General features: G+C 37.3%; 1 protein-coding gene across 3 annotated transcripts; it reads right to left on the bottom strand.

The window, feature by feature from the left end:
* Positions 1–18,811: 18,811 nt before the first annotated feature.
* On the bottom strand, positions 18,812–65,874 carry LOC132101209 (protein c-ets-1-B-like). Of its 3 annotated transcripts, none has more exons than XM_059505957.1 (10): positions 65,681–65,874; positions 64,259–64,357; positions 58,443–58,593; positions 34,640–34,759; positions 32,146–32,346; positions 31,039–31,116; positions 29,607–29,852; positions 27,306–27,566; positions 22,298–22,416; positions 18,812–21,404 (listed from the first exon to the last, which is right to left on the bottom strand). In XM_059505957.1, the coding sequence occupies exons 2-10, from the start codon at positions 64,325–64,327 to the stop codon at positions 21,189–21,191; spliced, it is 1,461 nt and encodes a 486-aa protein (XP_059361940.1). In that variant the 5' UTR covers positions 64,328–64,357; positions 65,681–65,874; the 3' UTR covers positions 18,812–21,188. The 3 variants fall into 3 exon arrangements, with proteins under 3 accessions (XP_059361940.1, XP_059361941.1, XP_059361942.1); XM_059505958.1 differs by having other exon boundaries at positions 31,039–31,113; XM_059505959.1 differs by lacking the exons at positions 58,443–58,593; positions 64,259–64,357; positions 65,681–65,874 and adding an exon at positions 45,190–45,544.
* Positions 65,875–72,089: the final 6,215 nt, after the last annotated feature.

Raw genomic sequence — 72,089 nt, 5'->3', positions numbered from 1 at the left:
TGCCCGACAGATGCTCCCTTTTCATTCACCTTTCAGTTCCTCCACCCTCTTTTTCTTTATCTCTCTCTGTTTTAAAAGAGGAGACTCAGCTGAATCTTTGAGGAAAAAGGAAATCCGTCAGATCTGAGTATGGCACCCTGCCCTCCTTGCAGAAGCTCTGGCCTCTTCAAAGCCAGAGGAAGTAGAGACCTTTTGAGGAGCATCCTGCAGACTTCCTGCGGGGCCAAACCTGGCCCCGTACACCCTGAGCTGCAAGCAGAAATCTGCGTTTGACCCCCCAATCGGAACTGTCAACAAGTGGGTTCAGAGATTGACGCATTCACTTTGTTTAGGGTTGTTATTGTGTTCTTGTGGACATTGTTGAGTTAATTGTTCAGTGCAGTTCATCAGCATGTTGAATATCACATCCTGTGCTAAAGGTTTCAGGAATGCTGGAGCCGTGAATGCAGAGGGTTTGTGACCCATTACAGCTGTTTCAGTTCATAAACAGTCAGCAAGACAATGGCTATAGCGGCTTGAATCCTAAACGGATACCCACTGAATACTGTGCAGTATGTACTATTTAAAATAATATGTGAAGTAGAATGCATTTTCGTAATATGACTTTATCTGAGACTTTTTTCAGCATTGTCTTCTCTTCCGGGTCTGTTGTGAGCCCGTTCACAGCACTGCAGTTTAGTGATATCCGGTTCGCTAACGAATAATTCGATTTTACCGGTTCTTCTTGAACCAGTTCACCAAATCGAACTGAATCGTTTGAAACGGTTTGCGTCTCCAATAAGCATTAATCCACAGTTCGCAAACTGGATATCACTAAACTGCAGTGCTGTGAACGCGCTCACAACAGACCCAGAAGAGAAGACAATGCTGAATAAAGTTGTTGTTTTTGTTATTTTTGGACCAAAATGTATTTTCGATGCTTCAAAATATTCTAACCGACCCTCTGATGTCACATGGACTACTTTGATGATGTTTTTCTTAATGTTGAACCCGTTGATGTCTATTGTGTATATTTTTTTTCAAAGTATATTTTACAGAACATATTAAGTTAAGTTCTTGCAGAAAACATGCAAAAAAAAATTATGACAGAATTTTCAGTTTTGGACTTTTAAAGATTGTCCCAGTTGATCCCAATCCCACCTGAGAGCAGATAAAAATAGTGCGTCAGTGAGAGAGCGTGCCTAAAATGCACCAGTTGTACATCAAAGCCACAGAGAGAGAGACCGAGCGAGAGCATGAGGATCAGGCATCGTCTAGAAGCCCTGATCCTGCCTTCCACCGCAGGGGGTCATCGTCTCTCACCTGAAGATAAGATATGCTCAGCCAGATTGGACATGTTTCCAATTTGACTCATGCTGCCCTTCCCTTGTCTGCAATCTCTCTTTTCTTCTCGTTGTCCCTCCTTCTTTTTTCCCTGTCTGTCGGAAGGCTCCATGTGTCTCGCACCTGATTAATTTAGCTTTGGAGCGGCCGGCCAAACGCTGGGATCAATAAATCATTGCTCTATGCGTCTGCAGGTAAATGAGAGCCACATCCTCAGCTAAAAATACAAGGATCCTCCCCAGCACCGCTGCACACAGATGCTTTCCATTACTGTCTTCCCGAGCACAGGCTGGTACTTTCATTTATAAAGTGTCTTCACTTGACTTCTTCCTCTGTGTCCTCCTCATTTGCAGAGGTCATATCCATTTTAAATAAAATCATGTTATCTATAAATGTATTTCCCAAGTTTTAGTCTGAAACTAAATCAGCTTGTTTAGTTTTGTCCAGTGGGCAAATCAGTTACCGAAACGCCAAGGACATACGTTTCTGAAAATTCCTCCTTTTGATATCAAATGACGATGTCCAGTTTGTGTAAAAAAATAAAATATTTTGAACTAGTTCACCCAAATCAGACTGAATTGGAACAGTCTGTGACAGATTATTTTGTTTCATTGTGACATCTGAGTGAGTTCATCAGTGAGACTAGAATCTAGAAGATCACTGAAGTGTAATTTTTTATCAAGTATTGAAAGGCAAAAATGAAATGTATGCACCAAAGAATTGTCCACAATGAGATCTATAAAATGCATTTAGAAAACAGATTGGGTGAATTTCCATTTCATGGCAAATCCGTGAATCGGTTTCTCTCAAGTATCTGACACCCTGACTAAAAATAAGCCGAGATCTGAGAGTAAATTGATCCTAGAACAACTGATATGTACTTCCGTAAACACTGTTTTAATCAGTTTGCAAATTCATAAATGAGTTAACGTTTCACTTATTCATTGATTCAGAATAAAATAAAGGCTACTGAAATTTGCTTTGAATCTGGTTCACTTGTGTAACATTGTATTAATCAGTTTGTGTTCAGAGAGATGTAAGTGATTTTTACTTTTTTAGATGAATGTATGAATGTAAATTATTTTATTATTGTTTATTCTCAGTTGAATTCAGCATGTAGGGAAATCACAAATAATATAACTTAATAGTAAAAGTAAGAAAACACTGCCAATTTGCCATTTTCTTATTTGACTAGTTCTTAAAAGTAATTAGGCACATGCATGTCCATGTCACACAAACAAGTAAACAGTGATGCTGTTAATGATGAAATACACATCACATATACTGTGTGCTAGACATAGTGACAAACAGAGAAGTTGAACCACACTTTCAGGTTGAGTATAGATTATAAAGTGTGTTTGTCTAAATCAAATACCAAGGCACGTCTTTTTGCTTGCATTTCGCTTTGGTGTTTATATCTTTTTGTTATACAGGGCATCAGTCAAGAAGATCACAAAACTGTCCTCTGCATGGCTTCATTTTATTTTTTTATTTTTTTTACATGTCAGATCAAAGACGCGTGTGGGCGTTTATTGGCAGCAGTCTTGGTTTAAACAAGATACCAGCACGTCTCTCATGCTCATTTCAGCATGTCCCAATGCAACAACAAAAACATCTAAACCATTTGAGAGGGAGCCCAATTCACAGACTGTGTCCCAATCCTACATTTTGTCTATTCGAAATGACGTACAGTGCATTGAATGCACATTTGAGTGTGTTCCCTGAGAGTCAAACCCATGACCCAGTGTTTCGTGTTATGCTTTAGTCCCTTCTAACTGTATTTAATGTGCGATGGCTTTCTGAGAAAGTGTGTGCTCCCGATAAAGTGGTTTCCTGTCGATGTTCCACTTTGCTCGTGGAGATTGTGAAAGTGCAATGACTGCTGAAAGGGAAGATGTCGACACATAGCCGGTTCACGGGGTTGGGTTCCTCTGGTCAGTCCAGGCAACTGGCCTTCAGTTTCAGTCTTGGAGTAAGTTGAGGCTGCGGTGTCAGTGACCTGAAACTCTCTCTCTATCTCTCCCTCTTTCTAATCTGCTATGTTGCCGCCTACTCTTCTTGCACTTGTTCACAGTGTGGGGGAAGAAAAGGTGTTCTAACACAGTACAAGCTGCGGTTTGCAAGTCTGCAGTTTGTTAAGCTTCACCACCCTTTCTTTATCTTTCTGTCTTATTTTTATTCCATGTTGTCCTCTTTGCAGATAAGAGAAGATGCAGCATGACTAATAAGAAATTGTAGTTATATATTTTAGAAAGCTGTTATGTAATACAGGGGCAAATGCATTAAACTGCTGTTTATCAGAAAACCTGCATATTGTTCATTAAACACCCACAAGCCAGTTAAACCAGGTGCTAAAAGTGCCAAACTAGCACAGTGCCAGATGTATTTATGCACTGGATTTACTATATACACCATGTTTCCATTGTCCTTTGACTCATAGTATGCGTTGAATCAAGTGTGTGCAACAGTCACTTAGACTTCAAAAGAGCCACAGTTTCAGCCTTTTTTTGTTCAAACGTTTCAAATCTAATGGTTCTGCAGCTCCAATGGCATTATGGGATAGTAAATTGTCCAGATTTCGCTCACAATTGAATCTCAGCAGATGCAGTATTTTGTACAGGTATCGTTTGCATACTGTTTAATGTTTGCTGCTGATTTGGACATCCTACTCATTTGACGTACTGATTTTTGCATTTAGCATTTGTTTATGTCACTTTAGGGGTATAGATATTCATACTAAGTGAACTAAGCTCAATCATTGTAGTGGGTGGGTGTTCCTCTTCAACAGTCCAAAACACATCAAATAAAGTGCACGCATCCATAATAAAACATGCCTCTGGGGGGTGAATGAAGGCCTCCTGTAGCGAATCCATGCATTTTTGTAAGATACATTTCTATATTTCAAAGGTAATAAACACTTCTCTCTCACTTCATCTAACTGTGGTATGAATGACGCAGTATGTCGGCGTTGCGTGATTAGTGACGAACACTGAGAGAGAACAAAACAAAATGCCAGTCTCAAATTAGAAGTACAAAACGAGGGTTTGTAGAGAAAAATGTCGTAGGATTTAGATATAAGGAAACTGCTTCCTTTGCTCCTGTAAAACAAACTCATGAGACTAGGATACATAACAGCTTCCTCGTACAGTCAGCGGAAGTGAGAAAAAAAGTGTTTATTACATTTGAAATATGGATTTTTTTTTATTTGCTATAGGAGGCCTTTAATGATGCCCTGAGCCATGTGAGGCACGTTTTATTATGGATGCACGCACTTTATTTGACGTCTTGTGGACTGTTGAAGAGAAACACTTGCCCACTACAATGATAGAGTTTAGAATAACCACAACAATGTTTAATATACGTAATTTCGATTGGGTTCGTCTGAAACAAGAAAGTCATATACACATAGGATGCCTTGAGGGTGAGTAAAACAGTCATTTTCATTGCTAAGAGTCTCAAGATGTTCACCTTTGCAGTGTGAATGAACGAGAGCTAAAATGAATTTGGATATTTAAATACATTTATTAAACATCAATTTCATTGACTGCTACAGGGATGACATATTTTTGTACGGCAAAACCCGGAAATAAATTTAACTTTTTAATTAATTTTTTAGCATTTTACTACTTCTGGTTCCATCATCCCCTGTTTTTGAATCTGAAACAAGGGCTGTGGTGAACACAAGGTGACATTTTCATGTTCTATTTAGTTTATTGTAGTGGATACATGTTTATACGTATATAAATGTTATATTTAAACTAAAACAACAGATGATTTGTAACAGGCAGTTTCATCGTGTTTGCAGAAATGTGGGTAGTTTGATTGTTAAAACTAAACCTAGTACATTTAATTAGGTGTTACTAAACCCTAACCATTCCATATGTTTGCATTTTCATTTGTAATGAATGTTGGATACCTTTGCATATATTTTAAAATAGTACAAACCTTGCATGCGCATGAAACTGGAGCCCCTCTGCTACACCAGCATCTTTTCCATGAAATCAATCTAGATCAGTTCCTCACGGTCCAACCTCATCCCTAAATCAAGTAATCAGCTGATGTCTCCCTGCAGGTTTGTGTTGATGTTCAGCGATTGGCTGTGCTGCTCTAAGCACATCTGAGCTGGTTTCTTCATCCACACATCTGGCCAATATACGAGCGTCCTGGACTGAATGTGAGAACACCAGGCTGCTGCCTTTCCCAGCCTCCCGGCCCTGGAGATCGGCATGGACACTACTAATGTGGGAATATCCAGGAGGGGACAGAGGAGACAATCCAAGCCAGCCGGGTAAAAAGATAAACCCTGACTTCTGTGAATATAAATTGCATTTCTACCTGCTAGTTCCTTTTCAAGTCACCCATTTTATTTAGGCCATGGAATGACCTTTCCTCTGCACTTGTTGGCTTGGCACTCGTAATTGTTTATAATTATCTATTAATACACACCAAATGTGTTCCAGTTTTTGGCATGGTTGTGATAACTCAGTCTGCAGGAGCTGTGTTTAATAGATAAAATGCACAGCAGTCTGTTTAGTCTCTGACAGCAGGAATCAAACCTCCAACAATCTCTCTGGCTGGCAACGAGCAGGGCCACCCATGACAAAACTACACACAAAGACAGCCAGGAGACGATAGCAGGAACATATCAGTCTAGACGTTACTGGAGTCCAGACAGCATAAAGCTTGAGTGATGTTTCATTGATAGCTTTTAGCGAGGGATAAAATGACACACACACACACCCTAATGTGATCTCATGAGTATTCATATGTATTGAATAAGGTATTATGAGCAATGTTGGTAATCAGACAATCAACGGTAACCATTGACTTAAATATTATTATTATTTATTTATTTTCCTTGCTGTAGAGTTCAAAGGCTATCATCAACTATATGGTTACCAACAATCTCAAAACATCTTTCTTTGGAAGGTTTCGGGTTTCATGCAGGTCATGCAGGTTTTGGGTGAACTGTACCTTTAATTAGTTGACACTGTATTTATTATCATTAAAATCGAGTTTTCAATCATATTTGCTAAACGCAGTTGACTCAGTTGAATTGATAATGTTTCCTTTTATTCTGTGACAATTACAATATTTACAATACACCAAAAATGCAACATTACATTTCATTTATGTGCTGTAATCCACATTTTTAGAATCCATAGAATTGTGTTGTGTTAAAACATTTTTTTATATTTTTACTGGAAAGCAAGAAAAACAAAAAGATTGGTTTCTTCTGTTCCCAGAGAAATAAATAAACATTCTCTAAATAATATAAAATTAAATGTAGGATAATAAGACTTGTTTTCATGAGAGTATATATATATATATATATATATATATATATATATATATATATATATTATTAAATATTTTTATTAAATATTTAAGTATCATATTCAATTATAATAAATTACACAAAGATAGCAAAGTTTATTTTTTGAATACAAAAAGTGTAAATGTATCTTATTAGTAGTGTTTATATATTTTGTACTGAAAAGAAAATATATATACATATATATATATATATATATATATATATATATATATATATATATATATATATATATATATATATATATATATAACATTCTCAAAACAACATCACGTTAAGTATATGTATTTAAACAATATTCATCTCTATCCTCAGCAGTGATTAAGATCAGTTCCACACTTATTACAAATTCAAAATTTAGTTTTTACTGCAAAGCTGTATAAATAAATTAATGTGATTATTGATATATGTGATATTAATGTGACTGTATGTGTCTGCCCATTACGTTATTTACTTATATATATATATTCATACATAATATATTCAGACTTATAATTATATATTCACAGTTTAAATTTATATATTCAGGCTTATAACTATATATTCAGATTTTTATATAATTATTTCCCATTTGGCTCCTCATTATATATATATATATATATATGTGTGTGTGTGTGTGTGTGTGTGTGTAAATGGACCAAATGTAACAACACAAATATATTTATAGCATTAAAAATAATCATACATAAATTTATATTTCTATTGCTTTAAAACCATTGTAGATGCTGCCTGTACATCTATAGTGTATTTTTCAGCATCGATCCGAACATCCAAAATAATGAGATGAGGCTGCACGCACACACATGCACAAACATGAATAAAAAGAACAGTTTGACTCACACACAGAAAGAAAACTATAAACCTTTATCTATGTCTCTATCTATAAACTTATATAGGGTTTGGAAAAGATTGTTGTCACTGTTTTTGTAATTCAGTTTGCTGACGCTAATGAAAATGACACAGTTCATTTATAAGAAGCTCTTTGACCCTGTAGGGTGGAGTCCATGATCTCTGATTCATATCAGTTTTGAGCTGCTCTTTATGCTCAGTGTTTGAGAACAACTCCCATTATCGTTCATCTTTCCATTCTTTTTTCTTTATTCATATCCTTGCGTGGACCACTGGGATGTGCCAAGCCGTTAATGTGTTTGTGCTGGTTTACACATGCGGTGCCTCATCTTGTGACTTCACTCTTTCTCATAGTTAATGTTCTTGTTGACGTCACTGAAGTGGAACGAGTTAAAGGACGTTCCCGACTGACTCCTCCGAAGCTGTGATCTGCCGTGCCAGATGCCAATTCCACCGTAGTGTGAGTCAGTTCACATAAACGCACTCATGAAAGGAAAGAATGAGGGATCTGTCATGTGATGTGACCACATTAAGCCTGAAGCACAGTATCTTTTGAGAATAAACTGCACTTTTCATTCAAAAGTTCAGCTTTTGTCACGTTTTCTGTTAGCCCACCATCACAAGCTAGACATAATAGCACCATCTCCACCGAATGATGCAAGATCTCACACAGACCAAACATCATCACACCATTGCTGGCCGTTTCTAACAGCCTATAAACTTATCTGTCATCTTTAAACTAAAATACAGGATCTTTACAGGAATTTGAATGATCACGCTCCTTTAAATGAGAGTGCTATCTGATGACTTGTAATCTTGTCTTCTGCGATCTGATTTGGAGTAAGATCATGGTGGTTTGAACTTGACCGAGAATCTGATGAGTGCAAAGCATGTTAAGATGATTCATTATGGAAAATGTCAAAGCAGCTAGTACTATTTGTCCTCCCTCGTCTCTTTATCTTGCTCTGCTCATGCTATACTTGTTCAAGAGTCTGACAGGGCTGAATTTGTTTGGGACTAGTCACTATTTTTGAGTGCATTTCTTTTCTATAAATAGCCAGATGTGGGCAGCTTAGGTGGAGACCATGATTTGAGCGATGAGAACATAAATGTCAGCTCTAACCACTGTTCACTGCCCACCGCGACACAGACTGGCACTTTAGACCACTGCTGTGCATCGTGAGCAATCACTTCTGAAAAGTCAACAGTAATGTCACCATACCATAGATTTTCTATGTCCTTATACGTTCCTAGCCAATATAAAAAAGGATAAGAGTTTATCTCATGTAATACATTTGCAAATTTAATTTTATGTGTTTAGATATTTGTTTAGATAATTTAATATCAATTAATGTCATATTAATATCATTCTTTTATTTTTATTAAACATTTAAGAGAGAGAAAGAGAGAGTGTGTGTGTGTGTGTGTGTGTGTGTGTGTGTGTGTGTGTGTGTGTGTGTGTGTGTGTGTGTGTGTGTGTATGAGTGTGTGTGTGTGTGTGTGTGGATGTGTGTGTGTGTGTGTGTGTGTGTGTGTGTAAATATATATGCACACACACACACACACACACACACACTCTCTCTCTTAAATTTTTAATAAAAATAAAAGAATGATATTAATATGATATATATATATATATATATATATATATATATATATATATATATATATATATATAGCTTTTTACAACTTTTTTAGCCATTTAGCTTTTTTATGTTAGTGCTGTAAGTACAGTTCTTCACTAATTTAAAGAAAAAAGATACAAAGATAACAGAGCTCCTCAGAGACGTAAACTCTATAGAATATGTTCCTCAAATGTTAAGTTAATGTATAAAGGAAGTGCAGTCAGCACACGGGCCAATAAATCAGATCTAGATCAAATGTTATGGCATGAGAGTTTAACAGGAAGGAAGCTCAAACAGGCTGCCATACTCCTAAACAGGACTAGCTTTTTCTTTACAATGCTTACTTTTGGCATATAGTGCAAAAAAAAAAACTGATTTTCTCCATTATATATGTTTTAGAAGTAATATATAGCGCAAATCATTCTAAATAAATCTATAGATTTGTTAAGCAATTATATGCATTTCTATAAAAGTCACAAGCAATGTGATTTTAGCATAATTTTAATAGTTTTAATAACAATCACTGTTGTTATGAAAATGTGCCCACTGTACTCATATAAAGCATCGTGAATGACACATTATAATTACATGTTTGAATGTCAAATATATTATATTTTATGCATGATGTATTGTTAATAGTTTTATATTGCCTCAACATTACTGATTAGATTGCATTTTTTGTAATGCTTCATGGAATGTGTAGTTCATTGCATTGTGAAAAAAGCCTAGTTTGTCTTGTAAATATATTATTGTCAAGAATCAGATGTTTTTTGTTTTTGTTGTTGCTGTTGTTATTGTTGTTTTTAATGAAGAAACTGAGTAGGAAGAATACTTCTGAAACCAAGTCTTCACTGTTGAGCTTTCTTGGCATTTTAGCATTAAGTATTTGTCTTTTAAGACCGTCTTTCCAAATGACTCACTGAAAAGGCACATTGTGAAAGAGTTTGTTACGAAGCGTAACATTCACCTGTGGATTAACTGTTTTTAACAGCATTCAGTTTTGGAGGGACTGGATTCTTTCCCATTACCCTAGTAAAAAGAAAGTAAGCTAGGCTGTTAATCTTTCTGAGCGATGTTTATGTCCTTTTATTTTCCACCACCAAAACAGAGTTGCTTTTCCAGATGCCAGTATCCGATCATTGCAGAAGCTCTTGGAAAACAAGGTAATGGGAATCCATTCTGCAGCTCAATCTCTTGTGTGTTTGCTTTAGCCCATAGTGATTCACAAATCCTAGCTGTGAATATTTATGGTAAGTACCTGTTATTATTAGCCTTTGCAGCTGTTTATTTTCTCATTGCAGTTGAAAGTCATGCAGAGAAAAACTTCACAAGTGACCACACATGAAAATTGTGTTTGTTGGGTATTGAAGGGCAGTGAGACAATCGAGAAACAGAGAGCGAGAGAGAGAGCGAGTGCTGACTGTGGGCGAGTGCCGTGGGAGAGCACGCTTACTGCAGCAGTTTGGTGGTCTAGCAGCCCTCCCAAAACCCTTCAGAAACCACTTCAAACATGTGCATGTGAGGCAGCAAGACTCATCTCCATCCAGCTAACGTATGAAGGCCCGTCTTCTCTCTGGCCTTGTAGGTTTTGTATTTTTTTGTCTGCACAAAGGTCAGTCATGAAAAAAAAGAAACATTTTTTTTTTTGGTTAGGTGTAAAGTTTATCGCACTGAATTGCTGTTTTAGCTTTAAAAAGTAAACAATTGCAGTTATTTTCCATATTTTTGTCAGTAAGAAGAATATGCATTGTCAAAACATAAAAATAAATTCAAGTGTGAGATAAGACTTGTTTTCAGAGAATATAGCATACATGATTTGATTCTTAAAAGGAATAGTTCACCCCAACAAAAAAAAATAATAATAATAATTCTGTCATTAATTACTTACCCTCATGTCATTCCAAACCAGTAAGACAGTAAGATCATCTTCAAACACAATGTAAGATATTTTTGATAAATTCTAAGAGCTCTCTGACCCTCACATAGACGGCAAGGGTCCTAACATGATCAAGATCCAGAAATGTAGCAAGAACATCATTAAAATTATTCATGTGAGGTCAGTGGTTCAATTTTACGAAGCTACGTGAATACTTTTTGTGTGCAAAGAAAACAAAAATTAGGACTTTATTCAACAATTGTTCTCTTCTGCGTCATCCTGGAGCCATTTTGGAGAGTATCCACTGAACGTAAACAACGTACGCTGTTCTGTGTCAGCCGCACCACGCAGATACGTTGTTTTCATTCAGATCAAAGTGTAAACAACATAAACAACATATCTGTCTGTCTGTCTAAGAATTAGACAATGGAGTGTTAACTGTATAGATAATATTTTATGTAATAATATAGATATAGAATTTAGTGGCATGAAAATAAACTTTGTTTTCTTAAATAAATTTAACTTATTACATCAGTAATAAATATTATAGATTCCATCTTTTCCAGTAAATATATCATAATATATTAATGATAAGAATATACTGTAATGAATGTTTTTTATTATAAATAGTAAATCATCTAATAATTATATAATACTTGAATTTATTATAAATGTATTGTTATTTTTTATGTTATTTTAATTTTAAAAAAATGTTAATCATACCATGGTCTCTTTGAATACTAGATTCTGATTGGCTGGCAGGTATGCATTAAAACCAGTCAGTAAAAAAAAAACAAAAGTCATTTTAATCACTGCATCACTATATTAATGGCTGTTTTAATTGAACAAACTTGTCAACACTTCACACACTCCCCACGACTTGTATTAATAAAATAGCCTAGATACCCGATCACTGCATTATAAAGTTGCTGATTTTGAAGTTACACTGCATTTAACCCATCCGAAGTGCACACACACAGAGCAGTGAACACACAAACTCTTTGAATGAGAAGGTCTGTCCAAACTTTTGGTCTGTACTGTATATATATATATATATATATATATATATATATATATATATATATATATATATATATATGTTTTTTTTTTTTTGAGGTGAGAATTTAGCCTTAATTTGTTAGAATTTTAGTTATTGTTCTCAGAGAATCATATATCATGAATATATTATTAAATTAATCAAGCTTAATTCACTTAAGTAAACTTAGGGTGTTTTTTTTTTAATAAAAGAAAAGCTTGTCTTATTTGATCTCTTTAGATTTTTTATACTGAAAAACAGTAAAAAGTTGTTCCACTTTCTTGGCCCAATAATTTTCATTTATATGTCCTGTTTAATATGGCTTTGTCATGTATTTCATTGTAATCCATATACTGCTGAATCATTCATAAGGTCTCTAAAACATTTAGATAGAGTTTCCCACCAAAAAGCTTTTTCCCACAATATGTACCATATTCCTCCCCTCTCGGCTGGAGCAAGTGTTTGAATCACTCCAGGCCAAGTGTTACGTTTATCCAGATGCATTGTCTATAAAGCCTCATATAGTGATGAGAATCTCTGTTTGAGTCAGTGCTGGACCGCAGTTCATTAAGAGAATCGCAAGAACTGTTCTCCAGCGGAGGCCCTTGAAAATTGGGCTGAGGCGGTGGGGTGGGGGGGGGGGTCTCTGGAGAAACTGTGATTGGAAGCAGATGTTGGCCCGAGAAAACCATAGAGGAGGTGGGAAGCTTTTCAGAAAATTCTCAGGCCTCAGTCTTCACTTTCTGGGCCCTGCCTCCGTCGACCAATAGCAGGACATCAGCAGCCCATTTGAAGGGCGTCAGGAGCGTCCTGATTGGTCGAGAGGTCGACCGTGGGTGCAGAAAGAAGATGTTCTGGGAAAGCCGTGCTAACTCCCAAACGAAGCCCAGTAAACGAGAAGTGAAAACATTCGATCCAGAGCAGAGTTTGCGTTCAGCCAGCCATGCTTACATACACACATACACGCAGCACACTTTTTTTTACAGCACAGGTTTATAAGTCTACATGATGACATGATAAGCACATTTTCCTTGCAAATATTACATTATTGATGTGGGATTTTCAGGCACAGCAGGCCTTTTTATAACAATACGAACATAATAAATGCAGTTCATCGTGAGCGCTGACATGCACCAAGCTTTCACCGCTGGAGTGTCAGGTATTGAATGTGATGGAGATCTTCTGATCTACCCTTTTTGGCTCTGGCCCAATAAACACACTCGCATCTCTTTGTACCTGTCTAGCGGTTTATAAGCCGTCATGCCTTTAATCAGCATTCCTGATGGAGAGTGCACATTACCATCTGAAGACGTCTCCATTTCCCGTCTCGAATGCCAGGTCCCCATCTTTTGGCCCTTCCTGAATACAGCGGGCCCCGGTGAGGACACTCTCATCGGGGCAGGGGTCTGTGTGAGTTGGTAGCAAATGACGGGAGACCCAGGAAATGACAAGTGCAATAAAAATGCAAATAGCAGGCAAAGCTTGGGCGACCCGAGCCCCGACCCCCTACACCCACATAATACACTCCCCAGCTGTGGCTAAATCTGGGTCAAAACGTCTTCCCTCAGACTGAGAAACATGAGAGAGAGAAAATCAAAGTGTCTGCGAGACGCTGAATGACTGAAATGACATTTAGAAGCTCTTTGTTGTTTCCTCTTTAATCATGTTTAAATATAAATACAAACTGGCCTCACAAAGGCCTCACATAGTACAAAACCTTTATTTACTGTGAAGCTAAATGAGAAGATTAACCCATTATTGTCAGACAATAAATGGAATAATTTGTAATAAGTAAAAATAGAATAATTTAGAAATATTTTGCATTTGAGTTAAATGGAAATGCAAATTGGCCTGCAACTGCAAATGCAAACAGTTTATCTAATATATGTATTGTGTAAGAAAATGAAATTAATCTAATTAATGCCCGGATGTTTCTTTCATCCATCCATCCATCAATTTTAACCAGATGTCTATTGGTTATAATCTTTTGTACTAAATCTTTTGTAATAAATAAATACATGAAGAAAAAAAGTAAACATTTGGGTGTTTTGCACATCATTTTAAATAAATAATTAAAGTAACATTCTCAATTAATGAAATTGCATTCAAAAAAACTTTATTATTTCCCATAAGATTCCTAATAGTATAACTAATATATTTATTGAACATAAATGCGTAGATTAATCCATTAATTTTTTTTTTTTTTCTTTAGAGAGTCTTAATTAAATCACTTTCGTATTTGTAACAAACTTTTTGGTAACACTTTATTTCGATAGTCCACTTTAGACACTCTACTAGCAGTAAGTAACTTTGCAACTACATGGCAACTAGCAGTTAGTAGAGTATTAGTAGACTGTCTGCTTAATATCTTAACACTTTCTTTGTCAACATTGTCAACTTATACTAAGCCTAAACCTACCCCTAACACTAACCCTAAACCTACCTTAACAGTCTACTCTGAGAGTTAGTAGACATGTAGTTGCAAATTTCTGAGATTTAGTTGATATGTAGTTGACATGTAGTTACAAAGTTACTTATAGTCAGTAGAATGTCTAAAGTGGACTATCGAAATAAAGTGTAACCAACTTTTTACTTGCATTTGAACAGAAGCTAATATATTTATTGTGATAACTTAATAGATCGACCAATTAATGTGTTTATTTTTAAGAGATGGCGTAATTAGAATAATTTTCAACCTAAATATTTGATATTGAAACAAATGAAGTAACTAAAGCCTTCATGTACAATTCTGAGTAAACAAATATTTCTAAATGAAAAAATAAAAAAATAAAAAAAAGCATTTGGCACATTTACCCAAAGGCTTACAGTAAATGAGTTAAAATAAAGATGATACGTAATTTGTACGCAGATCATGAGTCATCGCTGAAACCATGAGAATAGAGAAAGATCAGACACTGATAGTCCAATAGGATCGGTTATGGGGCTGTAATGAAGTCCCAAGACAGTGTTACTGATCCCTGCTAATATTGACCCGAACCAGATTCGACCGTTCAGGAAAATGAGCCCAGAATAGAAAACGCTGTTATGAAGAGGACATTGGGGAACCAGGAATGGGCTCGTATTTCACAAACTGTGGCGTAATGGAACCAGCGAGAGGAGCTTAACATGCGTCATGAGGGCCATCTCTCTCTCCAGCTCCTCACGGGGATACATGGCACATTTTGTGAGCTAATTTATCACAATAAGATTGGCTTTTGGAGCACAGATAGCCTCACATCTCCACTGACGGGATCAGGCGGTAGTGACATAACAATCACGCAGATGTTCAGTCAGATGCCAGGATCAGAACTGGACAAACTCGTGAAAATGTTACTAGAGCCACTGTGATTGCATCACTTGCTCACCAAGTCATCCTCTGCAGTGAATGGGTGCCGTCAGAATGAGTTCAAACAGCTTGTAAGAAACACATCCATCAAGATATGTACAACCCATGGTTCTGTCCAAAATTCAAGTCCATGATCCATAATCCATGTGAAAAAATGTTGTCTCTTACATCAAAACATATTTGTTTAGCACTGTTTTGGACTGTTTTGGCTTATGTACAGTATTTGTTCCTTAGAGTGTTTTTCAGCTGTTTGGACTCTCATTCTGACGGCACCCATTCACTGCAGAGGATCCATTGGCGAGCAAAAAATGCAATCGGTTCCACTGAACAGATAGGGTGAATTATTCCTTTAATATATTATGCTTTAACCCAAACAAAGCAGCTGACGCAAAACTTCATTGCTACCATTTTATAATTGCAGATAAAACAGTGCGCTTTTTATTATTCCTTTCATTTTGATTATTTTTGAGCATACATGTACCTGTTCTAGTTATGTTTCTAGATATGTGTGCAAACTACTTTGAATTGAAACTTTAAAAATAGCCATTATACTTGCTATTCTGTTTGCTGCTGATGCTGCAGAAATTCACTCACCTTTATTTTGCATTTTTGGGACATTTGTCTGCTTGTACTCTGATGGTTGGATACAGGAGACAGCTGAGAATAAATATTTGTGCTCAGACTCCACACACTCCTCCATCTCCTGCATAGGACGCTTGAAGCTGTTTGTGTGTGTGTGTGTGTGTGTACTAGAGAGAGACAGAAATTCTTCAACAGTCTGCAGGATTAATACATCATCTAACTTCACCACTTATGACACTTTTGCACTTGCAGAGGGTTTTTTTCTCTCTTTCTTTCTCTGCCTTTCTTTCGTTTTTTTCACTCAACCGTAATGGAAAATTACCTCAGCCAGATATGAAAATTACCCTTTTGAAATCCCCAACTGTAGGTGCCTTCAAACCCACAGAAACACGGTGTTTGTGTAACCTGACAACCACGTTCAGCATTTTTTACTGCATAGTGCTTCTCAAACACACTCAGAAATAAATCGACTTCATGTTATATTTATAATTATCAAAGGTACCTATCAAAGGAATTATTTTAAGCAAGATCAGATTCTTTATGAACAAGTGATGAGATGAAGTGCACTAGTGTGTGTATGAGTGAAGCATGTGATGACTATTGCATGCGGATCTAAAGCAGACAAAGGTGAAGACAAGAGAGGAACCACCTGCAAACCTGAACCTGCTGAATGATGTCTAGAACACACAGGCCTTGAACAGTGTGTGTGTGTGCATGTGTGTGTGGTCAGCTGTGGACATTAGAAGATTTTTGGAGAATTAAACATTTAAGGCAAGACACTACAGCTGAAATATTTTGTGCACTGGTCAATTTAAGGCTACTTTGCCTCTGTAACGTATTTCAATATGTTAAATCACATTGTTAAAGGTATTGAAAATGTCAACAGAAATTGTGAACCTTGCTTTAGGTTTTTAGATTTCCTTTCTGAGAATAAATGAACATGAGTGCATACATAATTAGATAATCCCTCATTTCAGAACATGTGCAAACCAAAACAATCGTTGCAGTGTACTGCGATTAATCAGTCATCTAACATGTTGACACAGTTCAGCTGGATAGTGTTTTGCTTTTAGCAAGTAATATATTGCTTATCTTTCATTGATCTCACTCAGGCCAACATCACTTTGAGCCCCATGATGTTGAAAATATTCATATATAAAATACAGCATATGTATATGATACCAAGTATTTGGACAGAATATCTTGGCTGTTTAATATGCAAATGGCAAAGACAGAAAGAGCATCTACACAGAGCATACTGAAATACAATATGAGTCTGAACAGAAAATGCTTCTTGGCAGAATATCAGACCACCGTGACTGACTAACACTATTTATCGACTCAGAACACAGACATTTCCAGACCTAGTTACCAAAAGACAACAGTGCATGCAACAATTGCACGCAATATAACATAGAAAAGTATCTTTTTTGACCGGTGCTCTGATTTTGCTCAACCCACTGACTCTTTCTTTCCACAGAAGTGAGACCAGCATTTTCAGCTAAACTGTGAAATCTATCACTCGTACCTGGTGGATCCCCTGCAAGTTAAAATGCATCAGCGTAGGAACAATTCAAAAAGCAGTCATGGACGACTTGAGGCACAAATCTTTGAAAAAATGCATTGCCCATCCTTACCTGCGATGTGTGTGAAGAAAACACCAAACTCAGATGGCACATAAATATTTTATATGTACATATATCCATTTTATGTCCATAACCTACTCACAGATATGAGAAAAATGCTGATAATATAGTTAAAGTTAAAACATTAACATGCATGTTTGTCTCTCTTTCTTTTTAGGAAGCAATGGAAGCATGAACAACTGAACATCTGTATAAAGCAGTCGATGTACTTATTTGATTAGTGACCTAGAAATATTTTCTTCATTTTATGTCAAAGTATCCTTGTTTTTTACGTTGTTCAAAATCCTAAAACTCCCTCTTTATTTATGGCTTTAAATTAAATAATTTCAAAAAAAAAAAAAAAAAAAAAGGTACAAAACTTCTAAGTAGGGCAGGACTCTGAAAGGTACATCTTTGTACCCTTTGCTCCAAGTGTGTGTTCACCATACTTGGCTGTATGTCACTTTCACTTTTCACTTTCACTTATTAATACCTTAAAGCTATATTTTAGTACTCTAAAAGTACATATTAGTACCTTTTGAAAGGATAGCGACCTTTTATTCTGAGTGTGTAGCTTCAGACATTTAGACATGATTGCATGTGTGTGCATGTGATTGCAATTTATTTATTTTTTTAACGCTTTGGCAATATAAACCCATATTTGTATAGTCAAAAATGAGTCTTTGGGTCTTGACAGAAAGGACAGACAGTCATAAAAAGAAGAGACGGCCCTTGTCATTTGTAATTTATTGTCCTGAGGTTACACTTATGAATGGACTCAGTGTGCCCGTTTTAGTTCTTACGTCAGGGGCCTTTATTTAGGGTCGCCGCTGCACAACATATTCCCGTCCCCTTCCGCAGAAGAGCCTGTGGCGTGTGAAAAGCCCCGGCATATGACGGCCAGAGTTGCAGCACACCAATCTTAAGTGTGAGAATCCAGCAGCTTCTGTCTTTCCGTGATGATACAATGAAAAACTGCAGTTGTGGTATTTAAGATGATTAGCAATGAAAGAAGCAAGCTGTTCATTTAACCAAGACTCATAATAAACGAAACCACAAATCTGCCGCAAAGCCTGCAGCGCTGCAAGGTGATAACTGCATGTGTTTGCAACTTCATACCTGTGTTTGTGCAAGTGTTGGGTTGCTATGGGTGTGTCTTCCTTCGTGCTACTTTGACCATAGAGACATTCAGAAATAACGAGGACACACATGAATCATTTTCTCCACATATATTTTAATAACATAACAATTTAAAGTACAATAAGAAATAGAAGCTACTGTTTATAAAACTCTCCAGCGGAACATAATGATGGGCCAGCATCAGCCTTATCTATACAGAACTGTAGAAGCAGACAGGTCTTTAAATTCCTTAAATTTGACTTTTTTTCTTTCTTTTTTTATTTCATATAAAAGAAACTTCGCTACATTTTGTCCTGTGCTACCTTATTTTTATTTTTATTTTTTTATTTTTTATTTTTCCACGAAAGCACCAGCTGTCTGCATCTCATATTTCAAAGTTTATAAAATATAAATTATTGAAAAATATAAAAATGCTTGTGAACTAAATACATTAAAATTCTCATAAAAAAACAAACAAAAAAAAAACATACAAAATAAGGCAAAATTGTGGGGAAATAAAAACAACACTCATCGATATGAATATGCATTTATGTATCTGATAAAAGTGTTCGTTTTCACATAAAATGCATCACTTATGCAACTTTTACAATCAGGACAAAGACTGCATTATGATTTGGACCTTATCAAACAAAAAGTCATGTAACATGCAGCTGGCTTTCACTTGTGGCTTTAACAAACTCATTATTCCAGAGAGACTAACTCTATAAGCTGCTTGTTCAGGTGATGTAGCACTTTTTTTGGTTGTTGTTCATGGCAGGACGGTTGCGACTGAAAGCAGCTCATCTCTGAATTAAAGACTTCTATTCGGAGCTCTCACGAATGTGTTCCCAGTTTATTGTTTAATCTAGCCATTTTATGAAATGTTATCTGTAAAAATAGACAATTCCAAAGCTACACCAATCAGGATGGGTAGCGTTCTGCCACTGTAAACAATACGGTTTGTTTTCTTAGAGGAACGTTCTTTACTTCGGCTTTTCCCACAAGGTCTTGAGTGCGAGACCCTTCCCACACAGTGTAACGCTGGGCTGAAGAAAACACAAAGCCAATCAGTCTTTAAAGGAGCTGAAAATACTGGTAACACTTTTCATGTTCAGTTTCTGTAATATAACCACTGCTTTAATGTGAGCCATTGTGAAACTTACTCTCATGTTGGATCTCGTGACGTTGGTTAGCCATCTTTAAAGCTGCCTAAAGTATCAGCATGATCTCCTGTCTTAACCTTTTATCAGCGACTAACTGTAACACTTTCACAAACCATCTGGAAAATCGAACGCAGCCCAACAGATCCTTGGTTTCTGCTGCTATATCCATCTTATGTACTTTGCCAATCCCGATGCATGCTGAAGCGTGCACTTTTTTCAACATGGCTAACTTGGCCACATCTGGCTCAAAGTCAAAAAGCATCGCTTTATGGCTTTCGGTTCAGTCTAGTGCTGCCAGCAAACCATTTGATTGACATTTCAGTTGTCACCAGCCCACACGTTTCAGTCAACCTTGAGAAAACACAGCAAGTGCTACAGTATATTAAGGCAAAACTTTATGAAAAACCATTCACGTACAAACAAACCGAGGCAAGAAATGTCTGATGTCTTTTGTCTTAATACAAGCTATAAAACGACACCTCGTTTTCACCACAAGCGTGTCACCGTTGAGAAGCCAACGGCCGCTTTCATTTGCGTCTCTCACTCACACTCTCAGTTTGACTGAGGTATGTCTCTTTCAACTGAAAAGGGCGAGACTCTGGTATCTATTTTGATCTGGTGATCAAAAACAGCGTTTATGGACACTGTGGTAAGAGCAAACTATAACTAACGGTGACCTTAAAAGAAGCGGAGAGACTATCTAAGCACAGTTTGACTTCAATAAACCTTCGTATGAAAACGTACAAAACAGCGCAATCTCTGTCCAGACAGCATCGCAATACGACAAATTAATACTGACACATATAGATCTTTAAGAAACCATATAAAAAAAAAATAATAATAAAACACTTTTTGTTCTTTTGGTCCGGCTGAGAACTCTTCCTCGTGGTTAGGTATGCAAGGAGACAGAAACAGTAAGTAACTCAATCGTAAATATTTCTGCGATATTCCTCTTGTCTCTAATTTTGGCAACGTGTTTAATAACAGGAGCGTTCAGCCCAAGAAATGTCCATCTTATTGTCCTCTGTTCCTTCCCGGTGTTTATGCTACTGGGTCAAAACAACAGTTCTACCTGAACTTAGAGTTTTCCCTTCCCGCAGAGCTATAAACAATACAGACGCGCAAAGTCTACGGATTCTAAACTTTGGTGAATGTTTTGACGCTGTCCCGTGTGAGTTCAAAACAAGACTGGACCATGACAAAGTGTAAAGATGGAATGTGATTGGACTCAAAAATGGACGCCCCATTTTCTTTCCAGGGACTTTTTCAGCCTTTTTTTAATTTTTTTATTATTTCCGAAATCCGAAGTTTACTCATCCGCATCGGGCTTCACGTCTAACATGTTGTGCAGCTCTTCGGGAGTGTATCCCAGCAGGCTTTTCAAGTCACACACAAAGCGGTAGACGTAGCGCTTGCCCGACGTCTTGTGGATGATGTTTTTGTCGTAGTAGTAGCGCAAACCGCGACTCAACTTCTCGTAGTTCATCTTGGGCTTGTTTTTCCTCTTGCCCCATCTGCGTGCCACCTACAAGTCAGAGAAACACAGGTCAGGATCATGAACACCCGCGATGTTCATAAGATCATCTGTGTCTTGCAGTTGTGGTACCAATGGATAGCCATTGTATCAGATGCTACTAGAGAAGGAGCGATTGTTGGTTTTCAACAGATAAATTGCATTGTGTGGTTGTTGTGTGAAGAACAGCAGCTAGCTACACACTCATTATTTAATGTTTGCATTTAAATGCATATATTTTATTGATATATTTTCATATTTTTATTTATATTTTTAATAAGTATTGGTAATATGGGCATAAAAACACCGTTATTGTCTGTTATTGTCATAGTATCAATTGTGAAACATAAACATTAATGTTAAAATGCATAGTTCAATCTGTTATACCACATGATTTCCAAATTATATCATGATATTTTAGTGTCAATGTTTTTAAAGATGTATATTAAATTATTACTATAGTGCCAGTGTTATTACAGTATCATTGAAATATTATAGTTTTATTAATATCTTAAATTTAATAAAATTTGTATATTTTCAGTTTTCTATTTTATTTATTTATTTATTTTTGTAATTTTATACATTTATACTTTTTATTTCAGTTTTAGTTATATTAGCGCATAAAGTAAACTAAGTGGAAATGAGCAATGTTGGCAATTTTATTACAGTTAACAAAAAAAACATAAATACATAATTTATAATAATATATAATAATAATATTATATATATATATATATATATATATATATATATATATATATATATATATATATATATATATATATATATATATATATAGATATATATATATATTTTTTTTATTTTTTCATTACTTTTACCCCCCTTTTTTGGGGTCTACCCTTCCCGAACTACACAGGCAGAATGTTTACTGTATAGTCGCTCACCTCGTCAGGGTCAGAAAGCTTGAACTCCCAGCCGTCTCCAGTCCAGCTGATGAAGGACTGGCAGGATTTGTCTGTCAAGAGCTCCAACAGAAACTGCCAGAGTTGGATGGGTCCGCTGCCTGAACAGAGACACAACACCACCACTTAATACAGTAACAAAATCTCAATACCACATACATGAATCGCACATCAAAGTAGCATGTTATTACCATTCTAGATTTTTCAGTTCTAGATTTCCTACTGTAGTTAGTATTTGTATCCCAGCCCAAACTGAGTTTCACATGCCATTAGCTTTATGTCACTCTGCGTGAAAACAGAGATGGCTGAGACACAATGGAGTATTGACTGGCTACTGCTCAGACTGCATGTCCTACTCTTTATGTGAATTCCAAAGCACTGACATCATTTGGATTTTGCCCCAAGGCTAAATATCTGGCGGATAAATGTGTTTGATCACGCAGGCCATGATGTATATGTCTGCATGTCGCCCGGGTGTATCTGAAAGCACACATGTGTGTGATGTCGACATGTGTGTGAAAGACTGTGTGGGTGTGAGAGAGTGAAGCCCTTGGCGGACATCTGCAAACCGAGAGGCTTTTCTCACAGGCTCCAACATTACATTGGCCCCTAACCGTGCCAGGGTCAACTTTAAAGACTTTAGGCTTTCTGCATGGTGACATATTTAAGGAGACATTTGAAATATTGAAACATTTTAATGCATCTGATTGTGAGAAGTGTTTTAAGGACTAGCGCGGAGGATTTATGTGTTCGTGTTGACCTGCAGCGCGAGATCTATCCTGCAAGCGCTTCTCAGCGTGTAGGCAGCAGCAGAGCAGCTCATGCACCCGTCTAGATAAGCTTTGCTGTTTCTTCATCTTGTGGTTTGTGTGCATTAAAATGAACCGTCATTTCATATCACACCTGCTGCAAAACAAGAGCGAAAAGAAGAGAGACTCTCAATTTCCTGCAGAAGTCCTACTACTCTAGGGATGCAGAATATATATACTGCAGGTACCATATTGATTATCAGTTGGCAATACTGAAGATTTTGTCATTTGAGAGTGGGCTATCAGTATCGCATTATTAATTGCGCATGCTCATTTTCCCTATATAATTTCAAAGCAAAATCTAGGAAAATCAACCCTAATTTCTATACTTTCAGGACTTATTGATATTAGCACATTATTCAGAAATGTCACATAATGTAAAGCAATAATGACACATAATTGCTTTAAGCATAGACTGTATGCTACATCTATTCAGTTACCTAATCTGCATCATTCCTTTGGTGCACTGGGCGGGAAAGCAATGCACATGCAAAATCCATAGCGATAACAGCAGGCACAATTCATTCTTAGTGAATTCCCCACTGCGTGTTACATCCAGCTAAAAATATCCTTGCCGATAATGCAATAAAACACTAATGCATTTCTGAAACAGATTATCTCATCAACAATTCAACAGTTCATTCTAACTCTCTCCCTCTGTCTGTCTGGCTCTCTTTGTCTCCATCTAAACATCACTAAAATCACTCATCTGGATCAATGTAGTAATCTGTTTATGTAGGTAAATGCATTAAAACACATTCCATAAGCTCGCTACTGTAACACACCCTCATCAGACCCAAAGAGGCCGGGAACGGAAAGCAATCGGTCTGTCCTCTACACGCCTGAACCAAACCCTCATACTGACAGACAAATCCACCGCAGACTTCAGCAAAGCTTTAAAAGTACATTAAGGCCACTTTGCTTGAAGTGAGTGCATGATTACAACAAGCAAAGGTGAGGATTTCTGAAAACGTAGATTGCTAGCACTGAGCTTGACAGGATAGTTCATCCTGAAAATAAATATTTTTTGTGTGAATTCTAATTAATGCTCGCTCTCGTCTGTATGACTTTTTTGCTTTTCCATGAAACACAAAAGAAGAAGTTTAGCAGAGTGTTCACGCTGCACTTTTCCACACAATAAAAGTAAATGGTGACCAATGTACCAAAATACATAAAAGTAAAGAGGTGAAATTTTACAATAAGGTCCCATTTATTAACATGAACTAACAATGAAAAATACATTATTAATCTTAGTTCCTGTTAGTTTTTACATCTAATTCATTGTTCAAATCAAAAGTTGCTATTAAATGGACCTAAATTAAAACATGGACAGTTGTTTTTGTATTAACTAATTTTAACAAAGATTAATAAATGCTAGAAATATTGCTCATTGCTAGTTAATACAGTAATATTGTAAAGTGCTAACAAAGTAGTTTTCAGTAATGCCGAATGTAATTGGTTCTTGAGTGTTTTAAAACCAGACAAAGTTATCACAAGGTTTCAGAAGAAATGGACTGCCATACATTGTCATATTAACTATTTTAACCTGTTTTCCTTTTTTTTTGGAGCTTGAGCACCCAGTCCCCATTCACTAACACTATATGTAGAGAGAGAGAGAGAGAGAGAATCAAATAAAACAGCATGAACATTCTTCTAAACGTCCCTTTGTGGTCTATGAGTAAATGATGACAGAGTTTATTTTTCTAGGTGAACTGTCCCTTTAATGTGTGCGTGCGTCTTTATAAGGAAGCCGCCCTGTAAAGTAAAGAATCAGCCGTCGCTGAAGAAAGTGTTGTGGTACTGTGGTTGAGCTGCTCTCCTCACAGATCTGATGGATTTGTACGTGCGTATGTGATTAATGATGACAAACACGAAACCTCAGAGCTCTGCGAGCAAATAGATCTTTTTTGTCACTTGCTGGCTTTATCTACCTCATCTCTGAACTCTGAAGGCTGTTCTGTTGACACCGCAGTAACACTCGTAAAAACAACTAGTTCTGTCCATTACAGAAACATGTCTTGCAGTATTCCTCATGCATGTGCACATATACAAAAACGAATGCATTTTACCATCTCTTACGGGAAACATGACTGTTACGTCTTTGATTTTTGGGCTCGGATCTGGTATGGAGAATTCCAGATGACATTCAACTCAGGTACAGAGCATTATATGTTCAAAGAAACCTTAGCTTCCCAAAATAGAAATACGCATAGTGAGTACGGCCAGTGTGTGCGTTCTTTTACGGTAGGGAAGTGTTTTTCAGGTAGGTTTGAAAAGTATGGCACAAGGTTAAAAAAGCCCCTCGAAGATGGGCCGATAAAGGAGCTCTCATCTTAAGTGCACAGGGCTGCTATCACTTTGTGCTGCACCCTCTGTTGCCAAGACGACCTGGGAAATGGGTTGAGATGTGGGCCGCAGATAAGGAGTACAAGATGAAAACAGCAGAGAAAGAAACGGAGAGCTGGTGGCAGTGACAGAAGCGGGGAGGGAGGGAAGGAGCGAGTGTTTTGATGTGAAGAGGCCGGGGTGTGGTGTGTTTGCTGGTACACGAGCCGCTCACAAAAACACTGCCATGACTTTCTTACAGTCGTGTAACAAATGTGGCTCTGCGGTTACCAATGCACCAATGCATTCAAAACTGGTGCACGACTCGTCTTCACCAAACCGGCAGCAACATGAGACGGGACGTCTCCATTAGCAGGACGCATGCATAAACCTGATTCCATATGCTTGCAGATTCCTTCTTTATTTTATCATAGATATTTCATTTGTCAATGTATGTTTATGATATGGCATATGATATCATATATATGGAAAAACATCACATGATATATGATATATGAAGTGACATCATATGCTTTTTGGTATATGTAATATATCATATGGTTAGCAATCTTATAACTATGATTTATGATATAAGGATCAACATATGTACTTTTTGATATGATATGGTATGCAAAAAGATATATATTATGACTTATGATACATTGAATAACATGATTTGACATTATATGGAATAACCAAGTATTTAAAATATGATATGTAATAACTCATCGTGTGCTATTTGACATGATGTTATTTGAATATAATATATATGAAGTAACATATGCATTTGATATATGGAATATATCATATGGTATTGCAACATGATATATATATAATATGATATGTTTTTCTATATATATACATACATACACACACACACACACACATACATATACACATATATATATATATATGATATGGTATGCAGTTTGATATATAACTTAACTTATGATATATCAAATAACATGTTTGATATGATATGGTATAAGTTATACAATACAGCATGCAATACTTAAAACATGATATATTGAATTTTTTCATATGGTATACAGCATATGAATATTGCATGCAACATGTACTATGATTTATGATATATAAAATAATATGGTTTTTAATATGATATGGTATACAGTATGTGATGTAGTATGCAATATTATATATAATGTAATCTATAATATCATGAATGGAATAACAAATAATATGATATGGTATGTGATATAAAATATAATAATATATGATTATGATATCATACATGGCATGCCTTTTTGATGCTTTTTGCATGATATGGTATTTAATATGACATATAATATGATTCACGATATGTGCAATGGCATCACATAGTTGTTGATAAAATATTTATATTATATGATATGGTGTTATATGATATACAATAGCATATGATCTCTGATATGGTATTTAATATCATAAATAAAATAAAATATGGTATTTGATATCAAATTTGCATGGAATTTCATGGTACTTCCAATAATGTAATAATAATATTATTATAAAATAATTACCATGGTAATAATATGGTATCAAACAGGGTATTTTTTTCAGTCATACATTTTAAAGGATACCATGCGAGTACCATGGTACATGTTCAAAAAAACATTTTATTGCCATGCAACATAATATCATTGTAGCATGCTCAACATCTTTTTTATAATAGAATAAAAGTACTAACTTGAGTAAAGTTATTGTTGCTGGTCTTGTGTATGACTGTCAAACTAGGATATGTCTCGAGGCGCTGGCTTTCGGTCTTGTGCTAATTTGAATTCTGACTCATGTGGTTTTATTGCATGAGTAGATTGTGTACATGAGCAGTGAATGGTTGAATCCAGGGTAATGCTGACCTGTGTAGCCAGCGAGCGCAGCCGCCGGGATGACCGGTTTGTCCTTGCTGAGGTCCGAGCGCTCTCGTACGTAGTCTTTGAAGGTACCCTTTGGTTTGTGTCCGTGCAGTGCAGTGGGATAGTCCTCCGAGTCGAAGCTGTCGTAGGAGGGAACTCTCTGTAGGCTGTTGAATGACGACTGACTACTCCAGGACTGCGTCAGTCTGTCGCAGCTCTCGAAACTGTCAATGCTCTCAAACGAATCTTGACCTCCCAGCTTACCTGCGACGGAGATTTCACTGTTATTAAACATCATTCAAAGTCAATTTTCACTCCACATATTCAAAAAGACAAGTGTTTTGATCTGATGCATGTTGTATGGAAATACCGGAGCATGCACATGCTTCCAAATATCTCCAAAATAAATAAATAAAAGCGTATAACAGTAGTATGGTGACTTTTAAGACCAAAATGCTATTCCTTTAAACATCAGTGTACTTATTTACAAAGACATGCTTAAAATGTTAGATTATAGCGAACTGAAACTAAACTAAAATTGAAAATGCTAAATTAAATGAAATAAATGTAATATATATATATATATATATATATATATATATATATATATATATATATATATATATATAATCCATAAAGACACACACACACAACAAAATGTAAAATATAATAATTAATGCTGTCAAACAATCACATCCAAAATATTTCTATGTATTTACATTTATATATTTAAATTCATATAATGTATATCACATATAAATATATTTAACATATAAACACTGTTTTTTTCTAAAATATTTATATGAATGTGTGTGTATTTATATATTAATATATAAATATCATATTAATCGTTAGACAGCACTAAAAATCATATAAACACTGAAATGTTCCTAAATATGAATGTACAACAATTTCTGAAATGTAAAAAAATAAAGAAATATAGAATTATTTAATTGATTTCAGTGACATATTTATTGCAAAGCAGTTGCCTGTTTGCATATATGATTATATTACTACATATTATCGTTATATTGTAATAATGCTGGATTGTTTTAATTTATGAATGCATATAAGTATATAAGTATGCAAAATGTTTGCACGCTTACTTTTAAGTTAGTGTATGTACACATAAGAACATTTTCACATCAATTTCGGACTTGTTACATAGAATAAACTTCATGGAATTTAGGATCAAATCAGAGTGTACGTGTATTTTATAAATGAAGCCCCTGGCCTTTATTTCTCCGATGAACCCAATGTCTTTGGTTGCAGAAGGTGTAAAGTTTGGCAGCTACACCAGCTACAGAAGTTCGCAAGCGGTCTAGACCCAACCACGTGGAAAAATCCAGAGCTGGTCCCCACCACACTGTGTTTCTCTTACACAGTTTCCATGTGGAAATATTTGGGTTTTCTCTAATTGGAAGAAAATCAAAACAAATTGCTTCTCTATTTTTGGCCAAGCTGGAGATAAAAGGCCGGTCTCGATTGAATGTCAATTACAGAATGAAAGATAATACTGAGCTGGGACTGATCCTGAAATCCTCAATTGAAAAATTGAAGCCACATGCGTGTTTGGTGGCACCACAAATACTTTCCCACACAGGAAAAACACAGCTGGGATTTAGTCCACAGTGCGTACCTAGAGGGCAAAAACCCAAATCTCTGTGTTGTTCAAAAACATACAAGTGACTTTAACAAATCTCAACGTTCAATCCAAATCGCGATCATTTGTTCAGCTGCACAATGGTTAGACAGGAGGGGTTTATTCGACGAGTGGGAGTGAAACCAGACGTACGTGAGGTAAAGTTACTTCATGAGAAACCGGAATGCTCTTTTCACGCTTTTTCACCTCTCGCTCCTTACGAGAACCTAAGGTTCACAAAAAAACACCTCGTACCCCAGTAACGTAACCTCACACGGACGCCTTGACACAAAAGACGGCTACCAGCGCTCTGTGGCTTCAAACATCTCTCACTTTGAAGCAAACAGCTTTGTTTTTCTCTCCTTTTTCTCAAGATGGTGTAAGATAGAACCACAAATAAACCCAACGGCCTATTTCATTCCCTGGCAATGCTTGCATAACTGCAGTAATGCGAGATGAGAGCGGCGTTTCGGAGACAACACACTGCTGATCACTGTGGGGGTGATGGGGATCAATTTAAGCCCGATGGGAGATCATAAATATGCATCTAAGACGAGAGGAATTAGATTTCGCCTCCCAAACGTTTATGCTCTATTAATCTAGACCTTGCATGAACACAGTTTCATTTGCATCAAAACACATGTTCTTTGGCCCATACTCACCTCTGCTAATGCGGCCCACACACATGTTGTCAGGTGACACAACTTCTTGTTTGACTGAGAAGTAGTCTCCCTGCAGTGGATTGAGTGGTGTGTCTCGCAGTATCACGTTGGGATACTCGCTCTCGTATTTGAGCGACAGCAGGTCTTCTGAGCTGATCGGGTGGAGGGTCTGGTAGGACTCAGTGATGAAGCTCGGCTCAGAGTATTCTGACGGAGGGACACACTGAGGATGCTCAATGCCATAGTCTGGAGGAAAGAATGACGAAGAAAAGACACATTTAAAAAGAAGAGTATTTGCATAGAGCTTTTCCATAAATGACATAGTCACCAAAGACTGTCGGCACCAGGGCTATTATTACTATTATCTAAAAAAATAATGCATTCATTTTAATTAGATAAAGATTATCTGAATTATCTCCTTTTTTTCAGCTAGATGCCAAAATATTTTATTTCTATTTTTTTTAGTTGAAGCATTAAATAACTAAAACTTTATACATCTATAAAGACATAAAATAAATGCAAAAAACTGTATATAAAATGAATATAAAAACAGAATATATATATATATATCCAGAATACCAACAAAAACTATAATAGTATATCAGTGATACTGAAAACACTGGTCTGCACTACAAAAAGATGTGATTATGTCTGGTCATTAGTTATTAATTAAGGCTTTAATTAATTAATCTGCACTAATCTGCACTTCAGTCACCATGTCTGATATGAGATCTGCAGTGGAGGTAAAGATTCTCAGTGAATAATGACTTAAATTTAGTAATGCGTGATGTATCGGTTACAATATCGGTACACAATATCGGGTAAATTTAGTGATGCGTGATGTATCGGTTACAATATCGGTACACAATATCGGGTAATTTTAGAGATTATGTACTGAATCTGTCAATATAAGACTTTTAGATGTGTTTATTTCATGATTTACATTTGGAGTACTTCTGCAATCATCTATTTCTTACTTAAATTTCATACTGATACTAGTACTTAAATATAAAGTAAATCTACGTTTTTCATACTGTATATTATAATGTTGTTATGCTTAAATTCACTTGTAGTATTAAAAACAACTGATTTTAGACAATTTGGACAAAATAATTAACATCAGCGACATGATTGTTGATAAGAAAATACTCATCAGTTTTAATATCACTGGATCCCCGATACATTTCAAAGTCATGTATCACTTAGTATGAATTCAGACTTTCAAGATGCTTTTCTAGTACTTAGCTTGACAGCAAGAACTCTTTCTGTATTAATAAACTAAGAATAGAATGACATAAGTGTAAGTTAATACAGAAACTCAAAACTTTACCTGTTAGGTAGATTAATTGATAAAGGATTTCTTTATCTCTCTTCACTTACAGACAGCATCTAGTAGAGTCATGACTGAAGTGTAGTAATGACAGATACTCACTGAAGTAGTATTCAGAGGGGTAGCGGGATTCCTGGAAACTGGAGGTCAGACCGTTAACAGGGAAATGTTTCGGGTCTTCTGTGTGAAGAAAACAACACACATCACTGAACCTATGCACTCTTTCAAAGCTGAGCTTGTTGGGTAACAGGTTAGATTGTGCGAGGTAGTGCAACAGAAACTGCTTTGATATGCATGTCTGAGTGGAATTTACATTACAAGCTTTCAAAATGTGAAACCTCATACATGCTTCCAGCATTTGACATGTCAAATCACAGCACACTTTATAAAATCTAGATGATAAAATCTGCCAAAGATGATTTACTGTACTCGTTTGTAAAAGTCACTTTATAAATACCATTACAGCTTGAAATTCTAATGGGATGATCTGCATTTCGAGTTTTGGATGTACTCACACCTGTGACTACAATACATCATTCAAATTCTATATTCATGTGTGAGGTTTCTAAGTTGAAGCAGCTGCTCATTCGGACATACAATGATAATAATAATAATAATAATAATAATAATAATAATAATAATAATAATAATAATAGCACATTTTGTGATTTTCTATTTATAATCATATTCTAATAAACAATGTTGCAAAAATGTTTCAAATATGTTTTTAGTTTTTTTTGATTAATGAACTATAGTTGGCATAGCTAACTAAATCAAATTAAAATTAATAAATTAAAATATATTAATACTACAGTGATTCATATAATTAATAAAAATAATATATGTATACATTAAAATAATTGAATAAATATGAATATAACATTTAGTAACATTCAGATTAATTTACTGAAGACAGGGTTATAATCATTAACTAAAACATAAAAAAATGAAAGTAAAATAAATATGAACTGAAATAAAAATAAAAATAAAATTATATACATATATAATTTTAGCTAGTTGTCAACGTGCTTAACTAAAACGAAAACTTATAAATACAGATATATATAAAAATAATAATCATAATAAAAATTACAAAAACAAAATTCTCTAAAATCTAAATGAAAACAGAAAAATGAAGAAGTATCTCAATGACAGTACATTAAGAGTGGTTGATGACTGTGTCTTTCATGAGGCTGTGAGGATGTCTACCTTTCTGCAGCATCTCTAAATGCTCCCAGAGGATGTCACCCACAAAGTCTGGTGCCAGATCCAGGAATCGCTCTTTGCCCAGTGAGCAGAGATTGGCCCCGTCCATGCTGAACTTATGGAAGTCCACATTCTTCAGACTGAACTCATTTACTGTCCAGGTCAACCATTCTCTAACATGGGCCTCTGTCCACTCACGGGGGTCTAGAGAAGAGAAAGAGACAGATGCAATTATTTTATCACACATATTGTACGGATTACATCATATTACACATATTGCATCATATTACATAAAGAAACAGTGTTTCAATTTCATGATCAACTACAAAAAATGTTTATGCAAGCATGCTATGCCCATAAACTATCAAGACACTAGTATTGTGTACTTGTAGTGCTGATGTAGGGCTGGACGATTATGGGCTAAAGTCAAAACCTGGATTAATTGAACATTTTACCTCGATTACGTTTAATGAACGATTATTTTGTTTCTGTTTTTTTTTATTTTATTTTTTTATTTTTTTGCCCTCATAGTTCACTGACAAGGTTTGTACTGTACACAGGGCCATAGTTGGGGTTTGCGGGGCCCCAGTTCAGGTTGTACCAGTGGGCCCTGTTTGAAAGTGTTTAATTTGTATGTTAGTTCTCTTTATTTGTTCATCAACATGCCCGCCACGTCCCAGAATGCAACGCAGCGCCCAAGCCCTATTAGGCATGGTCATTTTAAGAGACAATGAATGCATCCAGTATAATACACATAACGAATTTTTTCTCAACTGTTTACTTTAACTTAAGACATAACTGACAGTTTTTTCGAACATACTATCCAAGATGGGTATTTTCACATATTTGTTATGTATTTGTCGGTATAAGAGCAAAAACAGATAAATTGGGTGTTCAAGTGTTTTGAGACGCCTCTCTCTGCGTGAGCCTGCACACCAGAACACCGCGGTGCTGAAGTGGGCTCTTACACATCCTTTTCTGTTTGTTTAAACTGCGATTTGTTTTTGTTCGTTGAGGTGCAGGAGGAACTTAAAGGAGAACTTTGCAAACGAGAGCTCAGATCGGTGTTGCTGTCTGTCAGACGCGGCTCTCTCTCTCGTGCGCACCGAGCACAGCGCGCGAGTAACCAGCGAGTAACCAGCTACTCAGTTCTTGTGTTTGAATGCTTTAAAGTCTTTTGAATGGTTACATTTGCAAGTGGCAATGCTTAATAACACGTGAAAATGATACGCTTTCGTTTCGACACGCAGCAGCGTTCTGTCAACTGTCCTGAGCGTCTTTTTAGACTGGCCTCAGCCAGACGGTTGAGATCGACGATTAAAGGTGGGATGTTTTTTCCTATTGAAAGAGCGATCATATCTCACTATCAGCAGTTATTTTATCTATGTTTATCATATTATTGCTCGGTGTAAGAGATAAAGAAAGATTAAAGGTAAACAGTACCAGTACGAGTGATTGCGTGTGAATTAGTCATACCGTCTCTATATTATTGTGAAGCTGGGGGTTGTAAATAGCCTAGTTCCTTCAAAAGTAAAAAAATATGCTATAATAAGTTTTGAGATTCTAAGATGCTTTAGTGATAAATCACAGGACAGCGCTGACAACTGCGTTCCTCTGTGCACGTGATCTTCACAGCTATGAGTTTTCGTGCCACAATGCAGCTGCGTGAACATGGTAGCTCGATATAATAATACACATCCGATCGTCTAATCGCTTGAACGTCCAAACCATAAAACAAATACATCTGACAAAGTTTAGTGAAGACGCAAGGCTCACCGCTCGCGCGCCATCACTATGTGTCGAACCGGCGTTCACCTCCGTGTTTTGCTTTTATGCCACTTACTGGCAGAATCATGTGGCTACACACGCTTTTAACGGGGAAGTATTAACAGGAAATAACCGAAATAACCGACATGGGAAAATTACGTCGGTTAGAGGTTCTAAATTTCGGTTTCGATTACTTTTCAATTAATCGTCCAGCCCTATGCTGATGCACGCTATATTTTAGTCGCAGGTCCAGTGGCTTGTGTGAAATTATCAGCTGATTCTCGCTATAAATTCGATACCATGAGAGGAACTGAAACTGCTGTAATTTTACCCTACAGACCCGTACACCAACTCTCTCTCTCTCTCTCTCTCTCTCTCTGCTGTGCATGCACTCCACAACTGCTATTTCCAGACAGACACAGACCCGACAAAGACTTCTGCCTCTCCAGTCACAGCAAGTAAAGTCATCCTGCGGTCTGACATAGTTTAAGAAGCATAATTCATAACCTCTGCCGCTTCAGAGTGCCATGTGCCTATCGAGCAAGATCTGTTTTTAGGCCATCTGATTGTGGTCATTTAAAAAACAGCCCAGTGCTACAGAATACTGAGCCAGGAACTTTCCCTTAGAGAGAGAGAGAGAGAGAGAGAGAGAGAGAGAGAGCTACAGGATTTACTCTAGAGAGCTGTGAGAGAGTGTTTTTATTTAGATTGAAGTGCTGTAGAGTTGGACCTTTTGGGATGGAGAGCCGCTGTTGTTCCCTGGTGAAGCCGCTGAATGTGGCCAAAAGAGCCTGTGACATCATTTCTTTACTTCCTGGAGTCAATAAGGGTACATCCGCACACTCCAGATCTGTTGGACCAAACACAGACAAATATGTCTTCACACAATCTGAGATTAACTGCAGATATACTATATTTCATATAAAAAAACTACCTGACAGGCAAAAAAAAAAACACTAAAGTAGTGACAAACAAACAAACAAACAAACAAAAAAAAGTACAAAGTAAAACAATTTTAAAAAAATAAGTAAAACAGAATCATTTAAAAATAATAATAAATTAATAGTAAATATTAATAAAGTATACTACATTTCACAAAAATAAAGTAACATATTAAAATCAAGCCAATATCAAATAAAAAAATATTACACACACACACACACACACACACACAAACACACACACACATAATTTATTATATTTTTAAATAAATAAATATTTTTAGCTTGAAGTAAAATAAAACAAGCAAAAAAAAATTATATATGTATATTTAAAAATTATATATATATATATATATATATATATATATATTTATATATATATATCATACATAACATACTTCACTGTTATAAGATATAAAATATTTTACTAAAATAAAATAATAAAATCAAGTAACATCAAATGGAAAAAAAAACTAATTATGATAATTTTACCTAATTTTATTTTAAGTAATATTAAATTAAGCTCAATCAAGTCATAGACAACCCAATGCATTACATCACAAAATATATATTTTATACAAATAAAATTAAATAAAATTAAATAAAAAAGATGAATCAAATAAAAATAAAATTAAGTAAAATACTTTTAAAATATAATAAAATAAATATACTACGTACATTCCAAATCAAAATTCAACGACAACAAATAAATATAAACTACATTCACAAAAAGTACATAAAATCCCAGATTTCAGAGTTTCATTTCCACAAAACTACTCTCCTGACCTAGAGTAAGTCAATCAGTTTGAAGAAGTACATCATCATATACAGCGAGAAAACCAGCAGTGTCAGCATCACACACTTAAACGTAGTTATCTCACCGGCCTACACACATCAACCACCTCCAACCTGACCTCCAGGACTGCTGTCCCATTTCCGTCTCCAGCCATAGACAGATGGGCCTCTGTTGGCAGGGGTCAATAATTAGGGGTCAGAGGTCATGGCAGAGGGGTGGTGATGTCACAGCAGGCTGCGGGGCGTTGAACAGACAGTGCAGTGTTGGAAAGATCACCCTTCTCTGCTCGTGGGCACCCAGCAGGACACAGAGAGGGCTTTGATGAGTTAAACAGTGCCCGATCTTCCACTGATCCAATTAGGACGGTCAGGGTGGCAGTTCGAGGGAAAAGAGGGGCTAGAAAGAAGAAAAAAAACCCTGAGGGTTTGAAGAATGTCACAAAGCTGAGTAAAGAATTCGCCGAAGGGACAGGAATGCGATCAAAAACACAAGGTGTGGGGTGGTGTTTCTATTACTAGTGGCCATCAAAAAAAGCCCGCCTGTGACTCAGGCACATTGAATTTGTCCGGGAGCTAAATCCAAAAGTCCAGACTGTGGAAAGCCAACACTTTGTGTCTTTTTTTTCTTTTTTTTTTAACCGTCTGTGACTGCTTTTCTACTGACACCCAGATGTTCTGGCATCTCTGCGTGGTTTTGAAACTGCAAGCCCTGGGCGCCGTATGGGTTCCCGCTCGCTGTTGTCGATCCACATCACGACATAACCCAGCCAGGAATGTACAACAGCTGTCCCTCCTAAACTCCTTCTCCCGATCTGCAACCCCGCTTGACACAAACAGGGAAGGACTTGCGGTGATGCATTATGTGGAGCGTCTAAATGGAGAAGAACAATGCAGTGCACTCGTGTGATTCGATTAGAGCGAGATACTGCAGTCTCCATTTACAGTGTTTAATTGCGCATTAGAGAGGCCATTCTACCAGCTGGACGTCAGCGGCTTCATTCAATGCTCATTTTCACATTAGGTGATATAAGGCCAGAACTGGCAAGAAAGACTCCGGAAGACCCTGGTAAAGTGCAAATGTTTCTTTTTTCTTCATAAAGAAAGCATGTTTGTTTGAACAAAATATAACACACAAATTGTAGTGAGGTTTCTGCATTAGTGACAAATGCAAAGTGCTTTCTAAACAAGAAAAATAGCAGCCTGGTGCTTTGAAATGGCTGCATACTTAGATAAAATTAAAGGCCAAATAAAAGCTCAGTCTGTGCATTCAGGCTTCAGAGGATGCTATGAAAATCAAATCAGGAAAAACAAACACTGAGTTTATCTTTCTGTTAATGTCTAAAGTATCTATATGGTTCACTTGCATTATGTTGCATGCTCACTGGGAGAAAACCATAGATCTGTAAGGACACCTGAAGAGAAAGGACTGAGCCGTTTTCAAAGAAAAACTTTACATCAACTGATCTAATCTAAAGCTTTTATTGGCAATCTATTATCAAGGGTTATTAAAGGGTATAATGCATTAGAATTATTCGCAATGTGCATTGTAATGCATTATATCTTGTCGTAAAAATAATTATAACTACATTTAAAATACATAGCATAACAACGAACTGATACGTGTTATAATGTATTAACTGTGGTTATAATTATTCATACGACTGTACAATGCATTGTACGGTTCATTACAAGGCTTAATTAATTAATTAAAACTACTTTTATAACGTACTGTACATAAAGGCTTTAAGTATTAATTTCAAGAGTTAAACTCTCACAATGTTCCCTTAAATACCAGAAATGTAGAAACTTTTTTGGCAACCTTTTTTTTGTTAAAGTGTAGCTTTAAAGTTTAGTAAGAGTTGATCACATAGGCTAGCAGTTCCAACATTATGATCTTCTGTAATGGAAATTAGTCATTAGCTCGGCATGTGAAGTTCAATGAATTAAATGAACATTGTATAAATTCCCATAGACAGAAACTATACATCGCTAGTAGCCAAAGATATGAATCCTCTATAAATCTGTCTACTGAACCGCATTAGGACAAAAAGATCTTGGGTCAGATCTTGAGTCCCACACGGAAAACCTTCATATCGTACGGAAGCAGTTCAGGTGTGTATGAGTGCAAGTCGGCCTGTCTGAGCTCTGTGCATTAGTCAGGGGGCTGTGAAATTGGGATAATGGTCATGAGGCCCTAGTAGTCTCATGGAGTCGGGTGTGGTGGGGAGGGGTCGGATGATTCACTTATCTGTAATGTGAGAACATCCAAGACAACATGAATGGAGTCCCTGAAGGGATTACATCACTGCTGGCATGACCACAGGTCTCCGCCCATCCAGTCCATTCAGTATTTTCCATAGTATGTTCAATGATTTAATGACATGCTCACATCTATCCAAGGCCAATCTACATCCTTACAGATCACACATTGATGATAGTGTAAAATGGTCCGTTCTAAGATTAGATACACTTTGAAGACCTGTGTCTGCATTTGTGTGTGTGAGGGGTCTGTCTTAAATGCATGGGAGACAGCGAGTGGGTGTGTAATAAAAGCCAAATAGCTCATTTGAGTCCCTCAATAGTCTGGATGGTATTTGAGCTTCTGAATGCTTTATTGTGCTTGGTGTATTTGTGTCTGTATGTCAAATTAACATATCTTACCCCACGTGTGTTTCCCTTTTTCATTTTCTTTCAGTTCAATTCGGAGTTTATGACATCAAATTCCAGTCTGAAAATAAAGTCAAGCTCAGAACAAATTACATCAAAAGAATCCTCAAACCCACAAAAAAAGTTCTGGGTCACAGCAGGGTGGCCCATAAAACATCTTCAGTTCTTTATCTCTTGCCCAATATTTCTCAGAGCATGTGACAGCAAGACTGTTAAACCTGGCCGGGATGAAGGAGGACCATTCACGCAGCAGGTCTGTGTTGAACAAGGCACGGTCAAGGGGTGGGGGATCCAGTGAGAGAAGTGCTTGTTCTGCCCACTGTTTAGATTTCCATCTGAAAGCATGCAGACCGGGCCGGGCCGAGACAGGAATAGCAGCGGCCCACGATCGAGCTCCCAAAGGCTGCGCAGAGTCCGTCCACCCTGCCCGGGTCAGGCGTCAGGGGCTTTCCTGCTCTGGAACACTGTGGCTATTCTTAGAGACCCAACTAGTGTGTGCCCCGGGTTCACGAGATGGTCTTGCACACATCGCCATCAGTTTATCACACTAAGCATTCAAATCGCAATTACTGACAGGAACGACTGCCTCAAACAGTTATTATACCTAGATCTGAAGTGTTTGTTGTGGGCATGAGTGCAGACAAAAAGGCAATTGATCAGGCCTAGGTTGTGGTAGTACAGAGATACGTATAGTGATTCTACTATGCATACTGCAAAGTAAAGCGGAGGCGGTTTGCAGCATGCAAATTGTCTGAGCGTAAGTGCATTGCAGGAGTGAACACCTCTAAAAGACCATGAGTGCACTTGGATCAGTGAATCATACTGTTTAGGTTTCTGAACAAACAAATGCTGAATATTGACAAACAGTTTACTCTTCCTTTGACATTCTTCCTAGAAACCTCCAATAACCTCCTCTTAGTGTACCTGAAATTGCAGCACTTCGAGAGGAGGAAAAAAAGCATGTTTCCAGCATTGGATATAAATATGTCCAAAAGCATTTCTGATCAAACTGAATTCATACATAAGTAGTCAGTCATGCCTGAGCTAGGTTTATGAGCAAGCAGTTTTCAGTATCAGGGAAATGAAGGAAGGAAAGTTCTGCATGCAATTAGCAAGCTAATGGCTAATGATTTCTGCTATTGTAAAACCAGCCGATGGCCAACAGATGCATTCTCTGTAAATAAATTCCCCACAGACCGCATTGTTTTTATGTATCGTGCCACACATTCCTGCCTTGTTTTACAATCGCTAATGTGGATGGGATTTTTGTGTGAGTTTGTTCTGTATTTGTGACCTAAAAAGCAGTGTGCCTTTGAGTTCAGTTCTAAATGGACCAATTACACAATTAACGGTACACAGAGAAAAGTACCACAGCTGTAGCAATGAAAAGTGTTCATGAGCCCAAAATAGATGAATGGATGGCTGGAAAAGAAGATGCAACTGTTCTGAAATCCACATCAAACCACAGAGCACAACGGAGTGCTAACACATCATCAAAGTGACTAAAGTGATACATCATTTCAGTAAAATCCTCTATGGTGACAAATGTCAACATCAAATGTGTCAGAAAGCAGAAGAAGCAGAGAGGTATGCCAAATTAAGTATCTGCAGTTCTCAACTGTGTAAGGAATAGTTTAAATGCTTTAAACATGTTCCATTTGAACACAGAAACACAAGCTTAAAAAAATGTCAGACAAACCATGGTTTTATGCGAAAGGGGCGAGATGTCAAATCCTACCATACTCATCTGGTGAAAGTGAACAATGTCAAAGACTAGCCCTCCTATTACAACTGCCTCTTGGATCCGATCCAGACACCTACACAGAACGCCTTAAACTGCTCTCGTCCCTAAATCACCCAAGCAGAGCCTCTCTGTCAGAAATATGTAGATAGTGGGGAGAAGGTTGAACGAGAAAGAGACCCAGCTGTGGCGGCTCTTGTGACTGCCAAGGATCATGTGCCTTCTATTCAGCTGTACATCAAGTAACACTCACAAACCGAGAGAGACGGTAAAGCTAGCTACAGCCAAACACCTGGACCTCAGAGTAAGCTTGAGATCTCACATGTAAACGGAGTGGTAGCCAGGAGCGTTCCATCAATGTGCCTCTAAGGTAGGAACTGTGTTCAAAGAGGTGAGACAAAAGTAGGATAATTACAAAGCCAGCTTCGACTACTGAGCCCTAAAACAGGTGACTTGGTGAAAGTGCATACACCGATGGGAGAGTGGAATCTGGAAACAGGTCTTCCACTAACTCCCTGAGTAGTGAGACACAAAGCCAGAGCCAGTCAGGATGCCGCTCTGATATCAAAAGCAGATCTGACGCTACCCTCTCCATGTCCCTCTGTTGTACTCGGTAGACATCTGTAAAACAGCCACAGTGGAAAAACAAGAGTGGCATGGAAAGACAGGCACCGGTCCGGCTGGCTTACTCACATCAAGGGCCTCCCACCACCCAGGAGGCGGTCTAGAGCCCACCAGAGAGACTTGGAGGGACTGGGTAGAACTAATGTCTTATGGGAGGAGGGGTGTGTGCTGGGAGTCAGCACGGTAGGGGCTGTGACTCAGTAATTAGCTTGTAGCACACTGCAGGGATGAGAAGACAGCACTAGGAAGACACCACATCAGGGGCCAGGGAAACCAGGCAAGAGCCCATATGGCCCGCAGACGGTAGAGAGACAAACGCAGGGAAAAAAGAGAGACATGGAACACAGGGGAGAAATGGGTGTTGTAAAATGCTGGAAAAAATACACTGTGGTTGTTATTTCTTCCCTGCTCTGGGACATGCTGTGTCTTTTGCTTTTGTTTTGGTCTTTTGAAGTTCAGAGAAGCAGTGCCAGAGATAACTATTGGGAAGACTTCAAACTGCAACACAGTGAGTGGGTCAGAACGGCTTTCACAAGTACGCTACAGAGAAAACGGCGCTGACGTATGGTTCAGTCATTCTGACGCATGTAACGATTTGGAAAACATTTGTTTGTGCCATAAGCTTGTGCCAATAACTTGAACGAATAAAGGCCAGGACCTCCCTTCACCCTTTGATGACTACACTTTAAAGGGAACAATAAAAACGTGTGTTCACCGGAAAGAATTTTTGACAGGGGAGTCATGTAGCCAGTGGACATTGTGTGAAGTGGGAGTCATTCACAACAGTAGCAAAACACTCTGATCTAATTGTGTTTCATCGTGGCCACAAGGCCTAAGTCTGGTGAATCAATTTTGAGTGTCAAATATGAATCCAATCACTTCTAAACCCTATACCTCACATTTGTAAATTTTCGTGTAAATTATGTAAATTGATACCCACATCAGACTAACCTTAATCACAAGGGTCTGTATTTGCACAGCTGTCAGGTAAGCAAGGCATGCTTAGGCCTGATGAAAGTGTGAAGAGTCTGACATTACAGAAACCTATCTGTTATATAACTCTGGAATCTAGGCCATTTTCAGATACAACCTTAAAGAAGACTGACTGCTTGAATTATAATTTCTTCACACTTGTATACTTCTGCACTAGTGCCCTGTGTATGGTATCTTAAGCAAGTGTACGAGTGGGGCTTAGCAGGGGATTGGGATGAGAGAGAGTGCATTGTCTTAATCAGATAAATGTGGGCAATGGGCAGCCCACCCAATCATCAGGCATTCCTGTCACTCACTGAACCCTGAGACGGACACAGAGTGAGAAAAAGGGAGAAAGGGAAGACTAGATACCCTCATTAAGGGTTATTTCTCTAGGCCGAAATGAGTGGGAGGTGACCCCTGGCTGTCTCTCATGTTGTTGCTGACTCATTTCACTGTGCTAAGTAGTCTTTGAGAAAAGATGAAAGGAGTGACCCCGTTGTCAAGCATTTTGACTACGCCCCTTTCAAAGCAAAGCTCTCAGAAGATGCTGAAGACTTCTGGCACAGCAAAACTGGCTGGGTAGGGGCAGCATTAGCCATTTTGGTAGCAGATGTTACATGGGTTTATCTTTGACCATAAGTCAACTTGTGAATGACTTGTGGGCACCTTAGCAGGTTGTGCAGCCAAGCTTTTCCACGTAAACACTTTTGCTTCCAGACTATCTGTGTGTTCTTGGAGATTGTTTTTGTGCTAACTCCATATACAATCTTATTTTAGCAATTCTATTAATGAATGTAAGTGTGTTTATCAAGGCTGTCCTCTTCTTGTGTAGGTCCCATTGTCTCTTCATGCACTACATGTCTCCAGGGTAAATCAGATAATCTTGACTTAACTCTAAACAACTTTTGTGTGACTCTTGATTGAATTCAACCATTCATCACTTTTGTATAAACAGAGTCAAAAAGCAAATGGGGGGTGGGGGGAGGCAGGTTTGTTTTTGCTCTAGCTGTTGTCGTCAAGACACAGCTCGCTTGTCTTGATTTAAGACCCAATACAAACTGGGATCAGGTGCTTAATGTCTATAGCCTCTCTGCATTAACGACGCATGCATGCTTGAAACTATCATTTGCGACAGTCTGCCAGAGCTTTACACTATTACAAGCACTTTGTGCTGTACATGGGACCCACAAGGTGCACATATCCATTCTTAAAGAAGACTAAAGTAGCGGACCAGCAGAAGACATGTCTTACATGGATCATACTGTCTTTGCCAGTGCACACCATTCACCCTGGCCTGAATATTCACGTATGAGGGAACTCAAGGGAGCTCATCTTGAGAAATTGTTTTGCAAGATAGCACAATATTTTGGCAACCCCCGCTGCAAGTATCAGCACTTTTTTTAACAGCGCACAACTGTTTTTTCTTTGCGAGGAGAGAGCTTGTGCATGTGTGTTGGAGAGTGTCTGCGCGTGGTCATGTGCCAGTGCATTTGTAAATGTAAACTCTGCGACTGTGTGTGAAAAGAGAGCAGGCCCTTTTGCATGCGAAAATATGCAAGCGTGGTAATGATTCATATCACATCTTGCACATCACACTGGAGTCATTATGTTTTAGCTTTCGTTCTGACATGCTTGCAAAGGTGAATGCCTTTTTCCATGATATATTAACAGCTGGTAATGCGTGTGTGTTTGAGAGGTTGGGAGTCAGAATTCTGCATGTTAAACCACCAGCTGTGGTCGAAGCCAGTCAGCATTTTATCATAGGAAAACTAGTGGCCACTGAACTCACCCTGTCCTTCCGGGCAAAGAAGAGGGTCATATTCTTATAGACTCCACTGGGCCGAGTTATGTGCTTACATCCCACTTGCATACTCGCCACTTTATTCCAGGCCTCAGGAGTACAGAGGGGGAGTGTGAGACTGCTGACTGCTTAACCAGCATGGCATCTTTCCTCCCTCTCTCCCTCCCTTCACCCTGGTCAGGCATGCAGCCCCTCCTGAGCCGGGCTGGGTCAGTGGTAGGGGTTAATGGATGTGGTATGAATGGACAGTGAAGCAGCATCATGACATATTTCATTCAGTTGACATTGACCACTCTTTAGCCAAAAGGGAAATTCCCTGCCATGACATACATGTGTGAGATTGCACAAGCACACTCACATCATAACAAAGAAAGAAAGAAAGATAGATGAAACTTTAATCACACAGTAACAAGGAGGCCTATAATATCTGCATAAAAGGAAAGAAAGCCCAGGGCTCAGCCAATGACCAAATGATGAACTTACACTAAATGCACAAGCACATTAGATGACGCAATGTTCTGAAAGTCAGCTTGACACGAAAATAATCGCTCATGTAGTTAAAAATTCAAGCCTGCTGGTCATGCATGAAATGAAACACGACTATGAAAAGCGGTTAAGTATGTCATGTCATGAGAGGCCATGTGTGGTAGTCAACATCAGTCTGGTGTCAAAATCTTCATGCACAGTATTTACTAAATGTTTACATTGCTCTCATTCTTGCACTGTAGCGATAAAAAAAGTCCAGTTTTGCACAATATGGTCTGTATACGAATGCAACATTACAGTATGTAACCCATTTAATCCTGCCGGAAACATGTGTGGCATACATTTACAGAATTATCCACTATAAATTAAAGTAAAGAATGACTACATTTCATAAGAACATTTTTACATGAATGGTAGAATTAGTCACATGACCAGAGCTGTTTAATTCCAGTCTGAAAGCTCCATAAAAGAATGCATGTAAAACATATGTCATAATACACATACTGTTTAACAAATCTGATTCCTTGAATGTATTATTGCGGTTTCGTGATCAGAATACATGCAAACACGTCTGTGGTCATATCTGTGGCCATTTGGACAAAAACACAAAAAAAAACTGAGATTATCAATCTGATGTGTATCTGGCTGATTAACATAATACAATCTGAAGAAAAAAGGGGGATAACAGATGTAACAAAATAAAACATATGTATTAGTGTATTAATTGATATCCTTTTCCCACAGCTGCCTTATAATACAGCATTATCTTAGTCTATTGTATGTAACTTTCTGTTTGGTCTTATTGAACAACTAAGCAGTTTTTCCTTGCTGGTTACAATTGTGACAGCATATCACACATATTCACTAACTTGACTGTTAGGCTGGGAGTAAACTGCGCGTGCTCACTCAGCGGTGTAAAATTATTAATATATTAGGCTACATAATAAAATACTTTTTGTACAGGCTACCACTGAATCAACGGCTGGCACATCTGGAGCGCCGCGTGCAGGCTGTTATACCTGTCTATCACTCGCTGATCAAAAACATTTGATGTTACAACGGGTTTCGGAAAATTTCTGTCTGACATCAAATCATGGCTGTATGTTACATTATCTCGATTTCAATGCATAGACATTACCTCAGTACATGCACAAAAGTTACTCATAACTGACTGGACAAGTGACGAAGACGCGGTTTGCAATCATCTAAAATCAAAACAATAAGGATGAGAAAACGATTAGAGCACTTACCGTCTACTTTTTCAGATTTTATTATAGTTAACGGCTTAATATCGACAGCTGCCGTCATTGTCACGCATTCAATGTACAAAGTCTGTTTGTATGTTTTTAGTCCCAAATGTGTCCTCCAAAGTCCGTCTGTGTGCCTGGAGTTTCTTAAAAATGACACAGGTTTTCCCTTAACAAGATCCGATCTCTGAAGTATTGAAGCGTCTCTTTCCTCCCTCTCTCTTTCTCCGTTCTATCTCAATCACTCTTTCATTGCCTCCCTCTGTTAGTTACCCCGGTCCAGGGCGGTTCAGTGTGCGGCACGGAAGAGGCTGATCCGCGTAAAGGGGCGGCGTTACACGCTGATTCAATTCAATTACACTCCACTCTGCTGTCTCTCTGGACGCGGCCGATGACGCGACGCACGCGCCGCCAGAGCTCTGGACGCGTTCAAGCTGCACGTCATTTCAAAACGTCCAACAAACCAGCTGTGAGCTCAGAGCTAATAGTTCAGATACAGTAAAATGAACGATAAATGTTCTTTCTTTCTTTCTTTCTTTCTTTCTTTCTTTCTTTTTTAGCGGAAATCCATTGGTATAAAAACAACTTATATATATATACACTATACACTGAACAAAATTATTAATTTACTTTACTAATTTAATTTACTTTTTATGGTAAGTGGTTGCAATCAATTTATTTTAGATACATTTAAATAAACAATTTTTTGCTGAAAGTTAATCAACTAAAATAGTTTATTCAAGTATAGCTAAAATAAATTGATTGCAACCACTTACCATAAAAAATTTTGTAAATTCAATGAATCAGTGTGTGTGTGTGTGTGTGTGTGTGTGTGTGTGTGTGTGTGTGTGTGTGTGTGTGTGTGTGTGTGTGTGTGTGTGTGTGTGTGTGAATTTCCTGTATCGGTAAGATTCCACTTAATGACTGCTTAGTAAAATAAATTTAATATAAAAAGTGTTTATTTATTTACTTAGGCTACTATATAAAACAGCTTTTATATGCTTCTTCTGTTGGAAAGATACTTTATGATTTTGCTTATAAAAATAAAGTTTTAATGAAAAAGGTGATTATTTTTGTACTTATTTACTTTTTTTATTGTTTCTACTTTTATGTTATTTATTTATTTATTTTATTTATTTTTTGCGAAGATAGTGATAATAAAAGCTGCATCAAAAGCAACCGTTTTATTGATTGTCAGAATGTAGAAAATTATGAATTCCTTTTCCCCGCACTGCATCTTTAAGAGCCAGATGAAAATTGACCATTCCAATCGGCACACACCTTCTTATTCTCTATTGGCTGTGCACAAAACCTCAGTACACGGTTTCCCAGTGTTTGTGAGTCCTATGCAAATACCGAAAAATCAGTGTAAACACTTTTCAAATGTGGCTTTTGCATCCCCACCCTTTCTTTTTGCACTGAAATGATCAGTGAAAGTTTGCACTCCACCAATGAGATTGCATGAAGAAGCATTGGATTGTACCAATGAACGGTCACCAGGGATCGCCAAGCTGTAATTATATCTGACCTGGAAAGAGTTTGGTCATTTCTTGGGCACAGTTGCCACTTGAATAGTTATGAGAACTTCCCCTTTATTAACTACACTTACTATTATGGGCTTATTCAACACAGAGAAGCTAATGTTGACAAAGAGAGCAGTTTCACAAAGAACACATCTTGTCCATTATCTGTGAGTCTTGAGAAAAAAAAAACACATGGGTAAAAATGTTGCCTAACTGCACTGATGCAATCTACTGCTGAAAGTGTCATATCACCATAATAGCTCACAAACACTCATGTACTTGCATGTGCTGTTCTTTGGCGATTTCAAAAGCTGAGACATGCTGACCTCCAAATGATGAATGCGACACACCTCACTCTCTCAAGGAAAAGCTGCCAAGGGCAAGAAAACTATTCAGTCTATTTAAAAACACAGATAAACAGTGTATTCCGCGCTGGCTCGTGTTTTAGTGTCCCATCCGTCATCGTGAATGGCTGACGCTACGCTCAGTTGAACTCTCACCGGAGCGGAGGAATCACAAGAGCAACACAAGAGGATAAAAAGACACATCTCTCGTCTGGCTAATAGTCTGCTAATGATCTGAAAGTAACGAGTGCTCTCATAACTTCGACCCAGCCCTCATAAACACCTCAGCGTATTTCCTGTCCACCTTGACTAGATCAGTAAAAACCCAACTTAGGATTTTACAGAGGATCTTCTCGCCACACCAGCAGCGCTGGATCCGAATCCTGCAGCAAACTCCAATTAAAATAAAAAACAACACTTAAACATGCACAAATGCATATCTGGTTGGTTTCGACTCATGTTGTGAACAGTTCAGATTTAATTTTATAAACGGAATCACCCAATTTATGTTTTTTAGCAAATATTGACTCTTTTTGATGCTATTGCATCATGTCTAATTGATGATTTTTTTTAATCTTTTTGAAAGAAACCTGTTCTGCTCGCTTACACTATTAAAAGCTAAGGTTCTTAATCAGCATTGATGGTTCAGTAAAGAAGCTTTAAAATCCATGGAATCTTTCCATTCCACAAAAGGTTCTTGAAAGTGGAAAAAGGTTCTTCTGATTGTTCTGATTGTATATTTATATGTCATTTATTCCTTTGATCAATGCTGTATTTTCAGCATAATTCCTCCAGTCTTCAGTGTCACGTGATCTTCAGAAATCATAATAATATGCTGATTTGCTTCACAATTATAATCGATTATTATTGGTGCTAAAAAAAATATATAATCCCCCGCTATATAAATAATGAGGTTTAAAGTAGCTGTATTCTATGTGAATAGGCCTAAATGTTAAAATATGATTTATTTCTTGTGATCAGTGCTGGATTACAGCATCATTCCTCCAGTCTTCAGTGTCACATGATTCTTCAAAAATCATTCTAATATGCTGAATAGTATTGCTCCATATATGCTCCATATGCTAAATTGTAATTAGCTTTTAAAGACACATATTCCACAACATATCTGCATCAAAAACGTTTTTGACAACGTCAACAAACGTATATATCTGGTTGTTTCGACACATGTTGTGAACAGCTGAAATTCAATTTCATAAATCGAATCACCCTGCTTATGGATTTGAGCAAAAACTGACTTGCGTCTAAAAGGAGGTGAATGGAGGCGGAGGGATGAGGGCCTGCGACTGCGTTAACTTAATTAGTTGCCATGGTAACAGATTGCCTCTGCAATTTTCATGTGCTGATCGGCTGGTTTCCTAAGTGGAGCCCGACAGCTTTGACAACTGTGGGAACGGCTGCCTAGAACACTTAGCTACGTCACGGCAGATTCGTGCGTTTCCGTAAAACTAATTCTGACCTCCCGGATTTTCCACAAAGAGCTTCGGCGATGGAAAGCTGAGGTAAGAAATGTGACCAGCACAGGTCTCTGTGTTCAGAATAACCCTATTATCCGGGTCAATACTAGGCTGCGAGTACGGTGGTGCACATCTGCGAGCGCTGCTGAGAGGCCGGGGAGCCAGCGTTATTGATTAGCTATGGATTTTCAAACAGGGATTCTTCAGAGTGTCCATTAAGCTGTCTGGATAGTGTTTCATCCGACAGATATGAGTGATTATGGAAATGGCTGAGCCTTTATGGGGCTTCTGTGGTCACAGGAACCCGTCAATGAGAGCTGAAAGGGGGAAGGGATCTTAATGGAAGGAGGAGATCTCGCACTTTTCCCCCTTCTGTCAGTCAGTCACTCACTCGACCCCCTCTCACTGCTCCGCTTTGTTTTAAGTCTTAATGAGCTCCTTGTATGTACTTTTAAAAGGACAGCCCAGGCTCCCTTGCGCCCAGAGGCGGCCATTAAGACTAATGGGGTTGCTGACTAATATCAGAGCCAGAGGTTGCTGAGTGGCTCTTTTTCTCCTTTTAAGAAAGGACGTCTACGTCCGGCCTGCAGACTGTCACAGCTTTCTTGCTTTCTTGCCAGTGTCCTAATCTGTTTTGACTCTGATGTATCATGTGTGATTGGATGGCATGGCTCTGTTTTCAAATATATATATATATATATATATATATATATATATATATATATATATATATATATATATATATTATTACAATGTTAAAAAAAACTATGTGAATACATGTTAAAATGTAAGTTATTCCTGTGATCATAGCATCATTATTCCAGTCTTCACGCGATCCTTCAGATCCTTTCGTTCTAATATGCTGATTTTTGAGGAAAGAGTGATACCTTTTTCATTGATTTGTTAATAAAAAGTTCAAAGAACATAATTTATTTGAAATATGAATGTTTTGTAATATTATCAATGTCTTGTCACATTTGATCAATTTAATGCATCCTTGCTGAACAAAGGTATACATTTCTTATTTGCACCAAACTTTTGAATGGCAGAGTATTACGATTTCCACAAAATATGAAGCAGCACAACTGTTTTCATCATTGATAATAATCAGAAACATTTATTGAGCTGCATATCAGAGTGATTTCTGAAGATCATGTGACACTGAAGACTGGAGTAATGATGCTGAAAATACACAGAAATAAATGACATTTTAACATATATTCACATAGAAATCAGCTATATGAAATTGTAATAATATTTCACAATATTACTGATTTTACTGCATTTTTTATCAAATACACTAAAAAAAAAATGACGGGTTATTTCAACCCAACTTTGAGTCAAATATGGACTAACCCAAACGGTGAGCAGAAGAGTCATTCAAAAATCTTAATTATCCTAGCTTTGTATTTTCTATTATTGAGATATATATATATATATATATATATATATATATATATATATATAATTTGGGTTGGGTTTTTTTTTTTATTTTGTTTTTTTTTATCAGATCCATGAAGGTTTCAGGTGGATTATGACCAGTGTATTTTCGTCGTGGATTAATTTCCCGATGCTTCTTCTGTCTTGTTGGCTGCTGTATTATAAGATGGAAAGTTGTTGTGTACAAACTGATGATGTCTGGGATAAGAACCCAAACCAGTTAACTGTAGAGTAACAGGATTTCTCAGAAACCTCCTCAATGTGGCCAACGCTTCGGGAATCATACGAAATTCTGCATGAACACAGGGGAGTCTTGGTCTTGATTCATAAAATCGAAATTCATTCATCCAACTTGGATCGCAAGCAACATCAGAAGTTGTTGACTCCCCAAAACAAGCAGTCTCCAGGATACAGTGAAGGAAAAAGCCGTCTCTCGCTCTCTGGCCCGTCACACTTACTGGAAGCATGTGCTTTGCCTCAGAACTGTTCATAGTTGTATGGGAATTTACCCTGAGGAGGGGAATCAGGCTGTGTTAAGGAGTTGATTATGCTCCAGTCAGACGCTGGAGGATCACCCCGGCGCAGACGCCGCTTCTCTGATCGCCGCCGCCACTGTGCTGTTGTCATGGTTTCGGTGGTTATGAGGTAGATCAGGCCGGGGAAGAGCTGAGCAGAGCAACATCTGTATAACGGCTACCATCCAGAATCAAGACACGGGTGCTAACAAGTTAAGCTCGACATCAGCATTTATACTGGGAATGGACAAAAATATTATATCATATAGGAAAATTCATATTGGTCACAGTCTTGTTTGTGTAGTGTAATTTTATTATTATTTTTTTTTTTATTGCATTTTTAATCATGCAAATATATATATATATGTGTGTGTGTGTGTGTGTGTGTGTGTGTGTGTGTGTGTGTGAACTAATAACTGACAACCAATATGACATCATCACATCAATCTATCCCTAATGAACAGCAGTAAAACAAAGCAACAGCTAACACATTTCAGCAAAATAAACTAAGGTTACACTGAGGGATTATTACAGACTTTCTCACAGTGATACTGATCATGAAACAATGTAACATTCACACATCAGCACACACACACAGAAATGTAGCAGACACACTTGTCTTTGTGCTGGTGTGTGTGTGTGTGTTTGGTGAATTAATGAGGACCCTGGACAGCAGATGGGGGTTTACCGATGGTGTCTCAAACAGGCGGGGAGGGGGACTGCTTGAACAAAGGCAAAGCTCTTTCTTATCAATTAGCGCTGCTAAAAAGCACATCTCTCTCCTCCATTAGCTCCACCACGTGTCTGCTATTCACCCCATTGTGTGGCAAATTAAATTACATCCCTCCATCTCACCCTTTCTCCTCCTCCCCTCTCCTGGTGTCTTTGCCCCCGGTCGTTCTGACTTTAAACACACACACACACACACACACATGTGCAACAGGCCACTGTGCTGCCGCTCCTCAGTTCATTGATCTGACAGGTCAGAGGCTGCTGGCATATTCAATTCATCATATACTGCAGGAATGCTACATTACACGGCCCGTGAGCATTCAGTAACCTGTCTTTTTTTTTTTTTAATAACCCACATTATTCCAAATCTGTATGACTTTCATGTTTCTGTGCAATACAAAATGAGAACTTAGGCAGAATGTCAGAGTTGCTCTTTTCCATGTGAATAAAATGGATGGTTATTTAGCTACAAATTTAAGGTGTGAGTCATTCTCAAATCTTATGAATCAGTTACAAATAGCTCACGCAATATTCAAACAAGCCTTTATAAAAAAAATTGCATTTTAGGATACTTTATTATAGAAATAATAAACTTTAAAAGAATACACTTCAGTGCAAAAGACACTTAACTGCTTGTCATTTACAATTAAATGAAAATACATTATAGTTTAAATGAATATTAAATGCAATTGCTTGAACTTAAGGTTGTTTTAAATGTAATTTCATAATTACATATTTTGTCTTTTAAATATGGTTAAAGTTAGTGCTGAAGCTGAAGATGAACGAAGGTCTTACGGGTTTGAAACAACATGAGTAATTAATGACAGAATTTGTGCGTGAACTGTCCCTTTAAGATATTTTACATCCTACAGAAAGAACATATAGTGAAAAAATCTTCATGTTTGGGTGAACTAACCCTTTAATAATGCAAATTCAGAATGTTCAGTTTGTGTAATTGTTGCCTATACATTTGATTTTGTAACATTGTAACATGGATCATCTTTGCGAAAACTGTAATGAAGAAATAAAATGATCTGGAGGGGAACTGAAGTTAGTTTCAACACTTGACCTTGCAAAGTAGAGCTGTAGTCCTAAACTTTCACTCATGCGCACTTACAGCTAAAATGCTCTCTCTCTCTCATGTTTTGTTTTACAGTTGGGGGAAGTGTGTGCAGAACTGATTAGCATCACTGTTTCCTCCTTTCCCATAACCCCCAGACCCCCGCCAGTCGTCTGTTTATTTTAACCCAGAAAAAATGGGCCTTGGTCCGAGAGGACGTGCCCCTCATCAGACAGCACTCTGCTCCAAACAGGCACACACACACACACACACACACACACACACACACACACACACACACATATCTATATACAAAGATAGAGACATGACACACACACACTGGAAGCTGCTTCCATGCAACGTCACACACTTTTCAATATCAGCTCTGCAGTTTCTCCTCAATTCATCTGTCCAGTTGTCAAATCACGTAAAATGTAAGCCAGCGGTGCCAAAGCTGCATAACACAGCTGTCACTCTGTGTGTGTGTGAGAGAGAGAGAGAGAGATGTGGGAGTTTACAGTGTGATGTTAATGGATGGAGCTGTGAGAATGTGTATTTGTATGTGTGCACATTTGTGTCATTGGACTTGCTGTATGTGTGTAATTTGAGCAATGAAGTCTTGTAAATAAGAGAAGTGGAGAAAGTATTTGCATTGCTTTGACTGTTTGAATAAAAGTTATATTATTGGCAACTGTATAGCCCCTTTCATAAAAAAGAAAAAAGTGAAATTAATAAGCCCTTAGGCTGAAGGATGTGCCTCTGCACTTCACTCCTGAATCTCTAGACATGGGACAGGACAGGAGTTATACGAGAAATAAATGGGTAAAACAAAGTAACTTGTGCTACTTATTTGAAAAAGTAACTTGGATATTCTCCTGTAAATTTAAAAGTAATGTGTTACTTTACTAGTTAGCCTACTTGGGGGGGGGGGGAGTATTCTTATTACATTAGCCATGTCACTTGTAATGTGTTACACCCAACACTGGCTATCATACAAACTACTTCGCAGTCAGTGCCTTCAGTGAGTATGACAACAATAGAGAAACAAATCCAAAGCCCAGGCAAGTTAGACAATTTAGGAATCCCGTCAATATAGGCGGAAAAGAAGGACGTATGGTCAACCTATTATAAAACAAACCCTTCTAAATAAAACAGAAGAATTCAGTCCAAAGCTATAGTTTTTAATATTATTGTAGTTAAATTTTTTTTGTTACATTTCTGATCAGCATAATCATAATTAATTAGTAAAACAGCATTTTAATAAACATATTATTATCAATTTAAAATTATAATCTAGTACTTCACATGTGCTTTGGTGTGCTGTAAAGAATGTTTGGTTTCTTGCACAGACTGATTGTTTCTCTTCATAAGACCTCACTATATTAATTTTGTGTTGTCTGCCTTCCGGTGTCATCCGGTTCCAGCTATTTTTCTTACAATATTATTTTAATGTATCATCTTAATTATAAGCACATTGGTTTGTATAGCAAACAGTTTCACTGCTTACTGCACTTTTATATTCTTCCCGTTATTTCCGTACAGCAGCTAATGAATCGTAAGTCTAGCACCTTCACAGCTTACTTCCACGTTGAAAAATAAAGTGGATATGGTTTTTATGACTCTTAAAGTGACAGTAGGTGTGAACTTGCATTTTATGATTCATCAAAGACCATGGTTTCCGCTAAAAATACTGTTCTAAAAAAATTCTGTATTGTTTTACTGAAGAAAAAAGTATTAGATGCACTGAGGGAATTTTTGGGGTAAAGTATGCCTTTAAAGTGGCCTTTTATTTCAAACAATACCCCCAAAAAATAAGGAAATATAACCTAAAATTCAAAGTACACTACAAATGCAGATTCAATGGAATGCAATGGTTCTGATGATGATAAGAGTGTAATTGAGCTCCTCTGCTCAGTTTAAAGCATTTTATCATCCTTAAATCTCTAGACTTCTCTAGAATTTTATGTAGAAAATGCCTCCTTATTGCATAAAGGTTGCATGGTTTATCTTTGGAAACACACCGTGTGATAAGCAGCATTCACATCTGGACTGTAGAGAGCTAATGCTCTGACTGCATGCATACTAAATAGAAAAGTCTAGTCCACTAGTGCATGTTTCTCTGTCAAATAGTGCAGACAAATAATTACTTCTTGATGGACTTGAGGAGCAACAGTGTGTGACACGTTGCAGAAAACTGACACAAGCTTTCCCTCTCCACATACAGGTCCCATATGTGTCAAACGCAAAAGCCGTTTACAGCGTGTCTCTGGTTTAACTGCCGGCACCTGTGCCTGTAGGCTACAGATGCAGGGCTAGTACAGCTCCACTGAAGCTGTCTGAAAACACGTGGGTGTGTGCGCGTGTCTGTGTGCGTTATGGTGTGTCGAGCGGTGCGTTTCACAGCACACCTGGAAGCCAAAGGCCGGCCTGCTGTTCTAATAGTCGTGGAATAAATTCCACCTTCATACTGGTTCATTAAACATCATAAGCTTTCGCACGTGATTGGTTAGCATTAAAAAAGGACAGGGGAAAAAATGACATCTGGAAAGCCTAATCATCTAGTCAAAATAATTTTAGTCAGTCTTTTTATTGGAAATTACATCAGGAACTAAATTTGGTCACATCTTTCCAAAAGATTTTGCTGTCGTGAAAAGGACGGAAAAACAGAGTCTGTCAGCTCTGAGGCAATGCTTAACATCATAAAGTCATGTACCAAATAATAAGCATCTATGACCACAGCGGAGCATGAGTGGGCGGTTCCCATTTGTTCTCCATGAGAGCTAATCAGCAAATTATGTGAGGGATTGTGGGATTGACAGTGGAGCATAAAGCAAGTGAGAACATCAAAAGGTTGAGAAATGCTAAACTTCAGGCGAATTATGGGTGCTATTGCGAACCACATATATGGGTTGAATTTAATTCAGTACAAAATGTCTATTAAAATGACAAACTGATGGCTAATTGTAATTTTTAAAATTACTACAATTCTGATAAACTGGGTTTCCAGACACTAAATGACGTCATTTCTAAATGAATTAAAATGTATCATTTTAAATTTATTTTAAATGCATTTGCATGAACCTTTTTGACCCAAGTAGAACTTGAGTGCTTCTTAGTGTCATAATTACTTCTGTTGTTTTTGAAATATGGTTACTGCCAAATGTACTGACAAGCATTTATGGTAAACTAAAATATATTTTAATATAATTTCTACTTAAAGGGTTAGTTCACCCAGATAGCAAAAATATGTAATTAATAACTTACCCTCATGTTGTTTCAAACCCGTTAGACCTCCATTTATCTTCAGAACACAGTTTAAGATATTTTAGATTTAGTCCGAGAGCTCTCAGTCTGCTGTGAGAACTGAAGAGAGAACTGAAGATGAACACTGAGCCGAGCCTGATAACGAACAAAAGACTGACTCGTTCACGAGTCAAGAACCGGTTGCATCGGTTTTCGGATCACCAGTAGTTCTTTCGGACAGTTCGATTCAATAAACCGGTTGAAGAAAACGGTTCACCGGTTCTTTTGCGCTCGACGTAATGGCGTCATTTGCGATGATTGCCCTTGATTCAAGCCTTCGGTTTACCCGCGCTCATAACATTAACACAGAATCAGTTCAGAATCAATCACCAAAAGAATCAGTTCGGTTCATGCGCTCTGTGTGTCGGTCTGCTTCACACTATCATCAGCTCCTCGATTCTTCTTATCTGGCTCGGCTCAGTGTTCATCTTCAGTTCTCTCTTCACAGCAGTTCAGTCAGTGTACTGTTTGAGTGCATGAATTACTCCGGGATATTGGTTTGTTTGAACTCAGAGGGAGTGTCAGCCACATTAAAAAAGTTGACAGCTTAAGTCATTTGTGGATTAATGCATATTAGAGATTTGAACCGTTTAAAACGATTCAGTTCGATTTGGTGAACTGAATGATTCGTTCGCGAACCGGATATCCAGCTGCTTTGTTTTGAACTCTCTCACAACAGACACGGAATAGAAGACAATCCTGAATAAAGTCGTCGTTTTTGCTAGTTTTGGACCAAAATGTATTTTCGATGCTTCAAAATATTCTAACCGACCCTCTGATGTCACATGGACTACTTTGATGATGTTTTTCTTACCTTTCTGGACATGGACAGTATACTGTACACACAGCTTCAATGGAGGGACTGAGAGCTCTCGGACTAAATCTAAAATATCTTAAACTGTGTTCCAAAGATAAACGGAGGTCTTACGGGTTTGAAACAACATGAGGGTAAGTTATTAATGACATAATATTGCTATCTGGGTGAACTAACCCTTTAAATGTGTGTGGCGTATATTTAAATCTATGCCACAAATGTGACAAATTGACACGTTTCAAAATTTGCGTGATTCCAACTACTCTCATGCATGTGCTTTATGACTTCAGTTTAAAGAATAAGGTAAAAAGTCACAGTAACTGCTCCAGACGAGATCTTAAGGGTGACAGGAGGGCGGCCCGTTTCATTCTGACTAACAACTGTAACAGTCCAACGGTTTTTGCACACGGTGGCTTGGATGACAGTTTAAGAGTGTGTTTTGAGGTTACCGTCTCACACAGGCGAGCTTGTTCGCTTTAGATTTGACTAAACCGTGCCTCACCCATGACTAAAGAAACCTCTCTGGATTCTGCCAACCTCCAAAGGCTCTCTAAACAAACGGCACATCGTATTAAATAAAACGCCAAACATCAGAGCATTCACAGCGCTTCACCTCTGAGGAAAAAAGTTCAAGAGGTCCTTTTTTTCCGGTAGACGTTGTTTGTGATGGTGCAATGTGCTCAGGCCAAGCTGGAGGCTTTCAGTGAGTGGCTCTATGAACAAACATCAGCAAATCCCATCAAACCCGACCCGGCCCGATCCCCCCGGGGGCCTGAGGCTTGGGAAAAGGATGGCCGTGGCTGAGCCCTCGCGCCCTTGTACCCTTGTGGCCTTGTGTCCCGTTTGGGGAGGTGTCAAGTAATAGTTGGTGCCACTGCTGGATCCATCCCAACACACACACACACATGCAAGTACAGATGGCGCATGTCGCCGCTTTTTCTGGCATTTTGAAAAGCAGGGAGGCTGATGTCAAACACTGGGAGGAATGTTCTCATTCTGAATAAACATTAAAAAAAAATGTCCTGGACAAAAAAATCCAGAGCATGTAGTCACCTCCTCCATCCAACGTCACACACACAAATAAACACACACACACACATGCACTGAATGTGGCAGAGAAAACATTGTTCTCTGGGGGACGATGGGGACATTGACCCCCATAGAGATGCTTTTACCAGATGCCTTGCAGTTTCCTCCTCCTCAAATCTGAAGTGTGTGTTTGCGCACATGCACTTTTCCCAGTCACACACACACACACACACACACGCACGCACACAAAGATCTGTTTTATGCCAAACAGGCCTCAACTTTACATTGTGTTAAGAGTGTATTGACCTCATTCTGAGTCATGCGTTTTTTGCTATATTCTGTTTCTATTTTGTTTTCTTTTTATTTATTATATAATAATAAAAAATAAAAATAAAACCGAATTACGTGTACTGTGTTAAGCTAACTGAGACTTGTCAAAGCACTTGCATATCATTGCTCTTTTGTTGATTTTGATTGCTTCTTTACTCCTCATTTGTAAGTCACTTTGGATAAAAAAAATCTGCTAAATGACTAAATGTAAATGTAAATACATAATATATATATACATTCATAATGCCTATAATTTAAACAAAACATAAATGCAATACAAAAGTGTTTACTTAAAAAATGTGTTTATAATCTAAAAAGGTAATATTTGATGATGATGATGATGATAATAATGTGTTTTTACTTTTATTTACATTTAATTTTACAAATGTTTATGATCAACAAATTGATTTGTAATAATAATTATTATTATCACTATTATTATAGTTGTGGTTGTTGTTGTTGTTGCTGCTGCTTTTTGTTTTTGTTAATTTAATGTTACTTTATAACGTTTATTTTATTTATGTTATTAATTTGTATAATATATACAAAGGTAAATGTTGGAAAAATATATAAAAAAAGTCAAAATGTCAGTGATGAATGCTCAAGCATCATTTAATTATAAATCAGAAGATATACATTAAGAAATTCATCCCATCACACACACACACACACAGAGCAGCTTCTGTCTTACCGCTGGGGCTGTAGTCTGGTCCGTTGGGCACCTCCTGCAGGGTGATGTGCTGGCCGTACAGGGGTCTGAGTGGAGCTGGGTTTTGTGGGTGACACACGGCAGGAGGCTGCACATGAGGAACCCCAGTCACTGTCATCCCACCACTCGTCCTCTACAGAAACAACACAACACAGACTACTGAAGCCAAAGCTGGGATGCTGCTGTAACTTGGGAAAGCCACAGAGATGACTGGATGATTTGCAGTGCACTTTAAACGCAGAATAGTGATAGAAATGTATATCTAAACCCTTTTTTTGTCAAAGGTCTTTTGTCTTTCAAGGGGTTTCATTCATGACCGCTTACCATCGGTGAACAGCAAAAAATTTTACATATGAAATTCCCTGTGTGGCCCGAGGGAGCTCGAGTTTCTGTTGAAGCAAAGCGCTTGAGAAGCAATTTTACTCTTTTGATCTCGGTGGGATTCTGACGTCAGGCCAGGAGAAGGGGAAATCAGACAGTCAGAGAAAAAAAAATGTAAAAATGAAAGTGAGACACTAGCAGAGAACTTTGCTGAGTCAACAGGTTCCTTAACAGGGTCATAACACCATTTATTGTTTTTGATTTCCATGAAGCTCTTAGAATTTTTGTAAAGGCTAGCACCAAAATAGTCATATTTTAGTTTTTCACAGACAGTTTTTATTTAGTTTTCTTTAATTTTATTTTATAAATTGTACGTCAGTTCTGCCTTTAGGATATGCAAAAAAAAAAGAAAAGAAAAAAAAGTACAGTGTTCACATTAAAATATCAATCAGTATTGTGGAATCAGAGGTCATAGGTTGAATATGTTTAGCAGAAAGAAAACTGATCCAAGATCAGCCCTGACCTTTTAATACCCTCAAAAATAAGATCCGGTAAACACACAGAAGCATTAGCCACTCAATCTCCCAAATCCTTCTCTGCGATCTGCGTCTAAGAGGCCATCAGATCCACAAACATTTCTTCATCTGCAGGATGTTTTCAGAGAACAGCTTCTGAGGGAAAATACCTCTTACAAAACAATTTGTGACAGATAAAGGTCTATTGAAATAGGCAAATCAACTTCCTTTGGCCATCACATGTAATTGTGTAGAAGATGTGTGTGTACAGTAAGCAGGCATTGTCCTCGGCTTGTTGACAGTCTCGGTCAACTTCTTGAACAGAATGTTTAAGACTGATGAAACAATGCTGTTTTTGTGACCAGAGCGTAGCTGGCCTTCAGTTTGGAGGAGATTGCCGTGCACTCTTGTTTTAGAAACCTGATATGAAATCTCCAGCTGCACGCTTGACTCAGAAATCATGTCCCATTTTCAGTGGGGTTTTGATTGATGTCATGATGATCACTGCTGGGTACAGAAACAGGTTAACTGGTATCAGCATATCTAAAGCATCTTTGTGGTGAATAAATCAGCATTAATGCAGGGTGAGCGCATGCGTCTGCTCTAGATTATCTGTCTGAAATGTTATCTGTCTGCAAAAAAGAGAGCTTCTTTCCATTTCGAAGAAGCTGCAAGCTTTCTTTTATATGACTTATCAAGACTAAAGTGTTGAGCATGGCTGGTTGTGGTGCAAATTATAATTCGACGTGTGTGCCACAGGTGCCACGGCTGGAGTTCATTTCGAGCAGCTCTCATGTCTTTTGAAGATAATATAACTGTAGAGTTAAAGTGACAACCTGAGTCCAGCCATTTTTTTTCAAGTCAAAACAAAAAGCTGATATTTTAATAGCACACATTATGCTATAGCATAGCAAACATTATGACTTACACACAATCTGTAAATCCAAAATCAGCACTTTCTAATGTCCATATGGTAACATATTTGAAGCTGTACCCAAAGCAGAGATTGAGTAATTTTACTCTTTATACTTCAAAATGTTATTTGCAATTCAATTACTTGCCATTTCTTTAATGTCTGAGTGAATATTGCTTCTAATTGAATCCCACACCAAATTTAGTGCATGCACAATAATTAGACACTGAAGTTTTAAAAGCTTCAAAATGACATAAAAGCAACATAACCAATGCTGTGAACTGAATAAATCAAACAAATGAATAGATAAATAAATAATCGTTTTGTAATATATATTTATCCTATTTTATATTTTATTATATATTTTATAAAACACACCTACATTGCATGTAATGTTAACAAAAATAATAATAATAATAATAATAATAATAATTTGAAAAGTAACTATTCAAATTACAGTTTCAGTATTTACTGCCTTACACTGACATGACAAAAAAAAATATCATAAAAACTTCACAAACTCTCTAAAGCCAACAGTCCAAAATTCAAGACATAATCATTAATAATCTTATGCTTTAAGATGCAGTGACTGGATCTTTAATTGGGTTGAACTCAACTATGAACCATTTTGATTAAAGGAAAACTTCAAAGAGTGATTCATACAGCTACCTGATTATGTCAAGATTTTCCATGAATAACCACAAAGATTTCAATCAGTTCCTTGCACAAGACTAGCAAATTCATTTGCACCACTTTTGTGATACTTTCATGATGCTTTTTTGGTCATTTTGGAGCTTGACAGACCCAGTTCACATTGATTCATTTGGACGTAAACTATTCCGAAATCTGCACACATAAGAGATTATCTGTTTTTAACACTGTGCCCCTGCAGACTCAAAGAAAGAGAATGTGTGTCCACTATTAAGTGTCAACAGACTGCTGTGGCGACAGAAGCCGCTGTATCTGAGCTACTGTCTGTCTCCAGCGCTGTTCTTCATGAAGGGAGGCGTCTGCAGCCTGACCCACTGCCCATCTGATAAACCTGCTGTTGAGTTAAGACTGTGGTTATCAGCAGCTTTATAGAGCTGAGCTCACTGGAGGATCGTGCTTAGGCTGGAGTCATGGGGAGCGGAGACGAGAAGTCGAGAGCGATATAGATGATGGTTGAGGGAGAGACGGAGGAAGTTGGGAGGACGGCTGTAGGATTTATGGGGTACAGGAGGGTCCTGTCCAATACAAAGGGCAATGCCACCCCTGAACCCACAGGGAGCTGGGATATCTGATGATGAGTGGGAAGTTAGTGGTACAACATCAGGATGTACAAAGAGGAATGATGGGAATTGTAAAGAATTTAATGATTCGGATTCCTTAACAGTTCCATTACATCTGCTTTGAAAACCTTTAAAGCATAAACGCACAGAAAACAAGAAATGCAACTTTATTGCCAAATGCATAATTATTGAAAAAATTTTAACTTTTTTTTGCAATCTCATAACTGGCCTTCACTATATTTAACTATAAAATCTATAAGCCTTACATCAAAAACAATGTAAGTTGCTTTGAAAGCATGCATCTTCTAAATGCATGAAATGTATTGAAATGAACAAAAACATGGTAATATATTTTATTTGTTTATTTTTATAAAATAATGCTGATAATGCATGGAAGAATTTAATATGAATTAGCTCATACAAGTCATCCATTCACAAACTGGATGACACTGGTTAGGTTGTATGTGCTCTGATTTATTTAAAGAATCCTAATAATCATTTGTTTGGTGACTAGACTACCTGGTTGCATTTTGTTTTTAGATTCACTAAGAAGAATAGACATATAAATGTCATTGATTCTGTAATGACTACAATTGTTACTCTAGGTTTATTTATTTTTTTAACTTAAAAGAACCTGATCATGAGACTCGTTCATTTGGAATTGGACTGCATTGGTTGCGTTTTATGTTTCTTGATCCAATTAAATGAACTGACTCTAAAGAGTCATTTGGGTGGGAATTTGACTATACTGTTTGAGCTGTACTTTTCCTGGAATCACTACACTATGTACAATTTATTTATTTATTTATTTATTTATTTATTTATTTATTTATTTATTTATTTTTAATTAAAAGTACAAATGAATGAGATTTATTCATTCAGGAATAAGACTGTAATGCCAACGGTTGCACTGTATGCTTGTTGGTTCATTTAAAGGAACTGATTCATGAGAGTCATTTAGTTGGGGATTGGATTACACTTGGTCGCGTAGCATGATTTTGTTTTTTTAATAAGAAGAATGGATTTGTAAGCATCATTTGTTCTGGGATCATTAGACTATTTAATCTGTAAGTTTTCTAATTCACTTAAAAGAACGAGCTCATATATCGAGAATAAGACTGCATTAGTTGCATTGACGTTTTATTTATTTTATTATAATTATTATTATTTTTATTATTACTGTTTACTCACCAGCTCATTTCAGATTCACTTGGTCAGATATTGAACTACACTGTCTGGTTGCACTGTATGTTTTTTTTTTTTTTTTTTTCAGTTTTGTTCATGAATTTTGCTGTATTTATTTATTTATGTATTTATTCAACAGATACTTCAGCAGAAACAACAACACCAGCCAATCTTGTTCTTTTAGTCTGTAGTGCTATTGCCACAGACAGTTCACTGGTCTTCTTGAGCGAGCGAGGGGTGGAGGGGATGTTCAGGGGGAGAGATGAGATCAGAGAATGTCTTTTCTTCTTCAGCACATGCAAATGAATGAACCGGGAGGGAAGCCCCCTCCGCGTAGCCTTTGACCGTAGTGGGAGACAAGCGTCTCGATTTCAAAAGCCACGAGGCCACCTGAGCAGATTAGCAGAACAGTGAGTCCCTGCATGAGGAGGCCGGGTCGGGTGCAGATTAGCATGCGACCCTTTCCGGCTCAAACACTAACAGCCCTGTCTGTGCATACTGATGCCTGAATCTTTATTAGACACCTTTGATTCTGCACTCACCTGTGCAGAATCCCAATGTGCCCCGAACGACTCCTCGTCAGGACTGTTAAAATGTTCCTTTTTTACAAGCGCCCAACAAACTGCCTTAACCCCTCTGACCTCTAGACAGGGCGGATGGGGGTTAAAAGGAGGTAAATGTTTTTTTTTTTTTTCTTTAAGCATTCCCATACTAATTCTTCCCCACCCTTTGTATTGTGCATTTATTTAAAATGATTCGAAAAAAAAAAAAAACCTCCCTGTAGCTCTCGAGTGTGCGAACAGCGTTCTGCATTCAGGGGCAGATCTGGTGTCAACCGTGGGTTCACATCCATTTAATGCCACTGATATCACATTGATATTCACCTTTGCTTCTGCTCAGACAATAGCAAATGTGTATGAAACACCTGGATGCAAAAAACCTGAGGTGACAGAGCTGGAATATAATGCATTAACAATGCATACAATAAAGCAGATGTTTTGATTGAACTGCAACTGAAGACTTAAAGGGATATTTTATATATATTTAATATATTTAATTTTTATTTAAAGGCATAGTTCACCCCAAAAAATGTAATTTTGTCATTCTGAACAATGTGGGTAACAAAACAGATGCCGGTAGCCATTTACTTCCATTGAGAAAATAAATAAATAAATAAAAAAATAACAAAAAAAAAATTCCTATGGAAGTCAATGGCTACCAAAACCTGTTTGGTTACCAACAATCTTCAACATATTTTTCTTTCGGGTTTATTTTGTGTTTTTCTTTTGTATGCAGAAGAAAAAAACTCATACAGGTTTTCCAAAAACTTACAATGCATTTAGGATACACTTTGTATCAGTCTTTTGTCCCAAAAGAAAGGACAAGTGGAAATAAATGTTTCTATTAATCAACATTATGCCACAGATGCTGTAAACTGAGCTTAAAACTCAGAAAAGTGAAAGTGAATGTCCTGCCAACAGATTCTGGGGTTGTGTTTGCTGTAATAACCAGGAGTGTGTGTTCACTTGTTTCTTACACATGGCTAGTGGGCAGCTCAGGTCAAACAGAGGTGATTTATGGTGGAGGTCTTACCATTACACCCAGACAGTCAGGCGGTTGAAGAGCTTGACAGAAGGAAACTAGATCCAAGTAGTAACTCATTCTACGAGCTGGAGCTGCAGCGATGGAGGCCTGCGGACAACACACACACACACACGAGAGGTGAGGACCTCAATCAATCTCACACTGTTTATCCCAGAGACAAGCTCCACCGACCTGGATTAGAAATAACCTGCCACTCAAAGCTAAAGCTGTCATGAGGTGAGCCCAGCGCAGCAGAAGTGTGAGGCCCAGAGCCTGCTTCTATTGCAATGCTGTGTTGCTTAAGTGTGTGTTAATCAACCGGACTGGGTGGTGATCAGATAAATCAAAGAAGAGTCATCGTACGTTTTTACATTTGCATGACTTTAAAAGACTGTGTCATTGTTTACTACTATGTAAATAAGTATAATCTATAAAATAAAAAAAAGTGGTCAGCTGAACGACTTCTTCAGGAGATAACGAGACAGCAAGAGAAATAAACACTTTATTGATTAAAAAAATCTATCAATAAAAGCTATATGTGGAATGATTCATTTGTTTACTCAATGCAAACCATTAATCTTTATAATAATAATGTTAAAAATACTTAGTTAGCAATATTACACTGAACAAACACAGAGCAATAAAAGTTTGATCTCTTCAGAAGTAGTCCAGAATCTGGCGTCTGTCTCTTTTACCCTCCTCTCTCAGTGTCTTCTTACTGCCATCCCTCTTGTTTACTAGAGCAGGCATTAGAGAGAGAGAGAGAGAGAGAGAGAGAGAGAGAGCAGGAGCCCAGCTGTGAGGATTCGACTTCATGATGTACACATGGACAAGCTGACCAACAACTAAGGATTCACCTATAACAGCAGCGTGTGTGTGTGTGTGTGTGTGTGTGTGAGAGAGAGAGAGAGAGAGTGAACATCTTGAAGTGTTTATAGAGAGTGTGGCATCTGATGTTGAGGTGACTGTCACAGATGGATCTTCCAGAAGTTATCACAACACTCTCTATTCAGCTCAGTGCACGTCACTATTCCAAACAGCACGACCACAATTTAACTAATAGATAATAATACTAACAATAATAATAGCCTACATCTGCTTTTCTGTTTGTAAAAAGTATATACATTAGTCTTTGTATATCAGTTTCAAATAATTTTGTTGACATTTTAACCATAATGTAAAACATATTAAAAGTTATTTTTTTCTTTAGACAGCAAAAAAAGAAGAAGAAGAAGAACAGAAAAGAAAAAAACAGAAAAAAAAACAGAACAAAAGAAAAAAGAAGAAAAGTCATATTTGAAGCGATAAAGTTGCAAGACATTCCGAGATCAGCTGGTCATAAGCAGATCGGTCGCGCGCGCGTGCAGAGTTAGCGCGCTCTCCGCTACAGCTACAGAGTCGACGGAGGACACAAACAAACTCTGTTCTTACCGTGGTCTGCTGGAGTCGCTGGAGTCTGTCAGCTGCTGTTTGTACCTGGCTCGTCTTTGGAGAGGAAGGATAAAGCGCACTTGCTGGAGTCCCACCCTCTCCAATCACTGCGCCCCTCCAAAACCATTCAGGACTCTCCACATCTAACAAGTGTGCAGCCACACAGACGAGAATACTGACTGCTCTCTTTACATATATATATATATATATATATATATATATATATATATATATATATATATATATATATATATATATATATATATATATATATATATATATTTTTTTTTTTTGTCTTTAAATCAAATTCTGGTTTAAATATGACATACAACTCATATTCAAATTAATTACATTAATGAACGTTTACACTAATGTTTGAATCAATTGCAGAAAAGAATATCCAAGATGATTATGATGATGGTGTGTGTGTGTGTGTGTGTGTGTGTGTGTGTGTGTGTGTTTTAATCTAGTTTATTCTACTAATAAAACATTTTTACTAATTGTTTTACTTAATTTTTGTAACTACTTTAAACATGTCAAATTTCTACATGTAATCTTTATATTGGCTTCACTTTTTTATCAAACTAATAATGGTTTTTATTATTACTGTATTTTTAATTTTAAACACATTTTAAACACAAAAACAATAATAATAATAATAATAATAATAATAATAATAATAATAATAATAATAATAATAAATATAATTATTATTATTAGTATTATTATTATTATTATTATCATTTATTTATTTATTTATTTCCCTTTCAAAATAATATATATATATATATATATATATATATATATATATATATAACAAATTATTGGTAGTATTAGAAGCATATGACATATTTAAGAGAGGGAAAAGAAAAGAAAAACTTTTTTTCAATGTATTTGACAAATAAAATATATAAGAGATATAAGAGACTTTTGAAAGCTCTAGGAGAGTTTGACACATTCTGTATTTCCACACATGATGTGAGCTGTATCAGTTATTCACACTAGCTCTTCCTGGACGTGACCGCATTACAAAGGTTGAAGAGGAAGCGGAGCGTCTTCCCAGCACTGATTCGCTCGGGCTCTGGAGGAAAATGTCCAAATACAGAGGAAGAGGAAGAGCACGGCCGATGGGGGTCACAATGAGTGGATTTCCTCTGGTCACGTCTGTCCAGCAGGTTGCTGGGCCGTGGAGAGGAGGAGAGTGTCAGGGAGAGGTTCAGGGAGCGGTTTTTGTTTGGACACACTGTCCAAGGTCCCTCTTTATGCTGCTGGTGGGAGGAAGGCAGTTTTGGGCCGGAGCGATGATGTGCTGCTGAGTTAGGATGAGTTTTGGACAGAAAGGAGAGGCTATTTATCATCCGTGGTTCCTAAATACAGCTGCGTCGCTTTGACCAGATGAACGAAAAATGACGAGGCCTGGGTGGCCATGACCTGTGTTTGTATATTCATGTGTGTATTTGAGAGAGACTCCACGTGTGTGTGACAGAATACAGTGTTAGAGAAAGCCTGGCTTGTGCTCTTTATGATCTGATCTGGCCTTGTTTGAGAAAACAGCATATTTACTCAGAAGTGGCAGTTGTGTGATCACATCTCTTTGTGTCACTATTATAGTTTTTAATAGTTTACTTTTATATTTTCTGTTTAAGGTATCAATTTTATTTATATAGGTGTATCAGCTTTAGTTTTAGTTAATTTAGTGATCAGGTTAAACTTAATGAAAATGAAAAATTCAGAAATGTTTACTTGAGAACTACCTGAAATAAAAAATAAAAACTTAAAACATTTTTTACAATATTTTATTTTGATAGTCATTTTTATTTAAAATAACAAAATTAATAATTATATTTGAATAAAAGTATTATAAAATATTTTATTTATTTATTAATTGATATATTTATTAATTTGTTTGTTTTATTTGTTTGTCCATTCATTTATCAGTTCACTCATTGTTCACTCAGACGTCCTCTTTATAATAAATGTATTTCTATATACATATACATATATATATATATATATATATATATATATATATATATATATATATATATATATAAAATATCATTGGAGTATGTTTACAAGAAAATACTATTAAGGTGTTTTCACTTAAAGATTTAACATTTACTTCAATGTGTTACTTGACCTTTCTTTGTAACTAATTGTGAAATTTACTAGCAATTTTTGAATGAAAATGTTTTGACAGTTTTTTTTTTCACTAATAACCCTGGTGAATACACAGCATTATGTCTAAGAAATAATTTTCCAGATGATTATGTTCCCATTTTCTCCCATCAAACTCCAACAGCCCTCTCAAAGCACTTAGTTTTTATCAGCGGGCCTTTCACATCTCGTCTGAAACACCTTGCGGTGAGTGATAAGCCCTTCGCGGCTCTCATTTGTGAAAGTGCGTGGTCAAAGATCCTCCGTGCGGGTCCTTAAAAGTAAATCTGGAGGTGCTTTCAAGTCCAAGGTGAGAAGCATGAAGAAGTGGCATGTCAGCCTGCTCTGTCTCGGATGGGAATCTCTCTGAAGCCAGGCAAAGCAATCCCAGAGGGTTTCAGAAGGGCCAACACATCAGGGGTAAAGGGGAGCTGCGTGACTTATGGCCATGTGCTGAGAGAAACTGCAGAAAAGACAGATAGGTGGGTAAGACACACCCCTTCTGATGAGCCAAATTGAATAAAAGGCAGTGAATGTGATCCAGATCTTCCCCGTGTGCCCACAATGCTGTTTCGATTAGCATGATGACGGCTTCAAAGGAGAGGCCTTGATGCTCTTCTGCTCCACATGATCTCCTCTCATCACCTCCTGCACGCTCTTATCACTCCAGCACCTCTCGATCGCCCCGTCAAACATCCCCCTCTCTCACCCTTCTCACTCAGATATCTGGCTGATTATTCTGTTTTAATTTATTACAGTTTATAATTCATTGTGGTTTTAAACCTGTATCAATTGAGTAAAAGTTAAACTAAAAAAAAAAACAACTACATAAATTTAAACACAAACATTTAATTTTTTTACATTTATTTCAAGTGACAAAAAAGAATTTCAGTGTTTTAGAATTTTTGAACACTCTGTGACAGAAGTTTTAAAACTAGGAAAATTATGTTTAAAAAATAAAATAAAATAAATAAAAATCCATTATATGTTATTGTTATTTTGTCTTTTTTTATAACTAAGTCATTATCACCATGGTAAACATTTTATATGTTTTTCCTCAAATAAAATAAAATAAAATAAAATAAAATAAAATAAAATGTAATAGCAAAACCCATCTCTGCTGCCAGAGACTGTTTGAGGATTAGAAATGCAATGAATATTTATTTTGATCAGATATTTTTATTATTATTATTATTACTGTTGTTGTTGTTAATTGTTTTTATTTTATCATCCAGTCGTAAATTATATATATATATATATATATATTTTTTTTTTTTAGATAATAAAACTAATAATACTACTACTAATAACAATGTTTTAAAAACCGGTACATTTATTTTTATTTCAAATAATTTATTAATTGGTTTCTTTGAATTTTTCTTGCAGTTGTGATTTAATGTCTCACAATTCCTCTTCTTAGAATGGCAAGATAGATAGATAGATAGATAGATAGATAGATAGATAGATAGATAGATAGATAGATAGATAGATAGATAGATAGATAGATAGATAGATAGATAGATAGATAGATAGATAGATAGATAGATAGATAGATAGATAGATAGAACTTTTTTCCTATCCATAGTTGCCGCTCTCACGCTCTCTCTGTATGTCTCTCGCTCTGGTTCTCTTTCTCTCTCATGGTCTGGTCACGCTATACATTAAACAGAGCACTTTTCCCTCTCCAGCAGCTCTAAACGTTCATCACTCACTCCGTCTGACTGCTTTACTGCTCGTGTCCATCCTGCTGTCGTCACACTGGATCACACCTCACGCTAAACTGTGGGATAATTGACTTTCAAAGTGTTAAACCCAAAGAATACAGCGGCCAGACCTTTTATTAACCATCAAATGAAATGACAAATCAAAGCTTTATCATCTTGCAGAGTCTATCTATCCTGATTAGTTTTGCTAGCACATCCTCGGTCTCCCAAAGACACCGCAGGACAGGCGAGTTTATTGAGCTTTTATTAGAATCGTCCCGAATGCTGCAGGTTCTTCTAACGTTTCGAGGAGGGAAAGAGCGAGAGATTGTGTGAGAGAAAGTCCTCCCACTCATCTCTCGCAGGAGATCTCTGCTTGCTTTGATTCACTGCCCGGCTCTTTCCCAAAAGAAACTGGCCCACAGATGTTGCTCCAGCGACTACAAAGAAGGAGGTCTTTATGAAGACCGAGTCTATTTTGGGCCGCAGCGTTTCCGAGAGGTACAGGGCCGATCTCTTTTCTGCTGAAGCCTTGTTTTTATTTCTTCCTGAGGTATTTTTAGATAAAAGCTGTGGAAATTATGACAAAAGCGAGCATGTAATGCTTCATGACAGTATCGACTCTTGATCACCCAAACCCGAGTTTAGAGCGCTAAACAAAAGAGCTGGCAATCATGAGAATGAAAAGAAATGTATGAGGAGATTCTGAAATTTGGGTGACTTTTGAGAAGCTGCGTTCTTTAGCATTAGCCCTTGATATTATCTTTAATTAAGTCCCCAATCCCTTTTATGAGTTGCACAAACAGCCTCTAAATAGGCCTTCTAGGTCACATAAACATGCCTTGGAAAATGTGCAGCTTTCTCCAGATGTTTCAAGTTTCTTGAAGGTTCCAGGGCTTCTGCCCGTCCACGAGGCTTCGCAATGGGCCTAACTAACCTCCGCCACACTCCCCGGTCAGGACACATGTGCCGGAACTCATTCTGAGGAGCTTTGTTTGTCCGAGGCGACCTGGGTGTTTGGGAGCAGGGAGTGTCGCTCGGCCGCTGTTGACCACAATCGGATACAGTGTTGCTCCACAGAGGTGTGAAACTTGGCCAACAGTGAGGAAAGGTTAAAGTGACTCAACCCTTATTGAGTTGAGGACCCTCATGGACTGTGTACAGTGTTGAGGAGACACAGGCTACGTTTACACGACGACGATGTAGTTAACAACTGAAAAGTCTTTCTCTTGCGTTTGTAAACAGTTTCATGTATACACGCCAACATTTTCCAAATGAGTTGTGTTTACACATATCTGCGAAAACGGCCAGAAATGCTGTATTACGTATTTTGGGCCAGTAGTTGGCGCTGTCACCTACAATACCTGTTTCTTACGATATTTGTTGTATATGATGTTGGTTGTAATATTGGTGAAGTAAACCAACACTGCCTTTAAAATCAACACGTACTGCGCACGTCTACATACCTAACGCATACTCAGCGTCTATGTTTTCAAAGATTCTTGTATTAGGAGTTTACACGGAAATGATATCGGTGGCATTTTCGAAAACCTGTTTTCAAAATATGTGTTTTCCATGATCAAAAAACCGTTGACGTGTAAAAAAAACAGGTAAAATGCATAAAAAGTTCAATGTTGTGTTAACTGCCACACATTTTGCCGTATTAAATATCAAACTTCTCTTATTCTCAGTATAACCGCCTCTTCTTACATTTAAAAGAGATGCTTTTTAATACATCATCTGTTTGAGTCAAATCACTTTATTTATTTATTTATTTATTTATTTATTTATTTATTTATTTATTTGTTTAATGTTTTGGTGAAGTCAAGACCTAGTGTTTAGAGGGTTTGACTCCTAACCCTAAGGTTGTGGGTTCGATTCCCTAAATAATAGCTGCCCACTGCTCTGTGTGTGTGTGTGTGTGTGTGTGTGTGTGTGTGTGTGTGTGTGTGTGTGTGTGTGTGTGTGTGTGTGTGTGTGTGTGTGCGTGTGCACTTTGGATGGGTTAAATGCAGAGCATGAATTCTGAGTCAACATACTTGGCTGTATTTCACATCACTTTTTTGTTTTGTGTTTTTGTGGTGGAAAAAAGGCTTCTCCTACAAATAAAACAAGTTGTTTGCAACTTCTTATTTTGCAATTCCAACTTTTTCTGTCTTGCAATTGTGATTTCATCTCACAATTCGGACTTCTTCTCAGAATCTCAAGTTTATATCTCGCAATTCTATGTCCTTATGTCACAATTTATATCTTGCAAGAAAACAAATGTCAGAATTGTGAGATAAAATGTTGCAGTTGCCTTTTTATTTGTACTGTTTACCTTATGTATTTATTATCTATAATTTATTTATTAATTACTTTTTATTTCCCATGACAAAGGTTTTTAGTTCCAAATTGAATACATGTGTTTATAATGTACAACATTTAACACCGTCTTGTCTCAGCTCTATTGCACTAGTTTTGCATCTTACAGGTGTTTCACCTCAGAGTGTCTCTTTATGGAGATGGATGGCAGGAGAGCTTAAAGTGTGCCAGTGGAGCAGATTGTC

The sequence above is a fragment of the Carassius carassius genome, chromosome 23 (assembly GCF_963082965.1).
Source record: "Carassius carassius chromosome 23, fCarCar2.1, whole genome shotgun sequence".
NCBI classification, from domain to species: domain Eukaryota; kingdom Metazoa; phylum Chordata; class Actinopteri; order Cypriniformes; family Cyprinidae; genus Carassius; species Carassius carassius.
This window is presented reverse-complemented; position numbering and strand designations above follow the sequence as displayed.

Excerpts from the sequence above, each read along its gene's own strand:
- LOC132101209 (XM_059505957.1), bottom strand. The coding sequence starts at position 64,327 with ATGAGTTACTACTTGGATCTAGTTTCCTTCTGTCAAGCTCTTCAACCG. Across the intron at positions 34,760-58,442 it reads ACCAGACTACAGCCCCAGCG|ATCTGGAGTGTGCGGATGTA; the intron begins GTAAGACAGAAG and ends TTGGTCCAACAG. Across the intron at positions 29,853-31,038 it reads CCCCTCTGAATACTACTTCA|ACTATGGCATTGAGCATCCT; the intron begins GTGAGTATCTGT and ends TCTTTCCTCCAG.